The 72,089-nt window shown below is 43.5% G+C and overlaps 2 protein-coding genes across 2 annotated transcripts in view; both read right to left on the bottom strand.

Annotated features, from left to right (window-relative positions):
- slc24a5 (solute carrier family 24 member 5) overlaps window positions 1-10,164 on the bottom strand; it is a 19,546-nt gene extending 9,382 nt beyond the window's left edge. The window contains exons 1-6 of the mRNA XM_085773059.1: window positions 9,999-10,164; window positions 6,799-6,981; window positions 4,092-4,175; window positions 3,594-3,697; window positions 2,966-3,066; window positions 784-1,067 (exon numbers count right to left, since the gene is read on the bottom strand). Of these exons, the coding sequence (XP_085629185.1) occupies window positions 784-1,067; window positions 2,966-3,066; window positions 3,594-3,697; window positions 4,092-4,175; window positions 6,799-6,981; window positions 9,999-10,164 (922 nt within the window). The remainder of the gene's footprint in view (window positions 1-783; window positions 1,068-2,965; window positions 3,067-3,593; window positions 3,698-4,091; window positions 4,176-6,798; window positions 6,982-9,998) is intronic.
- Window positions 10,165-21,635: 11,471 nt separating this feature from the next.
- LOC146989372 (uncharacterized) lies at window positions 21,636-48,807 on the bottom strand. Its single transcript, XM_085773058.1, has 10 exons — window positions 48,241-48,807; window positions 37,452-37,634; window positions 36,689-36,788; window positions 34,663-35,089; window positions 31,808-31,945; window positions 29,431-29,626; window positions 25,883-26,077; window positions 24,994-25,136; window positions 23,398-23,536; window positions 21,636-21,824 (listed from the first exon to the last, which is right to left on the bottom strand). Exons 1-10 carry the CDS (start codon window positions 48,805-48,807, stop codon window positions 21,636-21,638), a joined length of 2,277 nt encoding a protein of 758 aa, XP_085629184.1.
- Between the last annotated feature and the right edge of the window lie 23,282 nt (window positions 48,808-72,089).

Here is a 72,089-nt window from a genome sequence, read left to right as displayed (position 1 = left end):
CAAAAAAAAAAGGGGGCGGGGGGGGCAACAATAAGAAAAAAAGGGTTAAAGCAGAAGTAAGCGATATTTTTGTGTTAATCTAAGTCTTAAATAGTTGTATCTTCCGACAGCAATCACTTACATAGAGTGTTTGGTCTGAAACACGGGTCTGTCAGTCACTCTGCTCTGCTCTGAGCCCAGGAGAAAACTTTCCTTGTATCCTACAACCTTTATCCAATGAGGAGAGAGAACGGCATAAAGGGGCAGTCCTCTCTGTGTGTGCAGCCAAGGGATGCGCGTGAATGTGGCGACGTAGGGACGAGGACTGTTATGGTGTGTTCAAGGAAACTCGTAACTCGTGTTTTTCCGACCTGTGAACTCGTACCAGTTCGATCTGGTACGAGTTCACGGGTCAGAAGTTACGAGTGGCCGTTATAGTGACTTTCACAGGTAAAACAGGTCGGAAAAACACGAGTGGGTTGCCTGGAACGCTACAAAGTCGTAAGTCGTGATTTGAAGCTGTAATTTACGGTTTCAAAAGCCTGCCTGGAACGCAGCATTAGCGAAAACGACCGGACCACTTACTTCTGCTTTAACATTTCTTTTAAAAAATAGTAAAAAGGTAGAACAGAAAGAAACAAAATTAAAACAATAATTAAAAAAGGGAAAAAATTCTAGGTAAAAGTGGTAAATTTTCAAGAACAATTACATATACTTTAGATAGTTTTGTTGTACTGGGTATACTCGGGCAACCACGGACAGGTGAGGTCACGTGACAACGAGGTCGCCGACCGGCCGTCTTACCCTCGGGGATCTCGTTGAGGCCGTGCAGGCTCAGCGACAGGTGGGAGTAGCCCGAGTCGTCCTGGAAGATGCCGCTGTCCCCTCTGGAGCGGCTGTGGACCCTCAGGCCGGTGTCGTCGCTCCAGCCAACCAGAGGCCGCGTCTCCGTCTTCTCGGCGGCGCCGCGGCCCAGACAGGAGCAGCAGGGGCTCAGCCGCCTCAGCACGAACTCGCTGATCCGCAGGTCGAAGCACAGCACCACAATGTAGACGACGTAGACCAGCAGCAGCGAGGCCGCGTCGTACCTGCAGCAGGAGGAGGAGGAGGCAGTGGTGTAGTCTTTTTTTTCAGAACTTTTTTAAAAATTGTGCAAAACAATACAATTCAACACGACAACAAACATTATCGCCAGGGGGTTACATGCCTAAAGGCATTTTTTACAGATTGCATTATAAAAATATGTTGTAGAGAGCACATAGGTTCAAGGTCTTGATAGCTTTTGTGTTATTAGATTTTTCAATGGTTTTAATATACTGCTTGACTTCATTCTTAAATGTAAGAAAAAAAGGATTTTGATTTGTGTAGGGTGGGAGAAAAAATCGATTCACATAAATATCGCAATATCTTTTTTTCCAAAATTTATTTTTTTTGGAAAAAAAATTGAATTTTTTAAAATATTGTGTTATGTGCATTTGTTCGCCTTTTTTACATACAGAGAGTCCAGGTTTTGAAAAGGGTTTAAGTTCACTTTATAATGGAGTATGTTAATTTATAGGCTCCTATAGTATTTGTGTGCAGATAAATGTTAAAAATGCTAAAGACTAAAAATCGAGAGAATTGGCAATATCGTAGAATCGCAATTTAAATCGAATCGCCATCCAAAAAATCGTAGAAGAATCGAATCGGGAGAAAAGCATATCGTCCCAGCCCTAGTATCTACATTTATGAATGTGCCATTTTGATAAAAGGATAATAAGATTAATGATGTAGTACTGTCTAACTTTGGTAAATGGAAAGACAGTGAAGCCAAACAGTGCATTTTCAAAACAAAGGGAAAAATCTGGCTCAATAGAAAGAGAAATCAAATTACAGACATCTACCCAGAAACTGGTAGAAAAAGGGCAAGACCAAAACAAATGAAAGACATCTTCAGGGGATCCCAAACAAAAAGAGCAACTTGTATCTGTGACATTTTTAAAACGTTGTGAAAAGAAGACTTTAGAAGGGTAAATTCTGTGGATTATTTTAAAGGATGCAGTGGTGTAGTTTTGTAGTGGGTAAACTGCTTTTTAGGTGGTAAACTGTACATACTAAAATTAGACCACGGACCCCCATTGGACAACATTTTGAAGCAAACACCAGAAATACAATCAATGTACGTTTAAATTAGGCGTACATTTTTGAAAGATTATAGAGAAATTTCATGAAAAAAGTGGTACAATTTCTCCAATAAAGTTGAAAGATTTCTAGAAAAAAGTGGTAAAAATTCTCACAAAAAGTAAAGAAAAAAAGTTTACATTTTTTTAGAAAAAAAGTGGTCACATTTTGCAATTTTTTTTTTTTAGAAAAATCTGGTAACATTTCTCAGAAAAAGTGGTAACGTTTTTTTTTAATTTTAGAAGAAACTGGTAAAATTTCTCAAAAGAAATTCTAGGAAAAGTGGTAAAATTTCTAAAAAAAAATAAAAAATAAAAAAAAAGGGGGGGCAAACAATAATACAAAAAGGGGTAAAATTTCTTTTAAAAAATAGTAAGAAGTAGAACAGAAAAATTGAGAAGAGTTTGATGAGGGAAACCAAGAAATCCCATAATGAGCCTCCGTAGTGTAGCTCTGAGCAGCTCACGACTCTGCTCCGCCGTTCTAAAAATAACTTGCACCGACAATTAAAGGTAACGAACCTACTGCTATGACTATAGGGATTATGGCAATGGGCCAAATTGCCAACATGTTGAACTATCCCTTTAAGAAACTACTCAAACTGATTATTAGATTATCAAAATAGTTGATGATTAATTTAATAATCTATTATTATTGTTCCTATAGCAACAAGGGGAGGCTCAACTTGCCCCAGTCTCCTCCTATGGCTCCTTTGAACTGACTCTGGTGTGAAAACCGGTTTGAGCTGGTTCCAGTTTGTCCGTCAGTGTTTCATCAGAGTGAGTCACAGCTCTTTTGTGTTGTGTCGTGTTGTGTTGTGACTCACCAGAACACTCTGTTGTCAGAGATGATGGCGATGACGGCCGCCACGCTGATGCCGTAGGCCAGACAGTCCCTGAACAGAGGCCAGCAGCTCAGACGTCCCGCCTGGAGACCACACAACGACAACAACAACAACAACGACAACAACAAACCGTTAAATCGGTTTTACGGCGATTACGGGGAAACAGCTGATAAGCCTATAGCCTACACATACAGACAACAAAATAACAAACTATTCATATATTAACTACCGGTATATGCACTAAATGTAACACATATCCCACCCTATGATACGTTACGTTAGTTTCATTTATGTCAGATAACTCACCTACATCAAATTCAACAAGTTCATAACATTTATATAATATAAAACAACCTATTACTTGAGAAAAGTTATTCCATGTCTCTTGGTTTTAGCGTTTCTTCCATGGGAACATCCGTACACGGCACAAAAGTTTGGCATTTTGCCAGATTCACAGCTGTCAAACCCTCTGAGCGGTCTGACTGTTGACTGCTTGTCAGGAGGAACTCCTCCTCAAGATGGCCGCCGTGAGACATTCCTGACAAGCCCCAATATGCACAACAACAGCGGCGGCGAGGACGCGTGATGATGATGTCATCACATCACGTACCGTGGAGGCCAAGAGTCCACAGGCGGCGCAGATCCCCAGCAGGTTGTAGACGGCCGAGCCCACGATGGTGCTCACCCCGATGTCCCCCTTCGTCACAAAGACACCTGACAGAGAGGACAGACAGAGGAGAGGACAACTCAGCCGGGGGGACCAGGACTAGGACGAGACACTGAGGACAGACGGAGGACAGACGGAGGACAGACGGAGGACAGATGGAGGACAGATGGAGGACAACTCAGCCAGGGGGACGAGACACTGAGGACAGAGACGAGACAGTAAGGACAGACAGAGGACAGACGGAGGACAGATGGGGGACAGATGGAGGACAGACGGAGGATAGATGGAGGACAGATGGAGGACAGAGGACAGACGGAGGACAGACAGAGGACAGACAGAGGACAGACAGAGGACAGATGGAGGACAGATGGAGGACAGACGGAGGACAGACGGAGGACAGACTGAGGACAGACTGAGGACAGATGGAGGACAGAGGTTTACCCAGGAAGGCCGTCACCAGCTCCGGTGCAGAACTCCCCGCTGCCATGAAGGTGGCTCCTGCTACGTCCTGAGACAGACCGAGACCTGAGGGACAGCAGAGACACAGCAGAGACATCAGAGACAAGAGAGGCATCACAGACACCAGAGACATTAGAAACATCAGAGAGACAATAGAGACATTAGAGAGACAATAGAGACAGCAGAGAGACAATAGAGACAGCAGAGAGACAATAGAGACAATAGAGACAGCAGAGACAATAGAGACACCAGAGAGACAATAGAGACAGTAGAGAGACAATAGAGACAGTAGAGAGACAATAGAGACAGTAGAGACAATAGAGACACCAGAGAGACAATAGAGACATTAGAGAGACAATAGAGACAATAGAGAGACAACAGAGACAATAGAGACACCAGAGAGACAATAGAGACAATAGAGAGACACCAGAGAGACAATAGAGACACCAGAGAGACAATAGAGACAATAGAGACACCAGAGAGACAATAGAGACACCAGAGAGACAATAGAGACATTAGAGACACCAGAGAGACAATAGAGACACCAGAGAGACAATAGAGACACCAGAGAGACAATAGAGACACCAGAGAGACAATAGAGACAATAGAGAGACAGCAGAGAGACAATAGAGACACCAGAGAGACAGTAGAGAGACAATAGAGACACCAGAGAGACAATAGAGACACCAGAGAGACAATAGAGACACCAGAGAGACAATAGAGACACCAGAGAGACAATAGAGACAATAGAGACACCAGAGAGACAATAGAGACAGTAGAGACAATAGAGACAGCAGAGAGACACCAGAGACAGCAGAGAGACAATAGAAACAGTAGAGACAATAGAGACAGCAGAGAGACAATAGAGACACCAGAGAGACAATAGAGACAGCAGAGACAATAGAGACAGCAGAGAGACAATAGAGACAGTAGAGACAATAGAGACACCAGAGAGACAATAGAGACAGCAGAGACAATAGAGACACCAGAGAGACAATAGAGACAATAGAGACACCAGAGAGACAATAGAGACACCAGAGAGACAATAGAAACAGTAGAGACAATAGAGACACCAGAGAGACAATAGAGACACCAGAGAGACAATAGAGACAGCAGAGACAATAGAGACACCAGAGAGACAATAGAGACAGTAGAGACAATAGAGACACCAGAGAGACAATAGAGACACCAGAGAGACAATAGAGACAGTAGAGACAATAGAGACACCAGAGAGACAATAGAGACAGTAGAGACAATAGAGACAGCAGAGAGACAATAGAGACACCAGAGAGACAATAGAGACACCAGAGAGACAATAGAGACAGTAGAGACAATAGAGACACCAGAGAGACAATAGAGACAGTAGAGACAATAGAGACAGTAGAGACAATAGAGACAGTAGAGACACCAGAGAGACAATAGAAACAGTAGAGACAATAGAGACAGCAGAGAGACAATAGAGACAATAGAGACAGTAGAGACACCAGAGAGACAATAGAGAGACACCAGAGAGACAATAGAGACACCAGAGAGACAATAGAGACAGCAGAGAGACAATAGAGACACCAGAGAGACAATAGAGACAATAGAGACAAGAGAAAGACCCCAAATAACGCCTGCAGAGCAGAGCTGGGTCGTTTCCCATTAATACTAAATATCCAAAAACGGGCAATGACATTTTGGAACCATCTAATTAGTAGCCCAAAAGACACACTTCCCTTTAAAACATTAAAAACCCAAGAGCTGAACCCAGAAAACAGCCCCCTCACTCAGCTGATGGAGAAGCTCAGTAACCTGGCTCCCATCAGCTCAGCCTCAAAACACCAGAGAATAAAAAATATCATTAATCAATCAAAAGATTTATATTTAGAATATTGGGCAAAGAAAAGAAAAACTCAAAGCAGACTAAATTGTTATTTAACTCTAAACAGAGAATATAAATTGGCCGAATACCTCCACTCTGTTAGAGACATAAAACAAAGACTGATCCTGACCAAGTACAGGCTGAGTGAGCACCAGCTGGCTGTAGAGAAAGGACGACACCGACAGACATGGCTGCCCAGAGAGCAGCGGCTGTGCTCATTGCTCCACAGGAGAGATAGAGACAGAGATGCACTTCCTGCTCCACTGTGAGAAATACTCAGAGCTACGCTACAGAGGCTCATTATGGGATTTCTTGGTTTCCCTCATCAAACTCATCAAATACACAATCCAACAACTCCACAACGCTCTGGTGGACAAGTTGTGAGCTGCACATTCACCACGCTATGAGATAATAACACAACGTTACCACACAGAGTTGTTTTAGAGGGAAATTCATGTAAAACCGCTGATGCGCGTTGCCTTCAGGGACAGTTTTTAATCAAGCAGTCTCTGTATTTACCCATACATCCCATTAGCCTCCGTATAGCGTAGCTCTGAGCAGCTCGCGGCTCTGCTCCGCCGTTCTAAAAATAGCTTCCACCGACAATTAAAGGTAACGAACCTATTATGGCAATGGGCCAATTTGCCAAAAATGTTGAGCTATCCCTTTAAGGATCTGTTCCTCATGAAGTTTCCCACAGTACTAGACCTATTATCAAACTGTGACACGCACACGGAGGAGATGTGTGTGTGTGTGTGTGTGTGTGTGTGTGTGTGTGTGTGTGTGTGTGTGTGTGTGTGTGTGTGTGTGTGTGACGTCACCTACGGTCACTGATGAGCTCCAGCGAGGGCAGGAAGTAGTCGTCACACACGATGGCCACGGCCAGCAGCATGTAGAAGATGATCATGAAGTAGATGACCAGACCGCCGTCCTTCCGCTCCTGCACCGTGAAGAAGCCTTCAGGGAACTCCGAGGACTGGGGGGACACACACTCTGCTGTGTCGTTGTCTGACACACACACACACACACACACACACACACACACACACACACACACACACACACACACACACACACACACACTCAGTGTTAACCAGTGGTGTAGTCTAATGTTTTGTAGTGGGTAAACTGCTTTTTAGGTGGTAAAACTTGTATCACATAGGCCGGTGGTTCTCAAACTTTTGATAACACTTTACTTGAATAGGTATTCATAAGATTGACTGTCATAATCTTATGAAACTGTCATAACCATGACATAACAGCTGTCACAATGAATACTTATGACAGCTGTCGTTAAGTGTCATTGGGTAAGTTATGTCACTTTTGATGCAAAGTTGACATTGTTTGAGATGTCCTTGTTATGAGAACTTGACATAATTTTTAAAGTTTGGCAATTAGGTCTGCTATGACAGTTTAAATTGTCTTTATGTCAAGTTGTCAGAACAAAAACATCTCAAACAATGTCAACTTTGCATTAGAAGTGACATAACTTACCGAATGACACTTAACCACAGCTGTCATAAGTATTCATTGATGTTTATGACAGCTGTTATGTCATGGTTATGACAGTGTTATGTCAATCTGATGAATACCTATTCAAGTAAAGTGTTACCAAACTTTTTTATATCAAGGACCCAAAATTGACACAAATTAGACCACGGACCCCCATTGGACAACATTTTGAAGCAAACACCAGAAATACACAAACAATCAATGTACGTTTAAATTAGGTGTAAATCTTTTTAAGATTATAGAGAAATTCCTGGAAAAAAAGTGGTACAATTTCTCCCAAAAAGTTGAAACATTTCTAGAAAAAAAACTCGTGTTTTTCCGACCGTGAAGTGGTACCAGTTCGATCTGGTACGAGTTCACGGGTCAGAAGTTACGAGTGGCCGTTATAGTGACTTTCACCGGTAAAACAGGTCGGAAAAACACGAGTGGGTTGCCTGGAACGCTACAAAGTCGTAAGTTGTGACTTGAAGCTGTAATTTACGATTTCAAAAGCCTGCCTGGAACGCAGCATTAGCGAAAACGACCGGACCACTTACTTCTGCTTTAAAGCAGAAGTAAGTGGAATATTTGTGTTAATATAAGTCTTAAATAGTTATATCTTCCGACAGCAATCACTTCTATAGAGTGTTTGGTCTGAAACACGGGTCTGTCAGTCACTCTGCTCTGCTCTGAGCCGAGGAGAAAACATTCCTTGTATCCTACAACCTTTATCCAATGAGGAGAGAGAACGGCATGAAGGGGCGGTCCTCTCTGTGTGTGCAGCCAAGGGATGCGCCTGAATGTGGTGACCAGTGTTGCCAAGTCCGCTTATTATAAGCGACTTTGGGCTTCTTTTTCTGTGAAGTCGCTTCTAAATATTGGTCGTCGCGGGTTGCGGGTTTTTTGGGCTTGTGGTGAAAGACGCACGAGCACCAGCCCCCCCCCCAAAAAAAAATGGGAAGCCCATGGTCCGACCTGACCATAATTTCCACCCAAACACAGGAAGATGAGAACCGACTGACCAAAGGTAAGAGAAGGAGCAGTCGGGTCTGACCCCTGTCTCTAATTAAAACTGGGTCAGTTCGGCAGTTGAAGCACAGGTGGTTTTATAGAGTAGGCTATCTTTGGTTTAAGTAAATAAAAGTCAGGGGTTCTACATGGAGAATTTACTCTACATTTCCGTTTTCCACATGTTTTTTTTATTTCTCTTTTGGAACCAAAACAAACGAACCAAAAAAAAAAAAATTGTGGATTTAGGGTGATAGGTATGTGTGCGTTTTGGGCTTGTTTTCATAGTTCCAGTTGCTTGTTTCTCTCGCGAGATCTGGCAACACTGGTGGTGACGTATAGGGACGAGGGCGGGGACTGCTAACTCCATCGGCTGACAAGAAGTTAGACAAAACGACCGGATCGCTTACTTCTGCTTTAAAAAAAAAAAAGTAAAAAGTAGAACAGAAAAATTTAGAAGAAATCGGTAAAATTTCTCAAAAAAAAAAAAAAAATTCTAGGAATAAGTGGTAACATTTCCAGAAAAAGTAGTGGACCCCCTTGAACCCTGTCAACCCTCCCACTTTGAGAACCATTGACATTTACTTTAGTTAGATAGTTTTGTTGTACTGGGTATACGGAAATATTTAGGCTATGTATTTTCAGTGGGTATACTGAGTATCACAGAGACTACACCACTGTGTGTTAACAGAGTTACACGGTGGCTGCGGCCAATCAGACATAGAGTTGATCTAAGTGAGTGTGAAACGAGCCGTGACATCAGAGCTGAACCACAGTCTGAAGTTGTTATCGATCAACATCATCATTGAACGTCTCACCAGGGCCGTTGCTAGGAATTCTGGGCCCCCTTAAAGAATACTAAAGTGGGCCCCTCCCCCTAACTTTTCCTTTTTTTTTTCTTAGACTACGTATGTATTATTGTTTTTTATTTAGCCTTCTAGCCTTCTTTGTTTTGATGCTAATGCAGCATTACACTGCAAAAACTCAAGTATCTTACCAAGAATATTTGTCTTATTTCTAGTCAAAATGTCATTTCTAGTCAAAACAAATCTCATTATACTTAAAATAAAATAATCATATTAAAAGTAGCTTGTTTTTAGACACTTTTCACTTCTTTCAAGCAGATTTTCACTTGGAATAAGTAGAAAAAATCTGATGTTTTTCTTCCTTATTTTGAAGTTTTTCTTCCTTATTACAAGCACAAAACTTTCACTTACTTTCACTGGCAGATTTTTCTATTTATTGTGAATTTAAGTTAATTTTTAGGTGACAAGTCTTATTTTAAGTGGAAAGAGATGAGTTTTGACTAGAAATGAGACATTTGGACAAGAAATAAGACAAATATTCTTGGAAAGATGTTGAGTTTTTACAGTGTACTATGAGTATTAGTCAGGGTCTTACGCAGAATAAATCAGTCATACAAAGATTAGACTACTGGGGTTTTTTATGGGGCCCACTGGGCGCTGGGCCCCTAGAGTTATCATCACCTTTGGCTTTCTCCCCTATACAACGGCCCTGAGTCTCACCTGCAGCCCGCCGCACTCTGTGGCTCCTCTGTGTTGCGTTCACGGACACCGACGACACCAAATGCACCGTGCAGTACAGAAATATGACGAATCCCAGAAAGTAGGGGATGAAGTCTTTCCTCCTCTTCCTCGGCGGAGCTGCAGGATTCATCCTCATCTTCATCATCTTCTTACTCTTTTCTTCTTCTTCTTCTTCCTCAGCGTCAGTGAAGCGGACCAACCGGTGAGTTCTTCATATGAGACTTTAATCTACAGACTCGGTCCTGGAGCTGGTCCTGGTCCTGGATCAGCAGCAGCAGCAGCAGCGGCGGCAGCGGCTTCTCTCCGACCTTCAGGCTTCAGGCTGCACTGGCAGCTCATTAACGGGCTGAAGCATCTTTAAGGTCCGGACTCAGACTCTGGTCGGTGGGGGGTGGGGGGTGAGGGAGGAGGGGGGGTCACGAGGTGCGAGTCATTCCAGCAGCAGAGTCCAGCCTGCGGCCCTGAACACACCATCCACTTCTTCTGTTGTGTCACACAAACGCAGCACGAGGATAATAAACGCTCATAAGGTGAGGAGGCCTCTGCATGCAGCTACAGATTTATTATATATATTATATGTAGTATGCAGCGGTGTGTAGTCTAATGTTTTGTAGTGGGTAAACTGCTTTTTAGGTGGTAAACTGTTCATACTTAGCTAGTAGTCCTCCCCTTTAGAAACTCTAGTTTGTAGCTAAATAGTAAATATCTTGTGTGATACCTTGGTCAAAGTTCTCTGAGAGCTCAAGTCTCCTGGGTGCTTTGCTTCACTCTGAAACTGTAAAATAATACACTGGTGTTGATTTAAATATTGATAAAAAGAGTGTTTCATGTTCAACTTTATGTCTTTTGGAGATCATTTTATTTTCCACTTGATGAACTGTTAAACACATTAACACACATTTTAAACCATGAGGGGGTGACTTTTTACATGATGCCTCTGTATATTTGTAAAACATGAAGCTGTTCCATCTCTGTTCAGGTTGTTTTCTGCTTCTTGGAACAAAATTATCTGCAGGTTCTTCAGATCTGGATCATGGACGGATGTGAGAAGAAGATCTTTCTTTTTTTGGATTAAAACTAAAGTAGCAGAAGTTGGGAAACCTGTTTCTCTATGCATCTTACCCCCCCACCCCCCCCCCCCCCCCCCCTTTTTATTCTCTCAAGCTAACACTAAAGATTGCACTGTTAAAACTTTGTTTTGTTTTTATTTTTTTCTACTGAAAACAATGATTAATGTGGATGAATGTATAAAAGTCAGCGACCAAAGGCTCCAACGGTTCCTTCCTTCTCCAAACGGTCTCTTGTCTCCTCTCAGTGGACGCACTAGTCGTCTACAGGCTGGTGGTGTTCTCCCTCACTCAGACAGATGTTTAACAGCTGCATGTTGTTGTATGTTGTTCCTTAGCTCTTAGCGCCATCTGGTAGGCCTCTACTTTTTATTTCCTCCACACATTTGTAACGTTGCATTTAATTGTGAAGACAAGTTTAATGAAATATATTCTTTGAAATACGGAGTCGTGTCATATATTTCTTCAGTTTGCAGAGGAATACAAACACATAAGTTTGGTTTTAAACACCATTTGTTTTTTTTAAACAATATCTTTATTGGATTTTCATTTTTAAAAAAGGACATACAAGAACAAATAACAACAGAGAAGTGTGTAAAATGGTACAATGAAACAGAAGTGTACAAACATACACTATTTTCATAGCCTACTATAGCTACACACTTCCATACAACTGTATGAAGACATTATCATATAGTCCAGAAAACAGGAGAAGAAGAGACCTGGTGGTGCTTCCAGGCCCGTCCATCAGATGCGACAAATCGTTGTCCTTCATATAATTGATGAAACAAACCTATATATTTTGAAATACCTCCTGTTTGTCCTTAACACTAGAACCGCCGTGAGGTCATTTTGACATCTCTCGCTTCTTAAAATGCACGTAAGTCTGTTTGCGTAAAACCCCTATGTCTCCCAGTCGGTGACTTTTCCTAAAAGTGTGTTCTACATCATCTTATGCGTGATTTTACCTAGAACCGCCAAGAGGTCATTTTGACCTCCATTCATTCTAATGCAAAAATGCTAAATGTACTGCATTTATATAGCCATATATATTATAAAGCCAGCCAGACACACAGTTCAAAACACTTTATGGTAATGCTTCACATTCATATACATACACATACTTTACCAAAAATAACAATAGTCGTTGCTAGGCAACCAATATAGACGACTCTTTATTTTTCTATTTTCCGAACAGTGTGTGTATATAAAAAATTATAAAACTGATTTTCCAATCATTGCAATCTGGGCTAAAGAATGTCCATTTATTCACTCAGTTTGTCAGTTAGTTAGTTAGATAGTTAGTTATTTAGTTAGTTAGTCATTTTGACCTCATCCCACAACACAACACGAGTTCAGATATTAGAAAGTTGTCAAACAGTTAAAACAGGTGTCAAACAGATAACAAATGAACATTACTCATAAACATTGAACATAACAATGACAGTCCCTTGCTCTCATGAGAAATGGACATGAATTCAGAAATTTGTAACAATTTTGAAAATTTTTATATACACACACTGTTCGAAAAATAGAAAAATAAAGAGTCGTCTATATTGGTTGCCTAGCAACGACTATTGTTATTTTTTGTAAAGTATGTGTATGTATATGAATGTGAAGCATTACTATAAAGTGTTTTGAGTTGTGTGTCTGGCTGCTTATATAATATATATGGCTATATAAATGCAGTCCATTTACCATTTTTGCATTAGAATGAATGGAGGTCAAAATGACCTCTTGGCGGTTCTAGGAGTACATGGAATGTTGGCGGTTCTAGTGTTAAGAGTGTAATTTTTTCCAGAGGTAAGCAAGAGGTTAGTTCCCTAAACAGCGATTGCGGGTTTACCAGAGTTTTTCCATGATATGGCTATTATCCTTTTTGCCTGTAGAGAACATGTTTATTAACATTTTTTCATGATGCTTAAATCTATGTCCCTCTGGGTAAAGACCTAACAGAAAGAGCCTATAGGTTCCAGCTCTAATCTAATCGAAAGAATCTCCTGTATGTTCCAATGACAGTTCCTCCTGTAGAGCTGTTTTCCAAGCATTAAATTTAGACTCAGGAGAAAACTCTTTCAGTAAATCATAAAATTAAGAAATTATTATGCCTTTTCCAAAAGGATTTTTTTTGTAAAAATGTTCTCCAGTATTGTTAGTGGGGGGCAAACCATTAAATGGGCTTGGTTTGTTTTGATAAAGTTCCTTAGTTGAATATATTTTAAAAAATGTTTGCGAGGGATGTTGTAGGAGCCATTTTTTTATGTTGTGTAGGTATTTTACTTTTCCACAAGGGTGCAGTATTGTTTCAGTTGCTTTCTTTTACCCCAGCAGCCGCCCCAGCTGCTTGAGATCGAGAGCTGATTAGTTTGAGTTGAGTGGTGGTGGGAGACACACAGTTTTTACATGACAGCCAAAGAAGTACAGAAAACCTTTTGTTTTGTCAACTTACCTTATCTTTTTGTTGAAATAAACGGGAACATCACCCAAAGAGGTCACCTTCCTTCGCAACCTTTCTTTTTTATTCCCTCTGGAGTCGAGTCAAGAACCATCCCAAACCACCATCAGCTGACAGATTTAGTTTTTTATTGAATAGTCACCACAGATGTTGTATTTTCTAATCAACTCCTCAAAGGTTAAAATGTTCCCATCATTACCATAGGTATACATCCTCTATCTAGGGCTGACCTCCAAAAGTCGACTATTCGACGATTCGATTCGGAGGGGTCTGATTCGACTATGAACCTCGTAGTCGAATCTAACCAAGACCCTACCATTCTGACTATATGGGGGTGTTAATAAAGAGTTCAAAATGATGTGTGCGTTTAAACGGTAGTCTTAGCTTCTTACTACGTATTAATAAATCACCCACTGTAGTTGCACAATCAAATGAGCGGAGGTTTTTTTTTTTTTTTTTCAAATGAGCGGAGGTGAGCAGTAGGACCGTCAAAGTCACGGTACTCAGAAGTCACTGCAGAACACTCACGGAGTGGCAAAAAGACGAGAGGCAGAGCCGCCAAAGTTTAAAATCAAGGAAGTCTGACAGTCTAACTTTGTAGCATTTATCATGCATGACCTGACAGAACAGCAAAACATTGTGAGGATACATCTGACTTCGACCGAGTTACATTCAAGAACCTGCTTTCAATCACGGAAAATAAATTAACTCCAGCGGTGATTTTTTTTTCGATGGATCAGCTGTGTTTACCGTTTCAAGTGTCAATAGTTCTGATGGTTAGACAGATGAATTAGTCCCTAACACATCCTAAAGTTTGACATGTCAGAGTTTTTCAGAAGAGGAACTTGTTTTTTTTCCGACTTCCGAGTTGTCATGAACGCACCATCAGTGTCGGGAGTCACAGCTGTGATCTCGCTCCTCTGCAGCCTGTCTGTCTCTCTGCCGGTACCGCGGTCACACTGTGTGTGTTACAGGATTGATCAACGTGATGTACGGATTGTCGAGTCCTTCTGACCTCCGTTTGTTTTGATACTTCAAAACAACAAACAACAAACGTTTGTTTTGATACTTCAAAACAAACGGAGGTCAGAAGGACTCGACAATCCATGTTTTACCCGGTTTCTCTGTGTCCACGACCACCGCTATCCTTCACCACATTGAGGGATGAGGGATGACTCACAGTCCGAGCAAAAGGAGCGCTGTCCAGGGCAACGTAACATAAACGCATACCCTGGCTCACAATGGCTACTAAAATCATCCAAAGTGTGGAAAATAAATAAAGGTATTTGTTTTACACCTACCATTGACTACCGGGAAAAAGTCGCAAATTTGCTGCTATCTAAAAAAAAAAAAAAAAAAAAAAAAAAAAAGGTTCGACGATCAGTCGACTACGGCAAAATCTGACGAATCAGATTCGACTATGAAAATCCTTAGTCGAAAACAGCCCTACCTCTATCTGTTCACAATTTGAAACCCACATCGGCTCTATAGTCTGAAGAAGTTGTTGCCCCAGATTGGGCTGGAGTAAGAAAGGGAGGGGGGTCTTTCCTAAATTCTTGCCAGACTCCAATCAACTAGGCTATATGATTAGAACACAATATTTTGAGTTTTTTTTAGGTTCATCTGAGTATAGATAAGAGTTGAATGGGAGATTTGAGACAAAATGGCAAAACACATGAGGTCCACATCATAACCACGTTGGTTTTGCCATACCTTCAAAATTGGAGGGAATTTTTCTTCTGGCACAGTTCTGAAATAAGGCACTCTCCCAGATGATAGATGTTAGCTTTTGGGCTACAGTTGGCATGCAACTGGCACAAGTGGCAGTGGGTGAGTTTATTCTGCGACACCCTCCGGACATTTTCATTTTCTCTCACTCAGCTTCTGGACTGGCTGCTGCTTTGGGTAAGTGAATTTTAAACCTTTTACATTTTTGTTGAACTACTGATAATTAATGGCACACACTAGACCTACATCTTTAGAGGAGAAAGCTACAAGTTAGCCAAACAGAACTCATTTTTAATTTAATAAATCATGTGTTTTGAAGCCCATGGTGGCAAGAGACAGGCTATGGCTGTGTTAGCAGCTTTAGCAGCTTTGCTAACCCTACTGCTCCTGGGATGAAAAAGCTTGATTTAAGTTACTCCAATGTCTGATTTATTTTATTTTGATTCACCTGAACTTCAAACATAATGTTTTTTATTTTATTTTAAGAAAAAAAATAACACGAAAAAAGAAAACGCACGATTAACGCTGTGACATTGGAACGTCAGCCGTCGCCGTCTTGTAATGCTACAGAAAACCTGCATATGTTTTTTTCACCTCATGTTCCTACACTAGAGAACTTGTTCTTCTTATCACCAAACAAGGCTGCTCTCTCTCTCTCTCTGACAGCTGATTTTTAAATACCATGAATGGATGTTTCTTATGTTTCTTATCCATTCATATTGCTGTGATTTCAAGCAAAAAAGAAAACGATGCGATTAATCGCGATTAACTCAGGAAATTTTGAGATTAATCGCGATTTAAAATTTGAATTGTTTGACAGCCTTAACACTACTCTTTCAAAATGTCCTGTGTTCTCAAGGTGCCGTAGACGAAACCCTGACTGCAGCTGTTTCAGACAAGGAGGTGGAGGTGATGGGAAACTGGGCCTTGGTGTGAAGAGAGACAAAAAATACAAGCTGAAACTGACAGTTAAGACAGACAGTTTTGATGCACAAATTAAACTTTCTTCATTTCTAATATTTCTACACTGTTCTTGTATTTTTGTACAGTATTACTGCAGCCTATTTGATCAGATTTTTTCTGATTCTGTTTTTATAAGGATGTAATTTCTACATGTTCTGTACAGTTCATTGAAGGCAATTTTGAAGTATGAAAAAATACAATTTTAAAGGGAAACTTGTGTGTTTCTTAATTTCTCATAATGATTTTGTGTGATTTAAGTGATCTATATAGGTATCGAACAACTTAATCAGTACAGCTATTGCACTAAAATTATCATTTTTTATTTTTGGTGCCAGAATTGACCTGTCATTCTCTTCATAATGTGGGACAGATGGAGTTATAGATCTGATGAAAAAAAAGTACCAGTTTTATTCTGTCAACCACATGTGGGCCACGATGATTCAACAGAACTGAGCCACACGTATTTTGTATGTGACCCAGGTATGAATTTAGTTTACTCCTGGTAGAAGTCTGGTTTTGTTATGGTTAAGCATAGCTTTCATGTACTTGGGCCAGATATGGGCCGCCATTCACTTCCAAAAGTGGGCCAAATGAAAGGTTTGGTGTAGGCCTATATTAGTTTAGGTTCTGGGTAAAATCTGGATTTTGGTCTGTCAGCCACATGGGGGCCACATGAGAGCCAGTAGGCTTTACCTGATCACAGCCATACAGGCAGGCCCTATGAAGCCCAGCTATAAGCCATATGTAGTTGGTACAGTTCTGGTAGAGGTCTGGTTATGTTATGGTTAAGCATAGCTTTCATATACTTGGGCCAGATATGGGCCGTCATTCACTTCCGTAAGTGGGCCAGATCTTTGCTGTTTATTTGGGCCACATCCAAGCCAAGGGAACTTTGCTATTGGGGTAATAACTCACTTCAATAAAAAAAAAAAACCTTTTCAATCAAAGAAAAAAGGGGTTCAAATGCAATTTTGTGGGTCTCAAATTTGTTTTTGTACTCAAATCCTTTTTTTTTTTGATTGAAATGAAGTTTGTTTTGATTGAAAATATCTTTTTTGTTTAAATCAACTTTTCTTTTGATTGAATAATAAAGACACAAATGTAGCTCCATAGAGAGAACAAACATCCCAGACGTTTCCCGGACGGTTGATGGAGGAGTTGAACAGTTCCCAGACAGAGCTTGCTGCGTTCAAGACAACTCGGAAGTCGGAAAAAAACGAGCTCCGAGTTGTAAAAAATGAATTGAACGGCGTCGAACTCGGAAATTACAGGTCGGAAACTTGGGTATCATATCAGAGCTCCGACTTTCCGACTTGACGTCACGACAACATCAAAACATGGCGGCCCTCGTCTTAAACAGTTAGAATTTAGACATTTTAAGTTATTTGTTGAGGTTTTAATGCATATTTTTGTGTATTATTGCAGTAGCCAATATGAAATGCGTTTATATTAAGCTGTGATTGTTGTATGGTGTGAAATTGTGTTCCTCGTATGTGACGGAAATAACATTTTTCAAGGCTGTAACATTATGGGCCCTAGTTTGCTGGCGCAGCGCAGGTGGCGCAAGGTAGCGCAGCCGGTCTAATGCAAGTTTCGACCAGCGCAGCCGAGCGCAAAGTCAGATTGGAAGATTGGCAGATCGCGCTGCGCTGAGATAGGCGTGGCCGCGCAGCAGGGGGAGGCGTCACAGATTCAGCTTGGTGCAGTGGAAGTTTTGTCCGAAAATGTCCCGCCGAGGTTGCGCTGAAAGCTCGCCACCTCCAACCAGGTCTAATCTCAGCGCAGAGCGAAGCGCAGCAGGTGCAGTGGAAGTTTGGCTGACTGACCTGCAGTGCACACACGTCACCAAGACCTCACAGGCAGATCTCCACAGTTCCAGACACATTTCAATGCAATAAATATCCACAATAACCACTATTTAATGCAACTAACGGAATCAACACATGAATTTATATCTATATAGATTGTCCCGTCACATCTGACGTCAGATCAAAGCAGAGATCAAAGGCTGTCGGTGCGTAATGGAAACTCCACCTGAATTAACACAGCAGGGACGAACTGGCACTGAAAAGCAGCTGTGGATGTCCCAAAAGCAGGACTGTGAGGGTGGATGATGAGATACCACTCTGCCCTTGTGATGATCGCTTTATTTATTTATTTACTTATTAATTCATTAGCGGAGAGCGACCGCATCACGCAGCCGTAATGAAAAACAAAACACAAATCATCATCTCTCTTAGTCCACCACAACAGCCTCGGTATCAGATAGTCAGTATACTACAGTATACTCAGCATCTCTATCACAGAGAAAAAAGAGAAAAAAAGAGACGGACAGAGAGAGAGAGAGAGGAGGACAGAGAGAGAGAGAGAGAGAGCGCACGTCCTTTACGCTGATTTAATCCACATGGTCTATGTTGTGATTAGTGTACACTGTCATCTTGCTTACATAGGGTTTGAATAAATGTGAGTTTCTTTATTAGTGTATTAGTTGTTTCTTAGATTGGGCAGCTGTTCTCAGTGTATCAGATCAAACCTGGTTAAGTATATTAGTAAACTCATTATTGGTCACTCTGAGCTCGGACCTCCGGACCAAAACAGCTGTTTCCTCCTGGGAGAGGTTCGGCCTCTGGCGTCGCTGTTTCCTCCGTCCATGTCCAAGTATAAAATGACAAACTTGCAGCGCGCATCACCCGCCGCGCAGTTAAAGGTGAGGAGAGGAGCTCCTTTGATTGGTGAAGATCTGACTCGGCTGTGTCAAACCCACTCCACGCCTTTCTCTCCTCCTCCTGTCTCCCTCCCGCCCTCTCTCCTCCCTCTTCACCGTTTGCGCCGGTGGGAGGGACGAGGGGAGGGGCTGCGCTGGTATAAGTCTGACTGCGCTGCCCACCAATCTTGCGAAATGGACCTGGGCCACACCCCGTTGGCGTGGCGAAGCTGCGCTGCACTTAGACTTCGCTCGGTCGACGAAACTAGGGCCCTATATGTGCACTCATCTGCAGCGTCTCCTCTCCTCCAAAATAAACATCATTTACTGCTGCATTTATTTTTCCTATTCAGCTATGAGCCACAATACGCCAAACTTCCTTCAGGTATCCATGTTTTTTTTCTTCCGAGTTCCTGCAGCGTGAACGCAATGATGTCCAGTGTTGGGTATAGTTACTTTGGAAAGTAGTTAGTTAGGTTACAACTAGGGCTGGACGATTATGGCAAAAATCATAATCACGATTATTTTGGTCAATATTGAAATCACGATTATTTACACGATTATGGGGGGGGGGGCGTACAGGATTTATAGCTTGACCATGCTACATTATTACCTTAAATAAACAGTGCCAATGTGTGTTTAAGGTTTTTAAGTTTATAATTTTAAATATTTATTCAAAATGTATTTAAAACTTTTTTTTAAAGTTTTATGATCCAGCAGCAGAAACTATACAGGATGTTTAGCTTAACTTTTCTACATTTTTTGAATAAACACATTTGGAGTAATTGTCACGGTTTAATTTATTACAGTAAGAGGGAGAATGGAGGCTCTCTGCTTCCTGTGTGTCGCTTATTGCGTCTCTGGGATGAAATCCAACCTGGGAAGATCAGAGCCTCCGCCTCGCTGCGCTGTCCCAGCTCTCGTCACAAACGCACCCCATAACTTTTTTTTTTTTTTGACGCGCCCCATAAGTGATATCTTGTTTATGACAGATTAAACTACCTACACAAATACACGTCGTAACATCGTATAACGACGTTATCCGCCGCTCTACAGATTGCTTCCTTGCCGGCTTTGTAAACATATGCACATGTAGCCTACGGGCCGGGGGAAGAGGAGGAGGAGGAGGAGGAGGAGGGTTATTGTTGTGCGGCCGCTTTGAGGAGACGAGCGAGTGTTTTAAATGATTATTTCCCGTTCATTCGTCCTGAGCGGTGGCCGCTGCTCTCTCTTCACTGGCGCTGATTTTTAAACGCCGCCGTCAACACACGAGTGGACTCGTCCACAGCATTAACTGAGAGAGGAGTGCAGTGCAGGCGCGGGGATGGAAGCGCGCATGTGTGTTTTTCAGAATAAAACACCAATAGACAAAAAAATAATCGTTTATCTTCGATTACAGTGTTTTTATGATCGTGAGAAGCCAAAATCGTAATCACGATCAAAATTCGATTAATCGTCCAGCCCTAGTTACAACGTTACCATCAATTAAAAGTAATCAGTTACGTTGCAGCGTTACCTATGAATAAAAGTAACGCGTTAGAGTACTCATGCGTTACTAAAAATGAAAAGCCTTTTGCAGCACCTCGCACATGCTGCAACAACTGACAGACAGCCTCTTTTAAATCTATCTGATCTATGAGCCCTTAAATTGTAAGTGGATTTTTTGCGGTCGACAGAAGGTTATCACCAACGCAGTGTGCATTTTACCGTTATGTTCTTGTCCTTTTCGCTGGCGAATTGAAACACACACACACGTAGGTCAGCAGGGCACAGACGCATCACAGCGCTGCGCCTCGGCTGACACATCCGCAGGTTGCACAGTAGTCTAGCCGTACTGTCTGACAAAAAGCAGGCTGCAGTGGGGATTTTCCTTTCCTTATCCGGCGAAAAGTAATGGATTACTTTTTTTTTAGGCAAGGCAAGGCAAGGCAAGGCATCTTTATTTATATAGCGCATTTCATACCAAGGCAACTCAATGTGCTTTACATAAAGACAAAACATAAAAAAAAAAAAAAAAGAAGCATAAGACAGAATAAAAACAAACAAAACACTGAAAACAGAGTTAAAAGCAAGAGCAAATAAAAGTAAAATAAAAGAAAATAGATAAAGTTTTAAGTTCTCAGCTATAAGCACGTGAAAAGAGAAATGTTTTTAACCTGGATTTAAAAGTGCTTACAGTTGGGGCTGATCTCAGTTCTGCTGGTATTTTGTTCCACTTGTGTGCAGCATCACAGCTAAATGCTGCTTCACCATGTCTGGTCTGAACTCTGAGCTCCACTATCTGACCAGTCAGTAGATCTCAGAGCTCTACTGGGTTTAGACTCTACTAACATGTCATTCATGTATTCTGGACCTAAACCATTCAGTGATTTGTAAACCAGTAGCAGAACTTTAAAATCTATTCTGTAGCTGACTGGGAGCCAATGTAAGGTCTTAAGAACTGGGGTGATGTGATCTGATCTCTTTGTTCTGGTTATTTTAAAATAACTAAGTTACTGATTGCTCAACGCACGAAACTAACGCGTTACGTTACGCGTTACACGAAAAAAGTAATTAAAGTACTCTAACCCACAACACTGATGATGTCGGAAGTCCGAAATTTTCGAGTTGGGATTTCCGACCTCCGAGTTGCTAGGAACGCAGCGTCAGACGGTCGATGGAGCAGTTGAAGAGTTCCCTGCAGGTTCTGCAGACAGAGCTCAGAGTCCGTGGATCTTGGGCTTGTGGAAGCGTCTGCGGCTGTAGAGCAGCAGATAAGCGTTGGGAGACTGCACGCAGCTTTCCTTTATCTCCCTCACCGCCGAGTCGTCGAAGCAGTGCCAGGTCTGGGTGACGGCGTTGAGACACAGAGCCGTGTAGTGGCCCATGTTCAGGTGGCCGGCGTGGTTCTGGTGGACGAGCACACACACACAGATTCACTCACTCACATCTAAAGGGACACTACGTGGTTTCATCAACCTTAAAACAATGTTTCTAAACTCATTTAAATGGTAGAAAAACTCCTGTACTCATCTACTGTGTTTCTATGGGAACGACACAGTGATGGATGGAAGGATGGATGGATGGATGCATAGATGGACAGATAGATGGATAGATAGATACAGTAGATGGATGGATGGTTAGATTGTTGGATGGATGGATAGATGATCGATGGATGGATAGACGGACAGATTGACAGATAGATGATCGATGGACGGACGGATGGATAGACAGATGGATGGATGGATAGATGGACGGATGGATAGACGGATGGATGGACGGATGATAGATGCATGATGGATGGATGATGGATGGTTGGATAGACAGATGGATGGACGGATGATGGATGGATGGACGGATGGATGGACAGACGGATGGATGGACGGATGATGGATAGATAGACGGATGAATGGATAGACGGAAGGATGGATGGATGGATAGATGATGGATGGATGGATGGATAGACGGACGGATTGATGGATAGACGGATGGATGGATGGATAGATAGACGGATAGACAGATAGATGGATGGATGGATGGATGGATAGACAGACGGATGGGTGGATGGACGGATGGATAGACAGACGAATGGGTGGATGGACGGATGGATAGATGGATGGATGGATGGATGGATGATGGATGGATAGACAGATGGATGGACGGATAGACGGATTGATGGATAGACGGATGGATGGATAGACGGACGGATAGACGGATGGATTGATGGATAGACGGATGGATAGATAGACGGATGGATAGACAGATAGATGGGTGGATGGATGGATGGATAGACAGACGGACGGGTGGATGGACGGATGGATAGATGGATGATGGATGGATGGATGGATGGATAGACAGATAGATGGATGGATGGATAGACGGATGGATGGATGGATGGATAGACAGATAGATGGATGGATGGATAGACAGATAGATGGATGGATGGATAGACAGATAGATGGATGGATGGATAGACAGATAGATGGATGGATGGATAGACAGATAGATGGACGGATGATAGACAGATGGATGGGTGGATGGACGGATGGATAGACAGATAGATGGATGGATGGATAGACAGATAGATGGATGGATGGATAGACAGATAGATGGATGGATGGATAGACAGATAGATGGATGGATGGATAGACAGATAGATGGATGGATGGATAGACAGATAGATGGACGGATGATAGACAGATAGATGGATGGATGGATAGATGGATGGATGGATAGATGGATGGATGGATAGACAGATAGATGGATGGATGGAGAAACAACACATCATCATCCTTCTCCATGAACATTTCTGCAAATAAAAAGTGTTGTAGCGGCTGATGATGTCATCGTCTACAGACAGAAACTATAAGAATCAAAACTGACATAAAAAAATAAAAAAATAAAAACCTCCTCAATCACAAGAATGATGCCACTGTACTTTAAATATGAAAAACTTTATTTATACGTCTGGTGTGAACTCACCACGACGGCGTAGAGACGATAGGAAGAGTACGAGTTGTTGTTCTGGACGGAGCGGGACACAAACGGAGTCAGATCGAGTCTCGTGGAGAAAACCACGTTGGTCCGGAGCTTCACCTGGTTCTTCCCTTTACAGCCGAACCTGCAGAGCACAACCACACGTTCCTATTGGTCCACAGACCTACTAACCTGCAGAGCACAACCACACGTTCCTATTGGTCCACAGCCAATCAAACAGCCACATCATGAGCTCTGTAAGAAGTGTCTCCTGGGTGTTATGATGTTGACATATTTTTGTGGAGGCCTGAATAAAGACTCAGTACACATTAAAGGGATAGTTAAGTTCACCCAAAATTCAAATTTCACTCATTATCTCCTCCCCCTCATGTGGACTAAGAGCTGGGAGAAGTTTCAGAGTCCTCCGTGGCTTCTCTGAGTTACAGGGGGTCTCCGCGCAGCACTGCATGTCCATATAATGGTTGTCAATGGATACCAACTTTCTTCGTCCAAAAAGACACACCAAAAAACATCCAAATACCTCCATGCTGCTCGTCTGTAATGTCCCTCTTGTATTGAAGCCCCGACATGAGAAATTGTTCCGCCGGTCAGTGTAAATCATGTGAGATTTGCACTGACACAGGAAGAGCAGTGAACTGAGACACTGGGAGCTTCCGCTACGCTTAAAACATAGACTTATTTAATTTTTTTTTGAACAATTTCTGATGCCGGGGCTTCAATACAAGAGGGGCATTACACACGAACACTATGGAGGTATTTGGATGTTTTTTGGTGTGTCTTTTTGGACAAAGAGAAGTGAGCACCATTCACAACCGTCATATGGACATGCAGTGCTGCACGGAGCCCCGCTGTAACTCAGAGAAGCCACGGAGGACTCTGAAACTTCTCCCAGCTCTTAGTCGACATGAGGGTGAGAAATTTGAATTTTGGGTGAACTATCCCTTTAAATTCATAAATCAGAGACCAGGGCTTTCAAATGGAACACAAATCTACTGGATTTTATCTCACGTTTAAAATTATAGTTTTATTTCTGGTGAGAACAGAATGAAATCTGTGAGATTTCATGGTTACTGTATGTTAGATATTTCGCTAACCCTTTAACTTACAGGCCGCTAATTACGTGACAATGTCAAGAAATAACAAGTAATTGCGTCATAATGTCTAGAAATAACGGTCAATTTCATAGTAATGTAGAGAAATATAGCCTAGAAATAACAATAATAATGGCCCAAAAAATTCAAAGCATGAAAGCATATGTTATCTTTTGCCTTTATGAAAAACATGACATTAATGAAACTGACCGTTATTTTTCGGATATTTCTAGACATTATGATGCGATTAATTGTTATTTCTAGATAATTCTCCTAACTAGATGTTACTCAGTCAAGAATAATGTTTGAATTTAATCTTTTCAGCCAATGTGGACTAAAAGCCATGAATAAAAATTGAAATTTGAACAATTACATGAAAAAAATGAGTGAAAACCATCTGTTACCTGGAGTTTGAGGTGAGACTGAGGCTTCATCAGTGTGCGTTGTGTGTTTGTGTGTTGTGAACAGCCGTCTCTGTCCGCTCTCTCACCGTTTCAGGTGCAGCGTCAGGATCTCAGGAGGTTTGTCCAGACAGGTGAGAACTGCCGTTTCCCTCCTCAGGCTGCACCCTGAACACATCGTCTGCTCCGGCCCCGTCAGGTCGGTCTGCTGGAAGAACAGCGCCAGGCAGTCCTGCTCCGAGGACGGACCACAACACAAACTCACACAGTTTTACAGTTTTTATGATCACAATGACCCGTTTTCAACACTTAACAACACTTTCTCAAAACTCTTCACATAGTTATGCATCAGATCTAATGTTTTACAATAGACAGATTATTGTATTGATCATAAATTGATGTTCGTGTTGTAGTTTATTTTGAACCCCTCTTCATTTTTCATTTGTTGGGCATGAATTTTGTTCCTTTTTTGTAACACTCAGTACAAAAAGTGAACAACCCATCTCAGAGCAGCTGTGCAAAGTTTATGAAAAAGACAGTATATGACAGGATTTGCAGTAAACACTTTACTGTATTACAGTATTTGCAAATGAAATTTACTTAGAGTAAAGAAAAAAATCAGCATTTACAGTACTTGGGAAGTTTCATGGTGATATCTGTTATTTAATTTTTTTTTACCCTATTCACCTGTAGTGTCTCCCCTTAAACTGTGATTTTAGAGTGTGAAATTAACAGTTTTGGGTGATGTGTGTTTTTAGGTTTGATGTGTGTGAAGAGTTTAGAAAAAGGCAAGGCAAGGCACTTTTATTTGTATAGCCCGTTTTTACCAACAGTTTGTCTCAAAGGGCTTTACATGGCATCACAACAACATCCTCTGTCCTTAGACCCTCACATCCACTGAGTGTTGACAAACGGGTCATAGCGGTCGTAAAAGGAACTGTGATGTTGCAGCTGATGGCGTGCAGCAGTGTAGTTTACCTGTATGGAGCAGCTGCCGGCGTCCGAGGGGAGGGGCAGCGACAGCACGGTGAAGGCCTGAGCGCTGTGGGTCTGCAGCCGGCAGCGCATGCACACGGTCACGTAGCTCAGCTGACCCTCGAACAGCTGGGACACGATGGTCGACTCACAGATCCTGTTCCTGTCCGGTCTGGGCCGGACCGGCTTCCTCCCAACCTTATACACACACACACACACACACACACTCTGATTTACTCAATGTAAACAAATTGTCATTGAATTTTAATAAAACAAAGAATCCTCAAGTAAAATTCAAGATTGACAACATAAGTATAGAAAGAGTGGTAACACTTAATAATAAGTAACCTACACACTATTTAAGCATTAGTTAAGCATTAATAATACTGAATTCTTCATTTATAACGCATGAATACTCTACTAAATACAGTTAGTGCTTATCAATGATGAGTGAAACATGTTTAGCTGTGTTTGTAAACTACACACTAATGAGTATTCATGTGGTAGAAATGAAGAATTCAGTATTTAAAGCCCCAGTATGTAGGAATTCCCCCCATCTAGCGGTGCGGTTGCATATCTGAACGTATTCTTGATGTTGCATTCAGGTGAAATGGGGCAGACGTCAGACAGACAACAGACGCTGCATGTAACAGGATAAACAAGTGGTCCGCCAGCACGAGGCAAAACAATACAGGCCTGACAACATGTTGTCATGGTGATGTGGTATTGTTTTTTACCGCCTTTCTCTGGTGGAGTAAAATGACATCCGGTTGGTTTGCCGACGGCCGTCTGCCTGACTGCACCTGAATGCAACACCAGTGCCTCCGTCCTTCCTCACACTACACAGTGGTGACAGTTTTAACAGGCCGAGCCCACAGCTCCGCTCAGTTTCCGTGGTTACCTACGGCAGTGTTGGGCAGTAGCGACGTTACAAGTAGCGGCGTTAGTAACTTAACTACATTTCTCAGTAGCGTGGTCGTAGCGTCGCTGTTTTCTACATCAAATAGCTTTTCAGTAGTTAAGCTATTTAATTGATCAGTAGCGCGGTAGCGTCCACAGAAGCTACATTTCTCCAGGCATTTCTAGACCTTAAATGCACCGCTTCCATGTGACGTCATGTACGTATCTGCTGATGCCCGTCTGCTGCAGCGGGGCAGCACACAGCAGGTGACAGAGAAGGAGGGATAGTCAAGTTCGTGAATCAGAGCCGTAGCTGGACAACTTTATCGCTGCATAGCGACCGCGCGCACCGTTGCACGTCGCTCCAAGAGCCCGGTGCGTCCTGTCTGCAGCGGAGACACGGCCACTGAGAGGCTGAGTGAGGGGACCGGTCCTGTAGGAACGCGCCTTTTAATGAATCAAACCAAACACCCTGAACAGTATGCTGAGTAGAGAGGGAGAGACGGCTGCAGCAGTTAAAACGAAAGCTCCTCGTCCCAGCATGTCGCCCACTCCGTCCGTGGCCGACGTCTTTTAAAACAGTGTTTCCCAACCTTGAGGTCGGGACCCCACGTGGGGTCGCCTGAAATTCAAATGAGGTCGCCTGAAATGTCTAGAAGCCTAATTGATGAATTAAAAAAAATCTGACCGAGAAAGGTTAGGAACCACTGTTTGAAAAGACACTTGGGTTTTTTTGGAATGTACTTGCATAGATCTTTCAGCACTCACAATGGGCCGATATAGGCCTAAATGAAAAACTTTATTTAACTTCTTGTGCTTTTTTGATGAGCAACGGCAACTGGCATATTCAAAAACTGTCAGAATAGTCAATAAACATTTACTTTCTTTGAAAATTAAGTCTAAAAAAATATTTTATTTATCCAATAGGCCCTATTAAAAAAACAACAACTTTAAAACCACTTTCGGTATTCGGTATTATTTGGTTATTCGGCCAAGCGTTTTGATTTTATTCGGTATTCGGCTTCGGCCAAAAAAATGCCATTCGGTGCACCCCTACTTGGAATTAAGTTGGTCTGATGTAAAAAAAAAAAAAGAAATAGCTTTGATGTAGCTAAGCTACTTTTGTCATTTTATTGTAGCGTAGCTTGCTACATTTCTCTGGTGGGTAGCTTTAGTGTAGTGAAGCTTCATTTCATGTAGAGTAACTTGTAGCTTAGCTCACTACATTTTCCAAGTAGCTTGCCCAACACTGACCTACGGTCACGCTGACACTCAACCAAGGGGGCAGTTGTCGGCCTGACTCTGAGAAGTGAAGCTCACTTCCACGTTCAACAAACTGTAATCCCCCCGGCTTCCTCTGGGGGCTGGTGTCAGAAGGGAGCAACTCCAGTTGAGCCCCATGTTAAAATGGCCGACTTTACAGCTTAAAAAAACATATTTACAGCCTGGTACATTTTATTTTTTTGGTCTCAACCGATAGTTTCTACCCCCGCACACACTCTGAGGGGGGTAAATTTTTTTTTAACTCTACCGTTTTACTGTTATTAGGTTTAAAGTTCTGGCCAATTAGGGCACGGAAACGTTGAGTGACAGGTCCGGAGACCGCTGCTTCGAGGCCAGTGGGCGGGACCTCGGCCGGCTAACCGCCGCACCGCTCCAAATATGGCAAGTAGAATCCAACATGGCGCAGTTCAAACCCCCGTAGTAGCGGCACAAAACAGACTCCCCCAAACCAATGGGTGACGTCACGGTGCTACGGCCATTCTGACTACAGTCTATGCACTCAACGTAAAAAATGGCGATGCAACATGGCCGCCTCGGTTCGGTGCGTCGCCCACTTATGTATTTGTAACAACTTGTAACAACTCATTCTCATCCTCGGGTCTTGTTTTTCGGAACACTATAACACGTGTTATTTATTTTACATGTCTTTTTCCCCCCTTTTTTATACGTCTGAACTTAAAGCAGAAGTAAGCGATCCGGTGGTTTTGGCTAACTTCCTGTCAGCAGATGGAGTTAGCAGTCACCGCCCTCGTCCCTACGTCACCACATTCACACGCATCCCTTGGCTGCACACACAGAGAGGACTGCCCCTTTATGCCGTTCTCTCTCCTCATTGGATAAAGGTTGTAGGATACAAGGAAAGTTTTCTCCTGGGCTCAGAGCAGAGCAGAGTGACTGACAGACCCGTGTTTCAGACCAAACACTCTATAGAAGTGATTGCTGTCGGAAGATACAACTATTTAAGACTTAAATTAACACAAACATTATGCTTACTTCTGCTTTAAGAATAATAAAAAAAATCAACTCTCTCTCTGCAGCCGCTGTGTCTTAATACACAACAAAATGCATTCAAACCTCAACAAATAACTTAAAATGTCTAAATTCTAACCGTTTAAGACGAGGGCCGCCATGTTTTGATGTTGTCGTGATGTCAAGTCGGAAAGTCGGAGCTCTGATATGATACCCGAGTTTCCGACCTGTAATTTCCAAGTTCTACGCCGTTCAATTCATTTTTTATAACTCGGAGCTCGTTTTTTCCCGACTTCTGAGTTGTCTTGAACGCGTCTTTTTTCACTTTTTTTATACGTTTGAAATAAAGGATAATCAAAAATCAACTCTCTCTCTGCAGTGTGTGTGTGTGTGTGCACCTTCTGGAGGTTGTCGTGCAGCGCGTTGAGCAGGAAGAGCAGCAGCTCCTGTGCGTCCTGCTGGCAGCCGTTGTTGAACTGGGGCCGGATGGAGCCGAGCAGCGAGCGAGCTTCCATCAGAGCGCCGCCGGAGCTCCGGCTCAGCCACATCCGCTCCAGCAGCCGCACAAACACCTCGGCCACACGGCACCGACACCTGCACAGGTAGACCAGGTTCAACCAACCAACTACAACTAGGGTCAAAGGTCAAAGGTCTCTTTACTGTCATACAACACATGTTAAAAACATGGGATGAACGAAATTTCGATGCCCTGGTCCCGTGCCAGCCCACTAAGATAAATAAAAATAAATAAGTACAATAAATAGAGACTATAGTTAAAAACTATGGTAATGTCATTTAAAACATACAGTAAAAAAGTAAAGTGCAATAAATTACGATTATACATGTTCTTGACACGATTATTGATCACAATTATTATGCATTTATATATGCAATTAATTTCACAACAAAACAATCGATTCACATAAATATCGTAATATATATATATATATATATATATATATATATATATATATATTGACAATTTTTTAAAGGAGGACGATTTTTTTTGTGGAATTTTTTTAAATATTGTGCAATGTGCATTTGTTTGCCTTTTTTACATACAGAGAGTACAGGTTTTGAAAAGGGTTTAAGTTCACTTTATAATGGAGTATGTTAATTTATAGCAGGGGTACTCAAATACATTTTTCGAAGGGCCAGAATTTTTCTTAACAGACACCTTGGGGGCCGCACATTCAAATAGGCCTAGATTGAAATTAAATTCACCTTTTTCGTCTAATAATTTAAATATTTTTTATTTTACTTGTAAGCACATAATTTTTATTTATACACTTCATGGTGTTTTGTATGATATAAAATGAAAAATCTTCATTTACATATCATGCTGGAGCTTTACACTGCTGACTTGTATCCTCAGACATGCCCTGTGATTTTCAGCTTAAATATGAAAGGAGGCTGACCATCACAGGACGTCTGACTCTGTTCTGAGGATACAAGTCATTGGTCCTGAAATGTGCGTTTCTCTTCTATAATACACATTCTACATCTCGGAGGCGACGTCTTTCCACACATGGGCTTCCTTCACCTTTCAAACGAGGCAGAGCTCAGTGGAAAACATAGGTGACACAGGCCGATGGGACCGGGACACAACAGCGGGGGAGAAGCAGGTCGTGCAGCTGTGCACCGCTGACGTGCACGAAAAAACAATTGCGTCTCATCAAATGCGCGCGGCTACGGCTTTTGAGTTGTGAGCGTGCATGACGCGCGGCTACATTGAATGGGTTTGAGCGCGCGCAAAAGACGCTTCATCTGAACGGCCCCCCATGCATGATGCACACACAGTTGAACCAAGACGGCGGTGAAAATCACCCACGGTCTCTGCAGACAGGCAGGGAAAACCCTGCAGTCCAGCCCGCTCCCCAAACACTCGCGCATGGTGATTTGGGTTCGTCAGCGTTTCTGTATCCCAGTGCAGCGCCTCACAGGCACACACAAACGCTCCGCAGGTGTTTCTATGTCCCAGCGCATTGACTTACAGGCGCACGGAGCCCGAAAATACAGTATACAGTAATATGTAAACTAGTAGAACTCAGTCGCGGGCCTGATTGGAAGGTTCGGCGGGCCGGATGCGGCCCGCGGGCCGCCTATTGAGTACCGCTGATTTATAGGCTCCTACAGTATTTGTGTGCAGATAAATGTTAATTAATTCATGTGTTTCCTAATGATGTCATGTCATGTTGCTAATGCTAATACTATGGTTCGTTTCTGTGTGTTTCAGACTTGTCAGAACAAAATGAGCAGCTGGAGGAAGTTCAGCTTCCACAGGCTTCCTCTCCTCAACCTGGACTCACTAAAGCTCCGGCTAGTTGAGATAAAAATGCCGAAGCAGAATGATTATTATCAGAATGAGCCGGGCAGCGGTCGGAGATGACATCATCCAGGTCAGAGGTCAGTAGGTCAACCTACAGACCCCGGATGTTGATAACAGCTAACCCCGGACTCAGAGGGGAATAGCACTAGCCTATCAGAACTAAATATTGGTGAAATGAAGGAGTTTTTCGGCGGATAATGTGTTATTTAGAGGCTGCATTGCACTGCCCCGTGTTCTCGCATTATACGGATATATGCGCCACTCCACTGGGGCTAATTTCGTCAAAACGACTCCAAATGACACCAAAGTTATCTGGGTGAGTAAAATGATCGTATTTTATGCTAGAAATAAGGTCCAGGTTATAAAAAATGGAAATTATCCTTTAATACCGTGGTTAACTGTGAAAACAAGTAATGGTGACATGGTTTTGGGTGGGTGGTGTTGACCTGGCCAGCTCCTTGCGCGTGTCCGGCTGGAGGAGATGCTCCACCAGAGGAACGGTGCAGCACAGACACTGCAACACAGCGTTCAGGTAGCAGGAGTTCCCCGAGTTGTCCAGACCACACACTCCAGGTGTGTTCCAGCTGTGGAGCTTCACTGCACAGCTGGAGCTGCTGCTGCTGCTGCTGCTGCTGCTGCTGCTGCTGCTGCTGCTCTCAGGCTCCGTCACCTCGCCACAGTCTGTCCTAGAGGAGCAGGAACACAACAGACCATAATACTATTTACTGAAATATAATCGATTGATTGAAAGAACAATTGTAAGAGTAACTGTTTACTGCACTGGTAAGATAAGATAAAATGATATTTATAGCATTAACGTGTATTAATCAGTGTTGGGAACGTTACTTTTAAAAAGTAATTATAGTCCAAGCAAAATAGCGTTTTACGACAGACTAATTGTCACAGAAGGTTTTTCACCGTACATCATTTCTATGAGGTGTCAAAAACAACATACTAAAAGTCCTAAGAAATCCTAGTTGGGGAAATACGTTTAATTTGCATCATTATTTAAAGTCTATGGTGCTGACAACAATACACCCCAATGGGGCTATTTTTTCCCTTTACTCCTATCACAATGAAACTTTACACAATGAAAGTATCCATGAAATGTAACATTTTTTGTATTACAAGTTTCTTTGAAAATTAATTTGAATATGCAAATCAGCCTTACACTAATCAAATATGCCCAAAATACACCCGAATAGGCTTCTTTTTTTCCTTTACTCCTACCACAATGAAACTTTACACAATGAAAATAGACATTAAAAGTAACATTTTTTGTATTACAAGTTTCTTGGAAAATGAATTTGAATATGGAAATGAGCAATATACTAATGGAATACTGTATGGCCAAAATACACCCGAAAAGACTTATTTTCTTCCTTTACTCCTACCAGAATCACACTTCACACAATAAAAGTATACATGAAAAGTAACGTTTCTGTATTTCAAGTTTCTTGGAAAATTAATTTTAAATATTTAAATGAGCTCAACACTAATTGACTTGTGGTCAAGAAGCCATTAAGCCACAAGCAGCAACAGGGGCCAAATAACTAACACATTCATGTCCATTCAATAAGTTAACCTATGCACTGAGTGCTGTCACTTGCCACACTTGACTTATGCATACACACATGTCACTTGCCACTTAAAAGACCTATATTGACCTTAAGAATTAATTGCACAGTCTTGTCTCCAGTTGCTTTCTAAATTCTTTTTTTTAAATTAGCGAACAAGCCTTACCTAACGACTTTCCTCCCAGTTTGCAGAGAACATCAGAAGAAAGTCAGAATTCATCAAAGTCGTTTCAACGACTGTATGTGATGTTATATTAAATATGCTGTTATGTTCAACAACATATGAGCGGGACTAAGAACTAAGTTATTTGGCCCAAAGTGGTGAAATTTCTTAAAAAAAAAAAAAAGTTTAAAGAATTAAAAAAAAAGAGAAAAGGTTCCAACATTTTTAGAAAAAACAGGTAAAATTTCTTACAAAAAGTTAAATAAATTCTTAAAAAGAAAAAGTGTTGAAAAAAATTCTAGAAAAAAATGGTAAAAATTTCAAAAATTTTTAGAAAATTTAGAAATTTCTTTAAAAAAAGTTAGAAACATTTCCAAAACATAAGGGTGAAACATTTCTTTAAAAGAATGTTAAATTAAAAAAAAAAAAAAAAAAAAAAAAAAATATATATATATATATATATATAATATTTTTTTTAAAATATATTTAAAATTCTGAAAATGGACTTGCACTTATAGCTGTAAGCTATAAAAGAAAAAGTGAAAAAAAATTCTAAAAAAAAAAAAAGTTATAAAATTTCTTGAAAGAAATTGCAACATCTTCTAGGAAAATGGTAAAATTTCTAGAAAGAGTTGAGGACCCCCTTCTGGTCTTTGAGGGCCTTGAGAACCACCGGTCTAGACGACTGGGTCAGAACATCTCAACAGCTCTGGTGGTCTGGATCTACCAAGAGCTCAGCGCCACAGACAGGGTCGGTTCTAGGTGGCATATATGAGGGGGCAGTCAGAGATGTGAAGGGGGCATCATGTGAACACATCGTGCTCCAGCACTGTTTTTCTCCGTGCTTACAGTAACTTCATTGAATTGGGTTGTTGGCTATGTGTCCAACCCCAACCTGGAGAAGGGGATTGCACTTTGTCAGGCCTCTACCTTCAGACCTGTCCAACTCGGGGCCGGGGGGCCAACCAGGGTCTTAGAGCCCAATTTTTTTTTACTGTCATAAAGCAAAGAGCCACATTTAGGGGTTGCATATACCTGAAGATGCATTGCAAACCCAGAGGGGGTGAAAAAGGTGAGTAGCTAAACCTCTGTATGGGGGTCTGGGGGCACCCCCCCCCAGAAAATTTTTGTGATTTTAACATGTGAGTGAAGCATTCTAGTGTACTCTGAGAAGAGGGGGGGGTGGGGGGGGGCGGTCTACTATAGTCAAGATTTACAAAACTGAAAGGTAGTCTTATGAATACTAAAAAAGAAAAACCAAACAGAACATTTTAGTACAGAACAGTGTCCCTTTATGGCGGATTTTTTTGCTACTGCAGATAATTTTGTCAACTTGTAATATAGGAGCATATTAAAATGTGCTTTCTCAACTTCTAAAATTTTGATTTGAGGGGGCAAGACATTTATTTGAGGGGGTACTGCCCCCTCTTGCCCCTGCGTAGAGCCGGCCCTGGCCACAGAGGTCAAAGGTCAGAGGTCAGGGCTCGTTGATCCAACAGACCAGCTCCTGCTGCTCAAACTGCTGAGGAAGTCCATGCTGGTTCTGGTAGAAAGGCGTCACGGCGCCACTGACCTGTGTTGGGACAGACTGGGCGGACTGCTGCTGCTCTCCTGGTCGTCGCTGCTGCTGCTGAGTCGCGGCAACGCGGGGACGGAGACGTCCACAGAGGCGCTGGAGGAGCGGACGGCGAGCTGCGAGGCCAGCGCCCTGGTGAACGGGGCCAGCTGCACGCGGCGGCCGGACCCGGGGCTCTGCAGCGTGTGCAGCACAAACGTGTTGATGCAGACGATGTGCAGCGCCGCCCAGAGCCCCGGGAGGAACCCATCGTCTCCCGAGGCCGGCGGCAGCAGCGCCGGGCCGGTCCAGCCCTGCAGGTGGGACGCCAGCCGGGACAGCAGCTCCTCGGACGTCCGTCTCCTCCTGACCGGCGATGGGGCCGTGACTCGCCGCTTCACCGTGGGAACAAAGTCGATGTTGACCCCGAAGCCTGACAAGACGTTGAAGAAAAGAAAAAAAAGAAAAAAGGAGCCTGGAGTCACTGGCGATGCGAGATAAATGATTTACAAGATAAAAAACTGGAACTGGAACCACTCGGCCTGAATGAAGAACTCAGTCTCTCATGTTTTCTTTAGAGACCCCCTCCCATGAAAAATGTTTTTCGTGCTTTTCACATGTTCCTGTGGCATTTTTGTGGCTGACGTGTCACACAGGGCACTAGTGCTACAAGCTCCGCCCCGCTCTGCATCGGGCTCAGAGGTGAAAGGCTTGACAGCTCGGTGTAGCTATCAAGGTATAACAGGTATAGTTCACCTGGTAGAGCAGCTTGCACAGGGAGCAAGCTGCAAGCTGATCGAATCCCAGTGTGGAGTTTTACGCTAAATGCGCTGAATCTGTAATTGACCCTTCGCCAACTCCTCCCACAAACGGCTATTGTCCAATCCTACGTTAGCAACCGTAACTATAGGCCTGGCAAGCTTCCGACAGTGAGTCATTACGTTTGCTTTTGTGGACACATTTTGAGACTAGGACGAAAAACATTTGTTTGTAGAGAAGGATGATGTTGCTGCTGCTGCTACCACGGCGGCGGCAGCAGCAGCAATATAGAGATGTTCAGATATGAGCGGACTTTTTTTTCGACTTGAGCAAGTGTAAATATGGGGATAACCATATGTTCACCTCCGAAATGACAGCTGTACTTTTAGGGCTTTTACCTGGGCTTTTAGGCGAGGGATCCTCCAGACAGGGACTGCTTCCACTGACTGATATAGCGGTGGGAGAAAAAAATAACAGCAGCGAAAGCTGTATGTGGTTCACAATCGCCCAAAAACGTGCAGGTTGACAACGTAACGGTAAAATTACCGGTCCTTACTGCTGCTCTGTACATTGTCCAGTCGTGTTGTTGAACAGATGTTTTATCCTCCTGCACGAGTCACGTCACTGAAAACTATGAATGATCTTTGTGACTTCTTCTCTCTATGATCTCAGAACAGTTTATCCAGACATTTGCTGATATTTCCTTTGAAATCGATACCAAATACTGCCAGGAGCATGGCTGGGAGTGAAAGCTTGCCCGGCGTAGCAACAGTAACCAAGGGGGCGGGGCTTACGCGAAGGGTCAATTGTACAATGTCCAGCTGTCAGCGAGCGGGGGGGGGGGTGGGGTGCGAGGAGGTGGCTGGGCGGGTGCAGAGCAGCGCAGTCTCCGCCCACCCTCCAGAGGTGCATTGCTAATGAGCTGCTGGTTTTAAAATGACTTGGGGGACTTTAATAGCCTATGTGTTTTGCACTAGGCTACTGTGTGTTTTTTGTTTTTCGTTTTGTTTTGCTATGTGCCACTTGCCCGTGTCGATTTATTGCTTAACAAAAGTGTATGATGTAAGTATAGTTTTTTATCTTGTAACGAATGAGCACTTTTGATTGGTAAATCAAAACTACTCGCACTACTCACTACTACTAAACTACTCGCATCACCAGTGACTTGTGTGCTCCAGGCTCCTTTTTTCTTTTCTTCAAGTTGCTGGTCCTTCCTGAGAGCACCGACCTCCACCTGTGGAGGGGCTGCAGCGCACAGATACTCCTTTCTTACCTGAGAAGACGTGTTCGAGTCCCGCGTGGGTCCAGGCGGAGCGGTCCAGCTGCACCAGCACGCGGCGGCTGTAGAACGGCCGCAGCAGCTGCTGCACCACCTGCAGAGGCGGGGGGGGGGGCAGAGCCGAGGTCAGGGTTGGGGAGAACACAAAAGTGATTTTTTTTTTTCTTTTGCCCGTACACTGCAAAAACTCCAAATCTTTCCAAGAATATTTGTCTTAATCTTTCTTTTTTTTATTTGTCTTATTTCTTGTCAAAATGTCTCATTTCTAGTCAAAACTAAACTCTTTCCACATTAAATAAGATTGATCACCTAAAATTTTACTTTTCACTTGTTTAAAACAAATTTTCACTTGAAATAAGTAGAAAAATCTGCCAGTGAAAGCAAGTTTTTTGTGCTTGTAATAAGAAAGAAAAACTTGCTCCAGTGTCAGATTTTTCTACTTATTTAAAGTGAAAATCTGCTTGAAAGAAGTAAAAAGTGTCTAAAAACAAGCTGCTTTTTAAATGGGATGAGTCTTATTTTATGTATAATTAGATTTGTTTTGACTAGGAAATGACATTTTGACTAGAGATAAGACAAATATTCTTGGTAAGATTTTGAGTATTTGCAGTGTGGAGTCAGAAATATATTTGTCAGACATTATTTGTTCCACCATTTCAATCATTTATTTTTAGATGAATCTAAAATGTGAAGAATGTGAAGTCTGAAAATACATTTGTTGAATTTTGAATAATTTGGGGTATTTTTATGACTCCACCTGCTCCACCACCGGCCGGCCGCCGCCGCACCGCTGCAGCTGCTCCGCGTGGTACAGGAACATGTTGCAGATGAAGCCAGAGCTCAGGTCACAGAGGACGGCGAGGAGCAGCGGGCAGGACGCCGCACCGCAGCTCAGCTGGAACTTCTTCACCACCAGATGTGGTCCAGGTGTGTACAAGGCCTGGAAGGAGGGATGTCACCATTATAGATGTTCTTGGTACGATTATTGTCAGAGAAATAATCACGGTGTTACAATTATCACGATTATTATGCATTAATTAATTGGTAACCATTTAATTTACAGGCCGTTAATAGTGTTAAGAAATAGCCAAGAAATAACAAGTAATTGCATCACAATGTCTAGAAATAACGGTCAATTTCATAGTAATGTGTAGAAATATCGCCAAAAAATAACCACTGATTGTGTAGAAACAGCCCAGAAGTAACGGTCAATTGCAAGGACTTATTTTATTATTATCATGTAATTAACGGCCAGTAAATTAAAGCAGAAGTAAGCGATCCGGTCGTTTTGGCTAATGCTGCGTTCCAGACAGGATTTTGAAACTGTAAATTACAGCTTCAAGTCACAACTTACGACTTTGTAGCGTTCCAGGCAACCCACTCGTGTTTCTCCGACCTGTTTTACCGGTGAAAGTCACTATAACGGCCACTCGTAACTTCTGACCCGTGAACTCGTACCAGATCGAACTGGTACGACTTCACAGGTCGGAAAAACATGAGTTACGAGTTGCCTTGAACGCACCATAACGTCTTGTCAGCCGATGGAGTTAGCAGCTCCCGCCCTCGTCATGGATCTATTGGTCCTCGTCCCTACGTCACCACATTCACGCACATCCCTTGGCTGCACACACAGAGAGGACTGCCCCTTTATGCCGTTCTCTCTCCTCATTGGATAAAACTTGTAGGATACGAGAAAAGTTTTCTCCTGGGCTCAGAGCAGAGCAGAGTGACTGACAGACCCGTGTTTCAGACCAAACACTCTATGTAAGTGATTGCTGTCGGAAGATAGAACTATTTAAGACATATATTAACACAAAAATATTGCTTACTTCTGCTTTAAAGGGTTACCAGACATTTTTCACTCTCTAAAGTGAATTCAGTCGATCATAAATTTCATGAGAATTGTGTTCAGACCAAAAGAGATCATTATAAACTAGAAAAAGCATTTCCAAGAATGGAAATGGTGTGACTGCTGATAGCAACTGAACGCTGTTGCAGAATTAGCAAATAGTGCAAGCAGTGATCACCATACTGTTTGACCAAGGTCGGAATCGAACCCACAACCTCATGGTCATTAGACTTCCACTCTGCCTCTAGGCCACGGTGCGCACCCAGCTGCAGAGACTGTTGTCTGTTAATGATCTGCACACTGTCAACATCAAGAAAGCTTGAGAGTCAAGCTTGAATGACTTAGAATGAAAATTTCTGTGAATTTCAGGCTGAGAGCAGCAGTTTCAACATGAAGCAAGTTATCAGAAGTCAACAGAGGACAACTGGGAAAATAATTCACTATAATTGTTGTTGAGGCAAGATTTGAACCAGCAACCTTCAGGTCTCCAGACCAGCAAGCTAACCACTAGGCTACAGACAGAGACAGTATGTGAGGGGTAAAGAAAACCTTTGATAAGAGGATCACTGGCTTCTGCTTAAAAAAAAAAGTAAGGAATCGAACCCATGACCTCATGATCAATAAACCTTTACCACAACCCTTTTCGGCCATTTTAAAACCAGCTCATTAGCCATGCACATTAGCAATTCACCTCTGGGGGGTGGGCGGAGACTGCGCTGTTTTGCACCCGCCCAGCCACCTCCTCGTACCCCATCAGGGTGCCAGGTGAGCTATACCTGTTATACCTTGACAGCTACACCGAGCTGCCAAGGCTTTCACCTCTGAGCCAGATGAAGAACGGGGTGGGAGCTTGTTAGCCTCGTAAACCAGCCTCTCGCGGAAGTGCATTTCATTTCATTCCGAGGGAGAGTCTGGCCTCATCCCCATTCTAAGCGTTTCGACTGAAACCCTCAGAAGGCCGAGCCAATCAGCGTCGCCGCTGCGATTGACACAGCACGTTGGCCAATCAGGGACCGACTGGTGCAAAGCCCCGTCGCTACACCAACTTGTTGATTGGCTGAATGGGGTTGTCTGTCAACGCTACTACCAAAGATATTAAACCGTCTTTGCTACTACTCCCGCCCTGCTGCCGCCCACCCCAAATGAAATGAAATGAAATGAAATGCATTTCTGCGAGAGGCTGGTTTACGAGGCTAGGAGCTTGTAGCATTAGTGCCCTCCCCTGGAGCTGTGACACGTCAGCTCCAGTCTCCCTGAAACTGCCAGTTTGCGTCTGCCATTGGTTCACAGCAATTTGAAGGCAGAAAAACTCAGAAATGCAATTTTGCACTTCCTTTTCTGCTGATATGTGCTCTAACACAAGAAAAATGCCACAGGAACTTGTGAAAAGCACGAAAAACATGATTTTCATGGGAGCGGGTCTTTAAAGTTCAAAGTTGCTGACACACTAACAAGACTGCTCAGGTGGGATTTGAACCAGTGACCTTGTGGTTAGATGGCAGGAACCTTATCCACTGGGCTATTCCAACACTAATAGTGAAGTAGAGGTTTGATGAATATGAGATTTTTGTTTTCTGTTGCAGAATTAGCAAATAGTGCAAGCAGTGACCACCATACAAATGTTTGACCAAGGTCGGAATCGAACCCACAATCTCATGGTCAGTAGACTTCCACTCTGCCTCTAGGCCACAGTGCACACACAGTTGCAGAGACTGTTGTCTGTTAATGATCTGCACACTGTCAACATCAAGAAAGCTTGAGAGTCAAGCTTGAATGACTTAGAATGAAAATTTCTGTGAATTTCAGGCTGAGAGCAGCAGTTTCAACATGAAGCAAGTTATCAGAAGTCAACAGAGGACGACTGGGAAAATAATTCACTATAATTGTTGTTGAGGCAAGATTTGAAACAGCAACCCTCAGGTCTTCAGACCAGCAAGCTAACCACTAGGCTACAGACAGAGACAGTATATGAGGGGCAAAGAAAACCTTTTATAAGAGGATCACTGGCTTCTGCTTGAAAAAAAAAGTAAGGAAAGTGCAGAAATTAACCACAACAAGTAAGTAGAGGACACTTTTGTAAAAAATAGTGCAAGCAGTGATGACCATACAAATGGTTGACCAAGGTAGGAATTGAACCCACAATCTCATGGTCAGAAGACTTTGACTTTGCCCCCCCGGTTGCTGACAGCTGGACATTGTATAATTACAGATTCAGCGCATTTAGTGTAAAACTCTACACTGGGACTCGATCACAGACTGGAGCATAGTCCTTGCTCACAGTGATAGCTGCTCTACCAGGTGAGCTATACCTATTATACCTTGACAGCTACACTGAGCTGTCAAGCCTTTCACCTCTGAGCCAGATGAAGAACGGGGCGGCAGCTTGTAGCACTAGTGCCCTCCCCTGGAGCTGTGACACATCAGCTCCAGTCTCCCTGAAACTGCCAGTTTGAGTCTGCCATTGGTTCACAGCAGTTTGAAGGCAGAAAAACTCAGAAATGCAATTTTGCACTTCCTTTTCTGCTGATATGTGCTCTAACACAAGAAAAATGCCACAGGAACATGTGAAAAGCTCAAAAAACACGATTTTCACGGGAGTGGGTCTTTATAAAAGCATCATAAATGAGCCATTAGAAGTTTGTCTACAAATCAGGGGCCGTATTCACAAAGCCTTTTATCTTACCGCTAGGAGTGCTCCTAACTCGCACTAAAAGTTTTTACGTAGGAGTTTTTTCTTAAAAGCTATTCACAAAGCCGCTGAGACCTACTCTTACTAAGGATAAATCACTAAGAGCAAACTAAGAGTCACGCCCCTGGTGACGCCCCGTTGCTATGGATTACGTCAATTCTCGTGCACGAATTCGAGGCGCTCAACACGGTGATTGGTTGTTGAGTGCCGGCGGCGCCCCCCCTCCCCTCCCTCCCTCCTCCTCCTCGCCGCCGGCCGCTCCGCTCCACTTTTTTTTTTTTTTTTTTGCCGTCAGGTCCGACGGGGCTTTTTAGATTGCTTCGAGTCCAAACCACTGTCTCTGCTGCTCAGTTGGGCTCTGAACTTTCTGTCTTTCGCTCTGCCATCTGCATCTTTCTGCTACAGTTTTTGTCGCGTCTCACTTTCTGCAGTGTGACGCTGTGCAAATGCAATGAGGGTCAGTGCGTCCACTCGCAAAGCAGCCGCTGGTTTTTTTTTCTTCCCACATTTTAATATTATTTTTCACATTCGTTGACAGCCCTATATGGTGATCATAATGATGAGAAAAGAAAATGCATTACCCACATTTGTGGCCTATAGCAGGATTTGAACCCAGACTAACAATAAGTTTGGTTTACTGGGGGAGCAGCCTTATCACATGAGCTATTACTACTAACAGATGTGTGTGTCTAGCGTACCCACCAACCTTTTAAAAATATTTTTGGCTCACATCAGCACGACTGCATCGTAGCAGTCGCAGTTACCTCGGTCCGACCGTTGTGACGCCTATATTAGACAGTCCGTCACCGTCACTACTCCCGTTTTATAGCGAAAATGTTGGTGATGACCCAAAAAAAAAACAAAACAAAACAAAAAACACCGACAAAAAGGCACGTTGGGCATCAAAGGGCAAAGGGGCAGGTGCTCCAGCACCCGCCTCTGCAGCAATTTGCAGTCCTCCATACATTTGCCTGGCTGCAGCCATTTGCGATTCTTTGTGAATAGGTCTTACTGAGTTAGGAGTCCTCACGAGGACTTCTAAGCTCTCCCAGACTTAGGAGCTACTTTTAGGCATAAAATACTTTGTGAATTACTCTTATTTTAAAAAACTAGGAGTCCTAAATTTAAGACTGACACGCCCACTTTTTTTAGGAGTTGCTCCTAAATTCGGCCCTTAGGAGCTACTTTTAACCTTAAGATTCTTTGTGAATACGGCCCCAGAATTTGAATGAAGTCTCTAGCAGAAAGTACAACATGAATGAGGCAGGAATCGAACCCATGACCTCATGATCAGTAAACCTTTACTCTGCCACTTCGCCACAGAGAGCACAGACTTAAGCATGTTGCCATTGTAATTTGATGATGTGCTGCAAATGGTGGCACTAGCAATTAATGCGTCTCTTGACGACCACCTGTAACCAATTGAGGGTGATGGAGGGGAGCAGAATTCAACATAACATAACAAGATTGCTCAGCCTGGATTCGAACTAGTGACCTTGGGGTTGGCAAGCGGACACCTTACCAACTGGACTACAGACAGAGTTGTGAATAAAAGAGGTTGAGACTTTGATGAATGTGAGATTTTTCAATGATGCTTAAAGTAAGGAGAAGTGAGTATAAATTAGCCACACCAAGTAAGGAGAGGACTTTTTTGTGACCTGTGACTATTTTTTGGTGAATTAAAATGATTTAAAAAGCACTTAACAGCAAGTTACAAAGTTGAGCTCCTTCTCCTGCTGCTGTGAAAAAAATGCATTGAGCTGTATGAGAGCAGAGAGCTCCCTGGCTGCATTTAAAAAATATTTTAAATTATTATCTAAGTCTCTTTGCATTTTTGACCAGAATTTTAGCCAGAAGACAAGTGTGGCTACAAAACTGGAGAAAATAATTTGTCTAGAGTTTAATTTGTGGCCGTGCTGACAGTTTAGCCAGAAAAACTCTAGAATGTTTTTTTGCCTCTCTCCACTCTGACACCACTCTGGCTCTGCTCGTTAGACGCAACACACACACATTATAAAGCTGAAAAAAATCAGAAAAAGTTAAATATTTTAAAAAGTATAAAGAGTTAAAAAGAGAAAAGTAATGCCGATAAAGTTCAAAAAAAGCTGCACGTTTTGATATATGAATTGTTGAAATAGCACAAAGTATGAAGGACTAGAAGAAGACCGTAAAAAGGCGGAAGAAAATGGCCAAACAGAAGAACAATAGTGTGACTGCTTCAGCAGTCACACTAATTAGTTTTATATATGAGATGTTGTAGTCTATCTATGAGCTGCAACATGAGGGAGTGTGAGCCCCCACACACTTAATGAACGTATTTGTCTGTTTATGTCAGCAGTCACACTATTGTTCTTCTGTTTGGCCATTTTCTTCCGCCTTTTTACGGTCTTCTTCTAGTCCTTCATACTTTGTGCTATTTCAACAATTCATATATCAAAACGTGCAGCTTTTTTTGAACTTTATCGGCATTACTTTTCTCTTTTTAACTATTTATACTTTTTCAAATATTTAACTTTTTCTGATTCTTTTCAGCTTTATAATGTGTGTGTGTTGCGTCTAACGAGCAGAGCTAGAGTGGTGCTAGAGTGGAGAGAGGCAAAAAAACATTCTAGAGTTTTTCTGGCTAAACTGTCAGCATGGCCACAAATTAAACTCTAGACAAATTATTTTCTCCAGTTTTGTAGCCACACTTGTCTTCTGGCTAAAATTCTGGTCAAAAATGCAAAGAGACTTAGATAATAATTTAAAATATTTTTTAAATGCAGCCAGGGAGCTCTCTGCTCTCATTCAGCCCAATGCATTTTTTTCACAACAGCAGGAGAAGGAGCTCAACTTTGTAACTTGCTGTTAAGTGCTTTTTAATTCATTTTAATTCACCAAAAAATAGTCACAGGTCACAAAAAAGTCCTCTTCTTACTTGGTGTGGCTAATTTATACTAACTTCTTTTTATTTTAAGCATCATTGAAAAATCTCACATTCATCAAAGTCTCAACCTCTCTTCTCCCCAACTCTACTCTAGTGTAGTGGTTAGGGTGGCTGCTTGCCAACCCCAAGGTCACTGGTTCAAATCCAGGTTGAGCACTCTTGTTATGAATTCTGCTCCCCTCCATCACCCTCAATTGGTTACTGGTGGTCGTTAAGAGACGCATTAATTGCTAGTGCCACAGTTTGTAACTTGCTGTTAAGTGCTTTTTAAATCATTTTAATTCACCAAAAAATAGTCACAGGTCACAAAAAAGTCCTCTTCTTTCTTGGTGTGGCTAATTTCTGCACTTTCCTTACCTTTTTTTTAAGCAGGAGCCAGTGATCCTCTTATTAAAGGTTTTCTTTGCCCCTCACATACTGTCTCTGCCTGTAGCCTAGTGGTTAGCTTGCTGAGCTGTACACCTGAAGGTTACTGGTTCAAATCTTGCCTCAATAACAATTATAGTGAATTATTTTCCCAGTCGTCCTCTGTTGACTTCTGATAACTTGCTTCATGTTGAAACTGCTGCTCTCAGCCTGAAATTCACAGACATTTTCATTCTAAGTCATTCAAGCTTGACTCTCAAGCTTTCTTGGTGTTGACACAGTGTGTTTCCAACAGGTGCAGCTCGTTAACTTCAGAGTGAGACAGAGTGCAGCTCATCAACAGACAACAGTCTTTGCAACAGTGTGTACACTGTGGCCGAGAGGCAAAGTCAAAGTCTTCTGAACATGAGATTGTGGGTTCAATTCCTACCTTGGTCAACCATTTGTATGGTCTTCACTGCTTGCACTATTTTCACAAAAGAGTCCTCTACTTACTTGTTGTGGTTAATTTCTGCACTTTCCTTACTTCTTTTTTAAGCAGAAGCCAGTGATCCTCTTATCAAAGGTTTTCTTTGCCCCTCACATACTGTCTCTGTCTGTAGCCTAGTGGTTAGCTTGCTGGTCTGAAGACCTGAAGGTTGCTGGTTCAAATCTTGCCTCAACAACAATTATAGTGAACTATTTTCCCAGTCGTCCTCTGTTGACTTCTGATAACTTGCTTCATGTTGAAACTGCTGCTCTCAGCCCGAAATTCACAGACATTTTCAATCTAAGTCATTCAAGCTTGACTCTCAAGCTTTCTTGATGTTGACAGTGTTTCCAACAGGTGCATCTTTCGGCTCGTTAACTTCAGAGTGAGACAGAGTGCAGATCATTAACAGACAACAGTCTCTGCAACTGTGTGTGCACTGTGGCCTAGAGGCAGAGTGGAAGTCTACTGACCATGAGGTTGTGGGTTCGATTCCAACCTTGGTCAAACATTTGTATGGTGATCACTGCTTGCACTATTTGCTAATTCTGCAACAGCGTTCAGCTGCTTTCAGCAGTCACACGATTTCCATTCTTGGAAATGCTTTTTCTAGTTATTGAATCAAGATTCTGCATTTGTATGATTACAGTAAGTTAAGTTCCTGAGAAGCCAAGTTTTACTTTCACAAAATCAATAATTATGCATTCATTAATTTCACAACACTATGAATGTGTAAAATCAAATAAAGTCAAAAATATAATTACATTACTCATTGTTTACACAAAATATTTCTGGTATCGATTAATATGACCAATTATTAACCCCCAGGGGAAGTGTTTGAATTATTCAGATCATCAATAGTCATCTGTACCAAATGTTTACATTTATTTTAATCGTTTTTTGTTCTGTTTGTTTTGTTTGTTTGTTTTTAAATACAAATGACATGCTAACATTTAAAAATTCCTACCAATTCAATGTTACGTTAGTTAAATGGACCAGTATCTGTGCATTTACCTTTACTTTGGCGCACATCTGGCGATACGGTTCCCACATAATCTTTTTTGGGAAGTGACGGTATTTAGGAATCTCAACGATTAATTGATTGCGTTTAATACCACGATTAATTGTGAAAACCAGTAACTGTGACATCATTCCCCACCTGGTAGCGCCTGGTGACGCGGCTGCAGAATTCATTTTAATTCACCAAAAAATAGTCACAGGTCACAAAAAAGTCCTCTTCTTACTTGGTGTGGCTAATTTATACTAACTTCTTTTTATTTTAAGCATCATTGAAAAATCTCACATTCATCAAAGTCTCAACCTCTCTTCTCCCCAACTCTACTCTAGTGTAGTGGTTAGGGTGGCTGCTTGCCAACCCCAAGGTCACTGGTTCAAATCCAGGTTGAGCACTCTTGTTATGAATTCTGCTCCCCTCCATCACCCTCAATTGGTTACTGGTGGTCGTTAAGAGACGCATTAATTGCTAGTGCCACAGTTTGTAACTTGCTGTTAAGTGCTTTTTAAATCATTTTAATTCACCAAAAAATAGTCACAGGTCACAAAAAAGTCCTCTTCTTTCTTGGTGTGGCTAATTTCTGCACTTTCCTTACCTTTTTTTTAAGCAGGAGCCAGTGATCCTCTTATTAAAGGTTTTCTTTGCCCCTCACATACTGTCTCTGCCTGTAGCCTAGTGGTTAGCTTGCTGAGCTGTACACCTGAAGGTTACTGGTTCAAATCTTGCCTCAATAACAATTATAGTGAATTATTTTCCCAGTCGTCCTCTGTTGACTTCTGATAACTTGCTTCATGTTGAAACTGCTGCTCTCAGCCTGAAATTCACAGACATTTTCATTCTAAGTCATTCAAGCTTGACTCTCAAGCTTTCTTGGTGTTGACACAGTGTGTTTCCAACAGGTGCAGCTCGTTAACTTCAGAGTGAGACAGAGTGCAGCTCATCAACAGACAACAGTCTTTGCAACAGTGTGTACACTGTGGCCGAGAGGCAAAGTCAAAGTCTTCTGAACATGAGATTGTGGGTTCAATTCCTACCTTGGTCAACCATTTGTATGGTCTTCACTGCTTGCACTATTTTCACAAAAGAGTCCTCTACTTACTTGTTGTGGTTAATTTCTGCACTTTCCTTACTTCTTTTTTAAGCAGAAGCCAGTGATCCTCTTATCAAAGGTTTTCTTTGCCCCTCACATACTGTCTCTGTCTGTAGCCTAGTGGTTAGCTTGCTGGTCTGAAGACCTGAAGGTTGCTGGTTCAAATCTTGCCTCAACAACAATTATAGTGAACTATTTTCCCAGTCGTCCTCTGTTGACTTCTGATAACTTGCTTCATGTTGAAACTGCTGCTCTCAGCCCGAAATTCACAGACATTTTCAATCTAAGTCATTCAAGCTTGACTCTCAAGCTTTCTTGATGTTGACAGTGTTTCCAACAGGTGCATCTTTCGGCTCGTTAACTTCAGAGTGAGACAGAGTGCAGATCATTAACAGACAACAGTCTCTGCAACTGTGTGTGCACTGTGGCCTAGAGGCAGAGTGGAAGTCTACTGACCATGAGGTTGTGGGTTCGATTCCAACCTTGGTCAAACATTTGTATGGTGATCACTGCTTGCACTATTTGCTAATTCTGCAACAGCGTTCAGCTGCTTTCAGCAGTCACACGATTTCCATTCTTGGAAATGCTTTTTCTAGTTATTGAATCAAGATTCTGCATTTGTATGATTACAGTAAGTTAAGTTCCTGAGAAGCCAAGTTTTACTTTCACAAAATCAATAATTATGCATTCATTAATTTCACAACACTATGAATGTGTAAAATCAAATAAAGTCAAAAATATAATTACATTACTCATTGTTTACACAAAATATTTCTGGTATCGATTAATATGACCAATTATTAACCCCCAGGGGAAGTGTTTGAATTATTCAGATCATCAATAGTCATCTGTACCAAATGTTTACATTTATTTTAATCGTTTTTTGTTCTGTTTGTTTTGTTTGTTTGTTTTTAAATACAAATGACATGCTAACATTTAAAAATTCCTATCAATTCAATGTTACGTTAGTTAAATGGACCAGTATCTGTGCATTTACCTTTACTTTGGCGCACATCTGCCGATACGGTTCCCACATAATCTTTTTTGGGAAGTGACGGTATTTAGGAATCTCAACGATTAATTGATTGCGTTTAATACCACGATTAATTGTGAAAACCAGTAACTGTGACATCATTCCCCACCTGGTAGCGCCTGGTGACGCGGCTGCAGAAGGCAGACAGCGCGTCCATCTTGTCCTGGTGGCGGTGCAGCCGGGCCAGAGACAGGAGTCTGGACTGGAAGCTGTTCCTCTTCAGGACGCCGTGCCACCCGTCCAGCCTCAGCACCGGGTCTGGGCCGGAGCTGCAGCCGTCTCCCGGGGCAACGCCGCTCTGCAGGGCGATGGAGAACCAGGTGAGGACCTCGGCGTACTCGTCGTCCGACAGCTCGGCGCTCCGCTCTCTGCCGGGACGGTCGGCTCTGCTCAGCAGCTCGCGGACCGCGGCCCGGTCCAGCACGGCCAGCAGCAGCTCCCGGGCTGTGTGGTATTCCCGGTAGGACGGACCGCTCCGAGTCCGGCCGCCGAGAGGCTTCACCCGCCTGGGCCGGAAGATGTTTGGTAAACACAGGCCGTCCGCCTGAGGCTCTCGGAGCTGCTGCTGCTGCTGCTGCTGCTGCTGCTGCTGCTGCTGCTGCTGCTGCTGGTCCAGCGGCCGACACTCCTCCAACGTCCAGCTGCTCTCCTTCACCCACAGAGCCTCCGCCTTCATCTCTCTGCTCTCACTCAGAGAGGGGACCACTGATCTGAGACCAGGACCACACAGCATGAAGGTTAACACACAAAAAACTAAATAGTTAGGGCAGACTGGGGTAAGATCTCATGGGACTTCAATCACATCACCCTGGACTCCACTCTGCCGGCCATGCATCAATACGTGGACTGTCCCACCCGGAAGAACAGGACCATCGACCTGCTCTACGCCAACGTGAGGGGTGCCTACTCGGCCACGCCCCTCCCTCCCCTCGGGAAGTCCGACCACAACCTCGTCCATCTGCAGCCCAGGTACACACCACTGGTGAGGAGGCAGCCAATCACCACGCGCACCGTCAGGAGGTGGACACTGGAGGCTGAGGAGGCTCTCAGGGTCTGCTTCAGCTGTACTGACTGGAATGTGCTGCTTGACCCCCACGGAGATGACATCGAGGAGGCTACACAGTGCTTGACCGACTACATCAACTTTTGCACTGATGTTGCTGTGCCTGCCAGGGAAGTGCGCTGCTTCGCCAATAACAAGCCGTGGATCACTGGTGAGGTGAAGGCTGTCCTCAATAGGAAAAAGAGGGCGTTCAGGGATGGAGACCGAGAGGAGGTAAGGAGAGTGCAGAAAGAACTGAAAACCTGCTTAAGGGAGGTTAAGGAGGCCTATAAAAATAAACTGGAGGGGAAGCTGAGGCAGAATAACATCAGGGAGGTGTGGGATGGTATGAAGACCATCACCGGGTGCAAAAAAACTGCTGCAGGAACAGCTGAGGGAAGTGTGGAGAGAGCAAATGAGCTGAACACGTTTTTTAATCGGTTCAGCTCTGGCGCCCCCACCTTCCCTGCCACCCCCACCCCCACACCAACCACAACTGCATCGATCCATCAACAGCTGGCAGCCCCCTACCCCCCTGCCCCTCCCTACCTGATCACTTCCCCCCTCCTCCAGCAGGTCTCCCCCCTCCCTCCATTAGCCCACGTCCCCAGCCCCCCCAACCACCATCTCTCACCGGACTGTCCCGTCCATCCCTAGGGTCCATTCTCACCGCACCAGCCCCTCACCCCACCCCACCTGACCCCCACCCCCCTCATCACTGCTCATCAGGTGAGAGGGGTGTTGAAGAGACTCAACCCCAGGAAAGCAGCTGGCCCCGACCTGGTGAGCCCGAGGCTTCTGAGAGCCTGTGCTGAGGAGCTTGGAGACCATCTCCAGCACAAAGTCCCCTCAGTGTGGAAAACATCCTGCATCGTCCCTGTCCCCAAGACAAGACACCCCAGGGACCCCAACGACTTCTGTCCCATCGCCCTCACCTCACAGGTCATGAAGTCGTTGGAGAGACTGGTACTACATCGTCTGAGGTCACAGGTGCAGCAGACCCATGACCCACTCCAGTTTGCCTACAGGGAGAGGATAGGAGTGGAGGATGCTGTCCTGTACCTTCTCCATCGGACCCACTCCTATCTTGAGGAGGGAGGCTGCGCTGTGACGATTATTTTTTTCGATTTCTCAAGCGCATTCAATACCATTCAGCCCCCACGACTGCAGGAAAAACTATCCACCATGCAGGTGGACCCCCTCCTCATCTCCTGGATAACTGACTACCTGACCAACAGACCACAATTTGTTAGGATTGGCAGCAGTATTTCCAGCACCATCACCAGCAGCACTGGAGCTCCGCAGGGGACCGTGCTGATTTCCAACAAAACTCTGAGCTCTGTCACATGCAGAAGTTCTCGGACGATACAGCGGTTGTAGCTTGCATCAGGGAGAACGAGGAGGGGGAATACAGGGAACTGGTGAGCGAATTTGTGGGGTGGTGCCAGAAGAACCAGTTGCTCCTGAACACCTCCAAAACAAAGGAGAATTGTGCTGGACTTCAGGCGCCAGCTCCCCGCCCCGCTCCCGAAGTCATTTGTCCCCCGAGCCATCAGGCTGCACAACTCCTTGAGTGGGAGGAGGCTATCTAGATGAGCCAAGAATCCATAAGAGACTTGAGCAGCTTCTGCTAAGAAAAAGCTCATGAACGTTGCTGTCTTGCTAAATTAACATTAGCCTACATTTATTGTACGTCAGTGAAAAGACAGAGAAAGTTGGTTCGGCATACCATAATGTTAAAGCTATAGTGCGTAACTTCTACGTGCCTGTAAATATCCGTTTCACCCAAGCCACTACAAGAGGAGATGATACAACACTGGTTAAGCCGTTCTTTCCATATTTTTCAGTATTTGTTCTTTTTGTATTTGGTGACGTTGGCGACATTCCCGCACTGGCGGGCAGGAAGTTGAGTGGCAGCTATAGTGACTTTCATGGGTAGCAGGTCGGAAAAACACGAGTTACGGGTTGCCTGGAACACTACAAAGTCGCAAGTTGTGACTTGAAGTCGTAACTTACAGTTTCAACGGTTACATGCTGCTATTCCGACATGCCGCTATTTCGACATTCACTTTTGACTTCTAATTGTCGGAATAGCAGCATTAACATTATTTTTCAAGCGTTCCACTATTCCGACTTTTTTTTTTTCATTGTCGGAGTAGCGGCACTTTACTATTTTTCAAACATTCCGCTTTTCCGACATTGATTGATTACGTTATAGTCAGACGTGTCCTTCTGATTTTTTTTTTTTTTCATCTGAGACACTGTTTCTCATACACACATACATAGGCCTATAAGAGAGAAGAAAAAACAAACCTGCCCAGTTTAAAAACACACTGGCAGCAGCGCACACTGATCTGCAGCTACTGAGACTGGTATTATTCTGTCCTGAGTTAACGAGGTGCACGTGTGTTTGGAGCTGACGAGAGAATAAAGAGTGAGACAACGCGGCCCTGAGGAGGAACTGTGAAGGACTCAGCTGTAATGGAAAATGACCTAAACCGAGTCCAGTAGAGCTGTAACTGTGTAGTAGAAAGGCGTGCAAAGTCACGGCGCTTCCGCGTCCGGTGTGAACCTGGCGTAATGGTAACTATCGTCCTGCTTTACATTGTTTTAACATAGGTAAAAGGAAAAAAAAAGATTTTCTGGGATAAAGGGGCAGATTACATAAGATTATTTTTCTTTCTGCTCCCTTTTGTTGATATTTGGGAGGTTTTTTGTTTTTATTGTAGCTTATTAAAATGCAAGATCATTTTTCTGACTAATTTATTGCCTGATGCCATATGTATCTCGCCCCCCCCCCCCCCCCCCCCCCCCCGCCCGTTGTCTTCGTTGTCACTTTGTAGCCGCTACACAGAGCGCACATGGACACTTGTAGCACTGACAATGTGTGACTGGTGAGACGGTTTCCACTTTAACTCCTCTTTGCCGCAACGTGCTGCACGTGCTGACCATATATGGTTGTGTCTAGACGTTCTGGGGGCGGAAATATGAGGTGTGTTCACGTGCGCACCATTCTTGGATCCAGTTTGACTTATCAAAGAGAAATTGCGGAGAGTTGTGCACGCACAGTTTGATAGATCTGAAAAAGGTGTTAATATTTTGGGTGTCTTTTCGCCGTAGGCCTAAGCAAAACATTTAGTAGCAGCAGTTTTACACTGCTTACTTACAGTTTTGATAAATGAGGCCCCAGGCCCTGAGCCCAGAGCCCAGACGCTCACAGATGCAGCTTCTCCGCGGCTCATCCGCGGCGCTGTCCGTGGTGCTGAAGGTCACAGGTTATAGTTCTGTTTGTTTATCATGTGTGTCAGTTTTGTTTGCGACTTGATAGTTGAGTTGTTGAGATTAAGAACATCACTCCCTCATCAAACCGGTGATAGGCATGCTGAAAAGAAAAAAAAAGAGAGAGACGCGCCTGGGTATCGCAGCTGTAAAAAAAAAAAAAATGACGTGTTGGACTAGCGATACCAAAAAGTGTCGGAATAGCGGCATGTCTAGATAGAGGGATGTCGTAATAGTGGGATGTCTAAATAGAGACATGTCGGAATAGCGGGATGTCTGAATAGAGACATGCCGGAATAGCGGGATGTCTGAATAGAGACATGTCGGAATAGCGGAATAGCGGGATGTCTGAATAGAGACATGTCGGAATAGCGGAATAGCGGGATGTCTGAATAGCGGGCGGACCCCAGTTTCAACAGCCTGTAACGCAGCATAACGCGTTCTACTCTGTTTTACCTGACAAGGAGAAGGGAGGGGGAGGAGAGCGCTGCTAGAAGCAACATGGCGGAGAACCCGAAGAAGCGACCAAGAGGTTCAGAAGTGGATCCTACTACAAAGAAAAAGCCTTCCCGTTAGGCAGAAGGTCTGTTGGCGAAGAAAGAGAGAGACAAACGGTAGCGGTGGGGAGGGGAAGGGGGGTTACACCGGGCCATACGGCATGTTGAGGTGCCGCCGTATCGTTGTAATAACGCAGAAATCCTCTAGGGGGCGATAGATGTTACGCAATATAGCTTTAAGATAAAGTAAGGTCTTTGTTATATCAAGATAACCAAATAATAAGTCATTATCACAAGAAAACGGTAATAAAATAATATATGGACGTGGCCGATCTCGACTTCTGTAAAAAAAAAAAAAAAACAGGTACAATTTCTAAAAAAAAGAGAAAGAATTGGTAACATTTCTCAAAAAAAAGTTTTTTAAAAATCTAGAAAAAATTGTAAACTTTCGAGAAAAAAAAGTTACAAAATGTCGAGGAAAAAAGTTTGAAATATTCTAAAAAAATAATAATTTTTTTAATTCTAGAAAAAGTTGAGGACCCCTTTGAACCCTCTCAAGGACTGCTGGAGGTCCCCGGACCCCACGTTGAGAACCCCTGGTCTAGATGACTGGGTCAATCCATAAGAAAACTTGAGCATGTGACCAAATATTTAGGAGGAAGGCGTCTACTTTCACAGAGACGGATGAAGGATTCTTCCCAGGATACAGACACAGGCCGAGTTGGACATGCTGCTATATTATCTAAAACAGTTAAATATTATTTACACTCATTCTGTTTGTTTGTAGAGACAAATATATGCAGATATGTTCGTTAGATGTAGTGAACCTGAAGGTAACAATGAGTAAAGTGGTTTGACATTTATCCTGAATATGAAAAGTGTCTCAACTCACCCCGGTCTTTCTCCTCCACAGCTCCTGTTCAGGTTGACGACTCGGTGGGAAGATGAACAGAGTGTTTCCTGTGTGTGTGTGTGTGTGTGTGTGTGTGTTCTCTATGTGCAACACTAACACTCATGAGAATCTGCTGTTGCAGTAAAACACCAGGGATCGGCTGCAGCTTCTCAACAGTATCATGGAAACACACAAACACAACACGGACTGACTGACTGACTGACTGACTGACGGCAGAGAAACTGTCACCGCAGGTTTTTCACCTCTTTGACCCCAGGAGCAGAAAAGACGTCGTCCATGTTCTCAGATTTAGTTTCATCCTGTGTCTGTCTGACACTTTGAGTCTGTTGAGTTCAGTTTATCTCAATAATCCGTCACACACTGAATGCAGCAGGCAAGGCAAGGCAAGGTAATTTTATTTGTATAGCCCGTTTTTACAGTTTGTCTCAAAGGGCTTTACATGTCATCACAACAACATCCTCTGTCTTTAGACCCTCACATCCACTGAGGAAAAACTCCATGGAAAACCCTTTTAACAGGGAAAAAATTGAGAAACCTCAGGGTGAGCAACAGAGGACGGATCCCTCACCCAGGACGGACAGACGCAATAGATGATGAATAGAAAAGAGCAGCTTTTATCTTGTCCTCTGTCTCTTCTATTATTTTTTTATTTGACCTGGCTGTTTCCCATCGTCACCTCACTGTGGTTTCGTGTCTAAATGTTGTGTTTGTGCTGATGTTCCTCAGACCAGAGCCTCTCTGCTGCCTGCAGGTGTGTTCATCTCCAGCAGGTGTTGCTGCTGCAGCAACAAACACCTGAGCCTCTCAGCATCAGACTCAGTTCACAGTGACAGGGACTTAAACATGATTTAAAAAAAAGTGACTAGACAGATGAAAAATCTGGAACCAGAGACTAATAATAATAATAATAATAATAATAATTCTTTATTTATATAGAATTAATGCTGACATGTGATGTCATGTGTTTTTCTTTCTTTATACGACATGTCAGAAGATGTTTACGCCAGAAACAGGCCATAACTTGCCCTGTACTTACTGATATGTTTATTAAAAATTCAATAAACATTTAAATGACAAAAAAGTGACAAGAGTCACTAGTACACTGCAAAAACTCTAAACTCTTATTTCTTGTCAAAATGTCTCAATTTTAATCAAAACTAATCTCTTTCCACTTAAAATAAGACTCATCACCTAAAAATTTACTTGTTTTTAGATCATTTTCACTTGTTTCAAACTAATTTTCACTTGAAATAAGTAGAAAAATCTGCCAGTCAAAGCAAGTTTTTTGTGCTTGTAATAAGAAAGAAAAACTTGCTCCGCTATCAGATTTTTCTACTTATTTCAAGTGAAAATATGCTTGAAAGAAGTAAAAAGTGTCTAAAAACAAGCTACTTTTTAATATGATGAGTCTTGTTTTTAGTATAATGAGATTAGTTTTGACTAGAAATGAGACAGATATTCTTGGTAAGATTTTGAGTTTTTGTAGTGTATGTAGCTAACTAGTTAGAAAGGACTCAAGTACAGACAGAATATTTTAAAATATATGATTATGGAAATAGAAATAAAGAGACATAATATATAGCGGATAAGAACCAAGAAAAAAGAATTACCATGAGTGCCCTACTGTTGATGAATTAAAACAGGATAAAACTGGATTTAAAAGATTGAACCTCAGACTGATTATCATGGATTTTATCACATGGACCAAAACCAGACGACAGAGTCTAGAAAACAGTTTATGGGAGCAAAAAAAAGAAGAAAAATTGAGTTGACTGACTGAATCAGATCTGAACCAGTTAAAACCTGTAGGACATTTTACAACACGTTCTCACTCCCAGTGCGTCAACCCCCTGACGAACGGTCACTGTCCCTCCTCGTCACATGCCTGACTCATTAGGTACCCGTTTTTCGTCATGAGGTGACGAGCGGGGATTTCAATTCATTCCAATGCAACCCCCTTCGCGGCGATATGTGACGCTCAGAGTAAAGTGATCCAGCCGACCGGACGCGGCGCTGAACGACGCACTGAGCTGGAAAACTTTTTTTCCCCTTTGAAGCTTTATTGAACCTGGTGTGTCTGACATAGCTTTCATCCAAGCCGTCATTTTGGTTATTATTTATTTACTGATCTTGGCGTTGGTGCAGAATAATAAATAAACAAACAAACAAACAAATAAATAAATTACATCCTTGTCGGAAGACCAGACGGGGTGGGGGTGTGTAATAAATAAATAAATAAATAAATATTTTTGTCCCGTGCGTAATTGTCAAGATCCGCATTTCGATTAAACTCGCCTTTCTTCTTTTGTACGAGTTGTTGGACGACTGCATTTTCATTTTATTTACTTATTTCCCTGTCCTAAGTCATGTTTATGGATACACAGTTGAACATATTGTCATTTTACCCTCGGCATTTTCCCCTCACTTTGCTGAATATCTGTTGATTCATGTCATAAACACGTTTTGTTCATTAAAAATATGTGGTGTTTATTAAAAATATGTTGTTCATTCAAATCGGTTGTTGTTCATTGCAGAACAATAGAATATTAATACGGTGATTTATATACAGATATTGATCGCGCAGTGTGACCACAATCACTACGCACGGAGGCGTGAGGGACATTTGAAACAGCTGTATCAATCGTCCCTGCAGCGACTACTGACACTTCAACCTGTTTTGGCTCTAAACTTCAAAACTATGACATTGCATAGTTTAGGACCTGTTTATGTACGAATTCATCTGTTGTTAGGTCATATTATTATTGCATGAAACACACAATACAACTTTTGATCACAAAAAAACTACCGCACGTAACATTTTACTTTCCGTAGTAAAAAAAACAGGTTTGCGCTAATAACTTTTGAATGGCGTGACGTAATTTCACAAGCTTTCCCAGGATTGGTCGGTGTTGAGTGCTGAACTAGAGGATGTGACGTCATTGCAACGGCGCCACCATAGACTGCGACACTGCCATCTACGGCGTCTGGACGGAACTACAACACCTTAACAGTGTGTTTGTGATCATGAGGAGTGGAAATTAAGCCATGTTGATTTAATTCAACAGCATGTGAATAAACAGTGAGGAATCAGAACAGTTAGACAGCTCTTTTTCAACAAAGTCCAAATAATTCAAGTAACTCAAGTCATATAGGCCTTTTTTTTTTTAATTGCAGAAAACAACATTTCTCCCCCCTTCTCCCTCCTCCCGCCCAGGAACCTTAGTTTATAATATAGTGTAGAATGAACCCGTCCACTGTAGTAATGTTTATGCACAACTGCACCACTTTAGCCAGCTCCTTTATTTCTGGTTTTACATTGGACAAACTGATTAAGGCTCCATTTTCAGGAGACACAGCTATTCTTTAATAACTTCCACATTCGTTGGGTTACGTTCAGAGGTTTATCAGGGCAGGGCCTAGGGTCATCCAGTGTTAGCAATTACAGACCCATCTGACCTTCACAGGGGTCACAGGTCAACTTTTCATGTGAAATTTGACGATTTTTGCTATCAATTCAGGCATAAAACACCAATACTTGGAGCTGGGAAGCTGAAATCTTTAGATTCTAGTCCAGACCTTGGAGCAGATTGACGGTGCCAAATATCAGAGCTCTGCTCCACTCAGAAGTGTCCAAAATGGCCAAAAAGCAGTGTTCATTTCTAATCCCCCATTGTGTACAAGACTAAATTCAACAGATAGTCTTTAATAACTTCCACATGCTTTGAGCTGGAAGTCTGAAAGTTTCAGGGTTTTGTCAGGGGCCTAGGGCCACCCATTATCTGCAATTTCAGACCAATCCCACATTCAGAAGGGGTCAAAGGTCAAGGTTTAGTGTGAAATTTGACGATTTTTGCTATCAATTCAGGCATAAAACACCAATACTTTGAGCTGGGAAGCTGAAACCTTTAGATTCTAGTCCAGACCTTGAGCAGATTGAAGATCAGAGCTGTGCTCCACTCAGAAGTGTCCAAAATGGCCATGGTAAGTGTCAAAGGTCACAGGGGTCAAACATCAAAGTTAATCCTAACAAAACACACACGCTTTAAGTAATCATCATGAAATTTAGATGAGTTGTATATCAGAGAGTCCTCTATCATTATATTGTATTCCCATTGCTCTGGGGGCCACGGGGGGCCCCTGGGGGCCACTTCGCTTTCCCATGCTCTCACAGATTTGGGTGTCGGGTCAGTGGATAAGGGCCTCACAATGAGTCCACAGGCCAAGTTTCAAGTGATTCGGTTGGTTTCTATGGAAACAGCGGCCTCCTGGAGACAGAGGAATGCGGCTGTTTGAAGCCCCGCCTCTCGAAAAGTAATGGCTCAATCAGGACCGAACGCACATCAACGCGTTCGTCTTGGGCCCCCGGAACCACTGATATCAAATTCAGAACTGTACGACTTTTAGAAATATATTTCATCCATTTCAGACCTTCTGACTCAGAAGGTCTCTCAGGCATTAAGTCTGAGAGGCTCTGAATCTGAAAAGCTGAAATGGATGAAATATATTTCTAAAAGTCGTACAGTTCTGAATTTGATATCAGTGGTTCCGGGGGCCCAAGACGAACGCGTTGATGTGCGTTCGGTCCTGATTGAGCCATTACTTTTCGAGAGGCGGGGCTTCAAACAGCCGCATTCCTCTGTCTCCAGGAGGCCGCTGTTTCCATAGAAACCAACCGAATCACTTGAAACTTGGCCTGTGGACTCATTGTGAGGCCCTTATCCACTGACCCGACACCCAAATCTGTGAGAGCATGGGAAGCGAAGTGGCCCCCAGGGGCCCCCCGTGGCCCCCAGAGCAATGGGAATACAATATAATGATAGAGGACTCTCTGATATACAACTCATCTAAATTTCATGATGATTACTTAAAGCGTGTGTGTTTTGTTAGGATTAACTTTGATGTTTGACCCCTGTGACCTTTGACACTTACCATGGCCATTTTGGACACTTCTGAGTGGAGCACAGCTCTGATCTTCAATCTGCTCCAAGGTCTGGACTAGAATCTAAAGATTTCAGCTTCCCAGCTCAAAGTATTGGTGTTTTATGCCTGAATTGATAGCAAAAATCGTCAAATTTCACACTAAACCTTGACCTTCGACCCCTTCTGAATGTGGGATTGGTCTGAAATTGCAGATAATGGGTGGCCCTAGGCCCCTGACAAAACCCTGAAACTTTCAGACTTCCAGCTCAAAGCATGTGGAAGTTATTAAAGACTATCTGTTGAATTTAGTCTTGTACACAATGGGGGATTAGAAATGAACACTGCTTTTTGGCCATTTTGGACACTTCCGAGTGGAGCAGAGCTCTGATATTTGGCACCGTCAATCTGCTCCAAGGTCTGGACTAGAATCTAAAGATTTCAGCTTCCCAGCTCCAAGTATTGGTGTTTTATGCCTGAATTGATAGCAAAAATCGTCAAATTTCACATGAAAAGTTGACCTGTGACCCCTGTGAAGGTCAGATGGGTCTGTAATTGCTAACACTGGATGACCCTAGGCCCTGCCCTGATAAACCTCTGAACGTAACCCAACGAATGTGGAAGTTATTAAAGAATAGCTGTGTCTCCTGAAAATGGAGCCTTAATCAGTTTGTCCAATGTAAAACCAGAAATAAAGGAGCTGGCTAAAGTGGTGCAGTTGTGCATAAACATTACTACAGTGGACGGGTTCATTCTACACTATATTATAAACTAAGGTTCCTGGGCGGGAGGAGGGAGAAGGGGGGAGAAATGTTGTTTTCTGCAATAAAAAAAAAAAAGGCCTATATGACTTGAGTTACTTGAATTATTTGGACTTTGTTGAAAAAGAGCTGTCTAACTGTTCTGATTCCTCACTGTTTATTCACATGCTGTTGAATTAAATCAACATGGCTTAATTTCCACTCCTCATGATCACAAACACACTGTTAAGGTGTTGTAGTTCCGTCCAGACGCCGTAGATGGCAGTGTCGCAGTCTATGGTCGCGACCGGTGGCGCCGTTGCAATGACGTCACATCCTCTAGTTCAGCACTCGACACCGACCAATCCTGGGAAAGCTTGTGAAATTACGTCACGCCATTCAAAAGTTATTAGCGCGAACCTGTTTTTTTTACTACGGAAAGTAAAATGTTACGTGCGGTAGTTTTTTTGTGATCAAAAGTTGTATTGTGTGTTTCATGCAATAATAATATGACCTAACAACAGATGAATTCGTACATAAACAGGTCCTAAACTATGCAATGTCATAGTTTTGAAGTTTAGAGCCAAAACAGGTTGAAGTGTCAGTAGTCGTTGCAGGGACGATTGATACAGCTGTTTCAAATGTCCCTCACGCCTCCGTGCGTAGTGATTGTGGTCACACTGCGCGATCAATATCTGTATATAAATCACCGTATTAATATTCTATTGTTCTGCAATGAACAACAACCGATTTGAATGAACAACATATTTTTAATAAACACCACATATTTTTAATGAACAAAACGTGTTTATGACATGAATCAACAGATATTCAGCAAAGTGAGGGGAAAATGCCGAGGGTAAAATGACAATATGTTCAACTGTGTATCCATAAACATGACTTAGGACAGGGAAATAAGTAAATAAAATGAAAATGCAGTCGTCCAACAACTCGTACAAAAGAAGAAAGGCGAGTTTAATCGAAATGCGGATCTTGACAATTACGCACGGGACAAAAATATTTATTTATTTATTTATTTATTACACACCCCCACCCCGTCTGGTCTTCCGACAAGGATGTAATTTATTTATTTGTTTGTTTGTTTGTTTATTTATTATTCTGCACCAACGCCAAGATCAGTAAATAAATAATAACCAAAATGACGGCTTGGATGAAAGCTATGTCAGACACACCAGGTTCAATAAAGCTTCAAAGGGGAAAAAAAGTTTTCCAGCTCAGTGCGTCGTTCAGCGCCGCGTCCGGTCGGCTGGATCACTTTACTCTGAGCGTCACATATCGCCGCGAAGGGGGTTGCATTGGAATGAATTGAAATCCCCGCTCGTCACCTCATGACGAAAAACGGGTACCTAATGAGTCAGGCATGTGACGAGGAGGGACAGTGACCGTTCGTCAGGGGGTTGACGCACTGGGAGTGAGAACGTGTTGCATTTTAATAATCCGACTCTGTTCTCCACCTCCATCATCACGTCACCAGTTCAGATGAACATTAAAACACTGTGTTGGTTTTTATTTGATCTGTTTTACATCTGAGATTTAGTGGAAAGTCAAACAAACGACTTCTTTTTAATCCATTAGACAAACTCAGTGACAATAATAAAGTCTGGATATGAAACAACACAGTTTTTTATCAGTTCTGACACATTTACAGTAAATCCTTAATAATAAACGTATTGATCACAGTGGTTTGACATTAAACAAACTGTTCCTGGCTCTGAGGGACTGAGTTCATGTACATTCAGTAAAGTATCAACACATGAAAACAGTTCACAGTAATTTATTAATGAAACATAAAACCAGGATTCTTTCAAACTGTGTTGACAAACCATAATAAACTCTATAATCCTGGAAGAATCAGTGTGTTTTGGTTTCAGCTAGGGATGTCCGATATTGACTTTTTTGCCGATATCCGATAGCCGATATTCTCCAAATTCTTAATTTCCGATTCCGATGTCAACCGATATGGTATACCGATATGGTATACCGATATGCAGGCGCCCCCCCCCCCCCCGACTAATTTTAGGTCTCATCACATAAGGACACTACTTCAACTTATGGAAAAGTTCCATATTTATTAACATTTTGTCTCAAACAACAGATTGGATCATCACACTCTTCCTGAGATCATCCTGACAATGCCCATTACAACTAGGACAAATCTGACTTCTTCACAAATTGTAAAAAAAAAACACTGTTGTCCTGTACAACTTCGTACAGCATTTAAAGTAAACATGTGTAGTGTAGGACAGCCTACTGTAAACTGCTAATTTCTTTGAGGTACAACAAACAACACTTTTGGAATGAGGTAAAGTGCACACAAAGGAAATAAAAGTGCAAAGATATAGCCTAGAGACAGACTCAGTCCTTAGCCCATTACTTGGGCTAATACAGTAATTGTCAATTGAAAATATAAACTGGGCTCAATCAGCCCTGCTAAACATGAGCAAAAACAAAACCTGCAATATTAATGTGGTGTGCAATAAAAACAAGAAAGGCACACAGTTCAGTTCAAACCTTCCAGAGTAGTAAACAAAGTTCTCCTTTTGTCCAGAGAATTATGCTGAAAGATTGATGGGCCATATGTAACTCTCCATAACTTGGCTAAAACAATCATTAAAAATATAAACCGTTTCTTTCTGCCCTCTCTTTCATATGAGTAACAAAAAAATGTGCAAATAAAAAAAGGCACAAAAATAAATACAGCTTCAGTTGAAAAAAGCAAACATAAATTAGAGTGCAACGACTTAAAGTGCTCTCATTCTCATCCTCGTACTACTGTTTAAGAGGGAGATTTTTCTGAATGAAAATAAGCATCTCAGCATTGTCGCAATGTATACGATTCCTCTTCTCGTCGATGACATGCGAGACAGCACTGAACAGCCGTTCGCTGTCTACACTGGTGCAGGGTGCAGTGAGGTACTTGCGTGCTACACGGGCAAGAGCAGGGAAGCGGGCCTGGTTGCTCTTCCAGTAGCTCAATGGGCAATCTTTCTTGAGGATGATGATTTCTCCCAGGTATGTATGCACCTAAAGAAAAAGTAAAAACAAAAATAGAATTTTCTATTAACTATTCTTCAAAGCACTGACAGCCAAATATTTGTTTTTCTTCATCTAATGTACACTTTAATATGAAGCACTCAGCGAATGAAAATAGTTTATTATTTACTCACCTGTGAAGCTGTTTCGCCTGTAGTTGCTTGAGTGATGATATCATTCTCTGCCAGGATTTCTTGGTACATGTCCTGCAGGCTTTCATTTCGGGCCTTCTTAGGTGGTGGGTTCCCGTCCTCCTGGCTTGGGTCATCTGCACTGGCACCAGCAGCCTCTTCCTGCTGATCATTACCACCACCAGCCATTTCATCCACAACACTCAGCAGCATATTCAGTGCTTCCCCCTTGTTGGGACCTCAACCCACATGTTCTCAAACAAAGGGCCATAAAACCAGCAGGGGACAAGGAATGCGCGACAGCAGACAACGCCCGTTAAATCACACCTAGGTATGATTCCACCCAGACGTTCAAACTCTGGCCTCCCATTGGTCAGTACCTGGGGGAAACCCCAGGGAACCCCGTGACGTCACCGAAGGTTTAAATGCTGCGGCGACGCGCAGCCCCATGCTTTTTCCCAGGTAACGAAGTGCTGCAAGGAGCTCCGGCTTCACGCAACCAAGTTACTAAAGGGGGCGCACCAAACGTTTGGACTCAATACCTAGGCCGCAGTTCTGAGCTTGCTGGACAAGTAAACTGCCTCAACTTTCATCTGAAACACCTGGATCCTGGGGAGACCTCCGAGCAATTGCCGCTCCCTCTCCCCCACATCTGCTGCAGTCGTGAAGGTCGCCTTTCTTCACGCGCCGACGCCGGACTCCGCCGAGGATCCCGCCGATACAGAGTTAACTCAGCTGGCCCTCCTTTCTGCCACCCTTCCAGAGGACGACCAGTTTTATCCCGCTGTGGGACGCTACAGCAGCCCCAGGCCATCAGGTCGACGGACCTCATCAGCACTGGGAAGCACGCTTCAGTAAGAGAGCTTTTGTCTGGGCAGCGACTAGAATTAAGCGTGATTTTATTAGGACCTCCGCGTCCTGTTATGTTGATTGTGTTTTGCTGTATGTTTACTAGTTGTATTAACTAGAGTGGTCGATCGATGTTTACTAGTTATATTAACTAGGTCTTAGTCACGTGCTGAACGCAATTCTCCGTATCCGCGTCAGAAGACCAGTGCAGTGTTGCCAACTTGGCGACTTTGTCGCTAAATCTGGCGACTTTCCAACCCCTCTTGGTGACTTTTTTTGTCAAAAGCGACTAGCGACAAATCTAGCGACTTTTTCCCGTGATATTACAAACGTTTCTGGACCTGAAATCACGTTATCACAGCTGTTTTCAACGAGCAGCGGCGCTGCCGCGGGCACTCACAGGTATTCAGCCTACACACAGTAGTGTCACGGAGCTGCCTCCGCTGCATTCAGAGACGCACTGCTCCACGCCACAGACATAAAGAGCGCCGCTGGCCGCTGCCGCCGGCACCCCCCCCCCCTCGCTGAGATAACGACGTCATTTAGCGACTTTTAGCGACTTTTACGACAGCCAATAGCGACTTTGCTTACTGAGGAGTTGGCAACACTGGACCAGTGAAGATATCAGAGTGCAGCTCTTTTATTCTCACTGTGGTAGTTGGATACCGATTGGGTTCAGCCCTGACTAATATAACCGATCGCCCCCTTTTAGCCGCCGTTCTCCCTCTTCTCTCTCTCCTTTTTCCTCTCTACTAACTCACACACACGTGCGCAGCCGCGCACCCACACACACACCCACACACATATACCTGCCTATGTAACACAACGGGCCGCCATAAGGGACTCCGCCCCAAACACGCGTCCCAACACGAGAGTTCGTATCAGAGTGATCAGTGTGAGCGACGTGACTGTGATCATTGTGTGTGGACCTGAGGAACACGTGGAAACAGCCACATCGTGTCCATTGTCTCACTCGAACGAGCGCGCCGTCCGTGACGCCATCCGACGTCACTCGACGCCCTCTGACGTCACTCGACGTCTCTCCTCCCCCTCTTAGGCTACACACACACACACACACACACACACACACACACACACAGCCTATATACACACACACACACACACACACATCATACGCTCATTCTAAGCCATTGAGAGTGTATGTTTGCTGAACTGTTTATTCCTTTGAATTACCTGAACTTGAGTGTGTACTATTAGATGATTTTAGTAATAAATGTCCTTGAACTCAAGTAGTTGTTCTGTGGTTGTTCGTGTACATTCTATTGTGACGCTAAAGCTGGTTATCAGGGTCTGTGCTCGACTTTACGCCTTCGTATTTAATTGATTATTCTATTCTATAAGAGATTCCTATAATCGAGACTGATTGTTTGGTCATTGATCCCTGATTTCAGGGTGGTGCCCCGCAGTTATTATTAATTAATTCACTTTAATTAATAATACAACTATTCTTTTTTTCTAGTAATTATTAGTCAATACCGCTAATCCTAACTTTATTAATTTATCAATTAAACTCAATAATTAATAAATTAGTTGACCTGCTTATTGATTATTAATGCTTAATAATTATTGTCAATCACCAAACTCCTATGCAAATCCCCAACATAAATGACGCCCCGTGTGAGGCCTTGATAAACCAGCAAAGCTTCTTTCGTCACAAATTTTGTACACAAATAACACTGAACTGTACAGCTGAATCTGCTTTAACAGCATTCTTCAGCGCCCACCCTCTAGAGTGGATGTGTCATAGTACTGCCAAGTAAAACTAGTGGTAATTGGTGAACAGTCACAGTGTGTGATAAGGAGTAGTAGATTGTATTTATGAATAGCACTTACTAACAGTTGGAAGTTATCCAACTGTGGGGGAAATTAACCCGGTAACACGACTATTGCTCGCTGAGGTGCTAAACCACCAATTACATTTAAGGGTTGTAATTGTGAGCAATTAGTAGAAACCTATAGGTTTGTAAGTCACAGGTTTACTCTCACCTGTGCATCAGCAACAGCTTACAACATAACGTTTTTGTTGGGTTTTTTTTTTTCTTTTTTTTCCGCCAACACAGTTGACCCACAGGTGTAAACCCTCACTGTGCAATGAGTAACCAGGGTCACCGCGCACAAGGAGCAGAAGCTCCCCAAAGTCAATGCGACGCAGCCCTGCAGGATGCGGTCGCTGGACTCATCCGTCTCTCCATAGATGACAGAGAGAGACTGAATAGCTACCGCCTCGACACGTGCGAAGAAAAGCTCGAGGAACTTATTAGCTATGTTAATGATCCTACTGGGAAGCCACAGCGCACCATCCCAGACATTTTGGGTCAAATTGCCCTGCTTTATCAGCGCAAAGCCGAAGTTCAGGCACGAGAAGCCCAAGAAGAACTTGCCTACTTGCGAAGCGAGAAGTCCCGCCTGGAACAGGAGGTCCAGGACAAAGAGAACGAAATTGTACAGGTAAGTTGTGCACCAGCTTCAGACCCTGAACCGCCAGTAAGCTCACAAGCCTACGCCCCTGAGAGATCTGCCACGGAGCCGGCAGAGTACCCACGTGGGTACGACTCAGACGTTCAGGCTCATGATCAAAGGTCCAGTCTGACCCGTGGGCAGGGACGTGACCTCCAGCCGACACTTGAGCCAGCCTGGTCAGGCAGGCAAACCGCGCCAGACACACAACGGTGGGAGGGCCCCCAGCCCTGGGAACCATTCTCTCCAAACTACCCCACAGCCGCGAGTCAAAGGACATTTGGGCCCACTAGGTTGCCAGAGCCGTACCCTGGAGACTACCAATACAGTAACCCCCAGGGATACACAGCTTCAGGCAACGCTAGAGCCATGGTGAGCTACTACCAACCGCCATCGACATCCTTTTATGGGGACCCAGGAGTCCCCCCATACGGCAGTGCCCCCCCGTCTGCACGCAATCGTACTTTCTTGCGCTTTGACGATCCAGTCACTTCATCGCAATGGAGAGAGTATCATCCTCCGACCCACCAGGGTGCTGGTGCCTTTGATCCTCGTGATCCTTACCACCATCAAGTCGTTCCTTCTCGACGATATAGAGACGACTGTGACCTCACCTCAGAGGACTCAGACTACGGCTTCTCCAGTGAACGAGGCTTAAGGACTCGTCAACTTGAATCCCTTGCTGGGGATATTGAGCGCTTCGACCCAGGGGACCCCGAGGCTAGTGTTGATGACTACCTCCGGGAGGTTGAACGCTGCTTGCTTGATCTTCCTCGCCCCTCCACACGAGAGAAACTTAAGCTTGTCTGGAAAACCACATCCAGAAGCGTCCATGTGTTCATGGAATCTCTCCCTCCGACAACCAGGGACACTTATTCAGCTCTTTGTCGAGCTCTGAGGGAAGAGTACTCCCTCTACAATGATCCCACCGCTGCCGCCATGGGTGCCTACGCAGTCACCCAAAAGAAGACAGAACCTCCGAAGGAATACTACCGACGCTTGCAGGTAGCCTTTTTCCGAGGCCGCCACGCACCAGGGTTAGAAGAAGACCAGGCTTTCAAATCTCTATTCGTTCACAATCTCCACGATCTGGTTAGGTATGATGTCTCACTAATGTACAGGACCCACAATCCCCCCATGAAAGAAATCCGCAAACATGCACAGATGGTGTGGGAATTGCGTCAGGAGACGGGTTGGAAACCCCCGGGTCTCCAACCCGAAGCCAGGGTCCTGGGGATACAGGTGACAGAAGACACCGACTTGACACTTGAGGGCAGCGAAATCCCTCAGAACAGAGCCGCCAGGCAAGCAGCCTCGGACGGCCGCCAGGGTGGTTGGCAAAACCACAGAAGAGATCAGCCAGGTAAATCAGCCCAGCGTAACTTCCTCCCGCAGGGGGAGGATACAACAAGAACGCTACGCGAGAAGGTAAGTATGACCGGAGGAACCAAGGTCACCAAGGAAGTGACCGCCAGGTGTCGGAACTGACAAACCTTCTACATGCATGCTTAACCGAAGTAATGCGTAAGATAAAGCCACTTTGTCAGGTGGTATCTGACCCTTTGAGGGGGTCAAACACAGAACCCCTGCCAGCATAACTAAGCCAGGAACTCTTCCCTGCTGGTTAATAAAGTCTACTTTGTGAGCTGGGGAAAAGGGGGGTAGAGGATATAACCTACATACGCGTAGTCAGATTTGATGCAAGAGTCTTAGTGCAGGCAGAATCCCGCCCTACTTGGTCCCGCGGACCACGGTAGAGCAGATTCTTAGGCGCTGCCACTACCACGACTGTACAGCCCTCCCAAGTACACCTAGTAGATAACCTTGGCAGTGCTATCCCAATTTCAGTCTATCCACAATGTTCAGAACAGGAGTTTATTTAAGCTTACCAGTTATTGAACAGCTATAAACTGAAATTGGTTTTGAATGTCGGGTTCTGGGAAAAGAGACACTCAACAACACTTCAAACACACCACTGGCCAATTCACCCCAAGGGGTGAAAGAGAGGCCTACTAACCCCTTTTATTAACAAATGTTCTCTTTTCCTCTTTTTCAATTCTTAGATGTGTTTTGCTTTCGTTTTGTTTTCTTCTATGTTATTACATGATAGAGGTGATGATGTGTTGTAACATGTGATAACATAGTTGCTAAGAGTTGCTAGTAGTTAAGACGTCCTGCCCAGACGTGCCTCTGCATAAATGCCCAGACACTAGCCTCTTAACCAGTGCTACATGAACTGTTTGAACTGTTGGACTGTTAAAGACTTTCTCCGCAGGAAACATGCGGATTATTCAGCCCTTCTGTTGCTCCAAAGACTGGACTCTAACCCACTCTTCGGACCAAAGGGGGGATGTTGGGACCTCAACCCACATGTTCTCAAACAAAGGGCCATAAAACCAGCAGGGGACAAGGAATGCGCGACAGCAGACAACGCCCGTTAAATCACACCTAGGTATGATTCCACCCAGACGTTCAAACTCTGGCCTCCCATTGGTCAGTACCTGGGGGAAACCCCAGGGAACCCCGTGACGTCACCGAAGGTTTAAATGCTGCGGCGACGCGCAGCCCCATGCTTTTTCCCAGGTAACGAAGTGCTGCAAGGAGCTCCGGCTTCACGCAACCAAGTTACTAAAGGGGGCGCACCAAACGTTTGGACTCAATACCTAGGCCGCAGTTCTGAGCTTGCTGGACAAGTAAACTGCCTCAACTTTCATCTGAAACACCTGGATCCTGGGGAGACCTCCGAGCAATTGCCGCTCCCTCTCCCCCACATCTGCTGCAGTCGTGAAGGTCGCCTTTCTTCACGCGCCGACGCCGGACTCCGCCGAGGATCCCGCCGATACAGAGTTAACTCAGCTGGCCCTCCTTTCTGCCACCCTTCCAGAGGACGACCAGTTTTATCCCGCTGTGGGACGCTACAGCAGCCCCAGGCCATCAGGTCGACGGACCTCATCAGCACTGGGAAGCACGCTTCAGTAAGAGAGCTTTTGTCTGGGCAGCGACTAGAATTAAGCGTGATTTTATTAGGACCTCCGCGTCCTGTTATGTTGATTGTGTTTTGCTGTATGTTTACTAGTTGTATTAACTAGAGTGGTCGATCGATGTTTACTAGTTATATTAACTAGGTCTTAGTCACGTGCTGAACGCAATTCTCCGTATCCGCGTCAGAAGACCAGTGAAGATATCAGAGTGCAGCTCTTTTATTCTCACTGTGGTAGTTGGATACCGATTGGGTTCAGCCCTGACTAATATAACCGATCGCCCCCTTTTAGCCGCCGTTCTCCCTCTTCTCTCTCTCCTTTTTCCTCTCTACTAACTCACACACACGTGCGCAGCCGCGCACCCACACACACACCCACACACATATACCTGCCTATGTAACACAACGGGCCGCCATAAGGGACTCCGCCCCAAACACGCGTCCCAACACGAGAGTTCGTATCAGAGTGATCAGTGTGAGCGACGTGACTGTGATCATTGTGTGTGGACCTGAGGAACACGTGGAAACAGCCACATCGTGTCCATTGTCTCACTCGAACGAGCGCGCCGTCCGTGACGCCATCCGACGTCACTCGACGCCCTCTGACGTCACTCGACGTCTCTCCTCCCCCTCTTAGGCTACACACACACACACACACACACACACACACACACACACACACAGCCTATATACACACACACACACACACACACACACACACATCATACGCTCATTCTAAGCCATTGAGAGTGTATGTTTGCTGAACTGTTTATTCCTTTGAATTACCTGAACTTGAGTGTGTACTATTAGATGATTTTAGTAATAAATGTCCTTGAACTCAAGTAGTTGTTCTGTGGTTGTTCGTGTACATTCTATTGTGACGCTAAAGCTGGTTATCAGGGTCTGTGCTCGACTTTACGCCTTCGTATTTAATTGATTATTCTATTCTATAAGAGATTCCTATAATCGAGACTGATTGTTTGGTCATTGATCCCTGATTTCAGGGTGGTGCCCCGCAGTTATTATTAATTAATTCACTTTAATTAATAATACAACTATTCTTTTTTTCTAGTAATTATTAGTCAATACCGCTAATCCTAACTTTATTAATTTATCAATTAAACTCAATAATTAATAAATTAGTTGACCTGCTTATTGATTATTAATGCTTAATAATTATTGTCAATCACCAAACTCCTATGCAAATCCCCAACACCCTTCTTGTCCGAGTCAAAATACCGATCTTTGTAACGAGCATCAACCATAGTTGCAATGGCATACAGTGGTTCACTTTGCACACCATTAAAGCGATTACAGACAGCTTCGAGTAGAGTACGTTTGGCTGTTTGCACACCCTTGTCTGATTCATCAACCCTGGCCAGCAGTCGTGTGAGGGACATCACAGCAGGGATGACATCTGCAGCAGTGGCCTCCGCAGAGCTGATGTCTCTGGTAAGTTGTTCAAATGGTTCCAGGAGGTTGGTCGTCTTCTCCAGAATCCCCCATTGAGTTGCATTCAATGTTGCAGGGAGTTCATAATCTGCAGCATATGCACTCAATGCCCTCTTCTGCTCCACCCGGCTTTGCATCATATAATAGGTGGAATTCCACCTGGTGGATACATCCTGTTGCAGCTTTTTCACAGGCATGTTGAGTTCTTTTTGTATGTCTTCAAAACGACTGCAAGCCAGTGGTGAGTGTTTGAAGTGGCCTACCACACGTCTACCCACAGCCAGGGCATCTGCTATGCTGCGTTGAGACAGGGCACCTCCGTTCACTGCCAACTGCAAGGTGTGTGCCATGCAGGGCAGACTTTGCACACCAAACTCCGACGTAGCTTTAGCCATATTGCGTGCGTTGTCCCGTACTATTACATGCACCCTCTCCTTGGAGATTTTCCATGTCTCAAACATCTTTTCAAAAGCACACGTGATCGCTTGTGCCGTGTGAGACCCACGGCACTCTTGAGAATGAAGCACAGCCTTGACGAGCTTAAAGTCCGAATCTAGCCATTGAGCAGTCAAGCTCAGCATGCTAACCTGGCTAACGCTTGAAGACCAGATATCTGTCGTGAAGCTAATGCACAGCACACAGCATCAGAAATGAGCTTCTCGACGTGTGCATAAACAACACTGTACAACTCGGGGAGGCAAACATCTGAGAAATACTTGCGATTGGGCATGGCAAAGCGTGGCTCGAGGAACTCCACAAGTTTGCTGAAGCCGGCGTCTTGCACGACGGAAAATGGCTGATTATCCAGCGCAATGCATTCCATGATTTTTTGGCTGATAGCTTTCGCCCTTGGGTGTTCCTTGTTGTATTTCACTTTTTTTTCTGCTGACTCTTTGAGCGACAGCGTTGTTTTCTTCGGGGAGTCCTTTCCTCGTTGTTGTTTTGCCTTACTTTGCTGCAAAAACGCTTCGTGTGCCTCGGGGTGGTTCTTCTTGATGTGAGAGATTAAATTCGAAGTGTTGAATGACGAAGCCTTGGCCCCCCCTCGCATGACATGCGCCTCACAGTCTTTACAAATCGCAAATCTCGTATCCGCAGGTGAAGCGTTAAAAAAATTCCAGACTGCAGACATTTTGTGTAGCAACGAGCGAGCAACCTGTTAGCCACACTAGCCACACTCTTCCATAGATATATACACGTAGATGCCGCATTCAGGCTTGTCAGGAATGTCGTCGCGGCCGCCATCTTGAGGGGGAGTTCCTGCGATATTTTTTTTCGTAGGATGAGTCCGGGAAAGTCCCGCCTTTCCCGCCGTTCCCGCCGTTCCCGCCTCTGATTGGCTAGATGGGCTCCATTTTCGACTCTGATTGGCTAGAAGGGCTCTCGCCTGATTGGTTGTTTGTTTTGGTTGTGAAACGGCTGTGAAACGCAGGCTGTCGGCAAAGCGTGATAAGTGCCTGGATCTACTTGGACTCTCTCTACTTATCTGGCCTGTCTACACTCTACCTGGTGTTTTTACTAAACTTAACCAACTCCTTTCTTCATTGCCTAAACCTAACCAGTGGCACAATTACACTTCTCACTCAAACTCAAAATGTAAATTTGGACTCTCTCTACTGGCCTGTC

This window comes from Trachurus japonicus, chromosome 3, assembly GCF_045865225.1.
Source record: "Trachurus japonicus isolate A0001 chromosome 3, Traja_1.0".
Taxonomy (NCBI): domain Eukaryota; kingdom Metazoa; phylum Chordata; class Actinopteri; order Carangiformes; family Carangidae; genus Trachurus; species Trachurus japonicus.
The sequence above is the reverse complement of the archived record's forward strand: the minus strand, read 5'-3'. Positions and strand labels throughout refer to the sequence as shown.

Excerpts from the sequence above, each read along its gene's own strand:
- LOC146989372 (XM_085773058.1), bottom strand. The coding sequence starts at position 48,807 with ATGAAGGCGGAGGCTCTGTGGGTGAAGGAGAGCAGCTGGACGTTGGAG. Across the intron at positions 36,789-37,451 it reads GCCGGCCGGTGGTGGAGCAG|GTGGTGCAGCAGCTGCTGCG; the intron begins GTGGAGTCATAA and ends CCGCCTCTGCAG. Across the intron at positions 26,078-29,430 it reads TGCACGACAACCTCCAGAAG|GTTGGGAGGAAGCCGGTCCG; the intron begins GTGCACACACAC and ends TGTGTGTATAAG.